Source organism: Urtica dioica, chromosome 11, assembly GCF_054948205.1.
Source record: "Urtica dioica subsp. dioica isolate 48M chromosome 11, U.dioica_male_clone48M_v1_H2, whole genome shotgun sequence".
Classification (NCBI taxonomy): Eukaryota; Viridiplantae; Streptophyta; class Magnoliopsida; order Rosales; family Urticaceae; genus Urtica; species Urtica dioica.
The window spans coordinates 10,498,831-10,569,861 of record NC_142766.1 but is presented as its reverse complement, the minus strand read 5'-3'; the positions used below and the strand labels follow the sequence as shown (position 1 = coordinate 10,569,861).

The following is a 71,031-nucleotide window of genomic DNA, read 5'->3' as shown; positions in this document are numbered from 1 at the left end:
GAACGATTTCCCATTCGCGACCCTTAACGAGATCTTGGATGTAAAACACTTGTTTCGCTTGAGTCGCGAGTATAAACGGCTCTTCTGTAAACCACTCTTTGGCGGTATACGAACTCGTTGCTCCGGTGGTCTTATCAACGTGCACTATACGTCCTGCATTGTACTTGTCACCATACCATATGCATTTGAACAGTACGACACGACAGTTATGTGTATAGTTCAGCACGATTACGTCTTCCATTCGACCGTAAAAGTTGAAGTCGTTCAGGGGCACACAAACACCGCTATTCTGGGTGATTCGTTGGTTATCACGACGACGAGTGATGAACTTCACGCCATTCACAAAGCAACTCGGATACTGATGAGCAATTTGCATAGATCCCGTAGACAACGCGTAAAGTTCTTCAGACACGTCGAAACCACTAACTTTCATGTCATAAATCTGGAATATACAAATTAAGATGATGTCATTAGCAATTTTAGTAGCAATTTTTCGCAAATGAATCCTTTCGGTTTACCTTTTTCGCAAACCAAATTTTGAATTCTTTTCTGTGCATTGCTTCGAGATCAGAATCTGCAGTTCCCGCTTCAGAGTTATTTTGTATAAGTTCCAAATGCTCACTGTTAACATTACGTAATTAGATGTAAATCAATGAGCTAGATTATGTACATATTTAAATGAAAGAATCCCTTACATCAAATACGGATCGATTTCTGGACAATTGGTAATAATGTACCACTCCGCCTTCTCTTTTTGGTCGTCGTCTAAAACTATCGGCTTCATCATCCCGTAAGGCACACAGTTTTCAGATCGAAAAACACTAAGTTCCCGCACTTGAACTTCATCGACAGTTTTCTTATCTTCGAGATACCTTGCAACAAATGTCAATGCCTCTTCTACAACGTACGCTTCCGCAATGGAGCCTTCGGGTCTAGCTCTATTTCTGACAAATTGTTTTAACGTTCCAAGGTATCTCTCAATTGGGTACATCCATCGCATATGCACCGGACCGCCACACAACGCTTCATCTGGTAGATGAATTGTCACGTGAACCATGATCGTGAAAAAAGCTGGCGGAAATATCATCTCAAGCTTACACAATATCTCAATGATTGAATCTTGCGCTTTTTCGAGATCGTCCACTCTCAGGGTTCTAGAACTGATCAACTTGAAAAAGTTGCAGAGCTCTGAGATCGTCTCTTGTATCGGTTTTGGCACAAAAGGGCGAATACCATCAGCCAACAGCCTCTGCACCCAATGTGAAATTCCAGAACCCAAAACATTCGGGGGGAACTTCTGACCGTTTTAAATTTTTTTAACCCATTAGGTGCGACACCTGTCGCACCCAATGATATTAGGTGCGACATATGTCGCACCTAATAGTATCCGATGCGACAATTTCATATCAGGTGCGACATATCAAGTGGGAGTTTGTTGTCAATGGTGCCCACAAGAAGAGTAGTAGTGTCTATCTATGTACATTTGATGTCATATAGTCTTACGAAGACTCTTGCTTGTAATTGCCTATCTATTCATTAATAAAGTTGAAACGTTCATTCATTCTTTCTTTGTTTGAAGCTTTATGATAAAACCTTAGTCTTTTAGTCCATAAACAAACTTAACAACTTACGAAGAGACAAATGTAGATTTGCATGAACAAACTCTTCGTAGTTTGCTTAAAACGATATATTCGCAATCTTAGGGTCAAAGGACTATTGACCTCAGTATGATTGTTAGAAGAATCTATGATGTCTGGTTATGAGGCATTGAGAGTTGGAGACTCTATAGTTCTTCTAGGTATCTTCCGAAGGTACTGAATTGACCAGTGCACTTCTAGAGACAATATAAGAACAAACCATTTAACCTCTTATGTCTCGAAGTCACTATGTATGAATTGCATCATGCTTACCTTAATCCTGAAATGAGACATGCCATTTCACACCTTAGTATTCTCATTTGAGAAAGTCAGAGTTCGGACTCACTATGTCATTCCGAACAGGGCCTATTGGTGAAGTACTAAGTTGTGAGTATGTCATGAGTAACTTTGTGAAGTTCTCATAGATATGGAATTCATGTACAAGATTGCTGAAATGCAATGTATGTCACCTCATGCTTTGTTCCTTGGAGTGTGAATAAATGAACTGGCCAGTGTCCAAATTGAGTCCTGACTCTTTTGGATGAAACAATGTGACTTGTTAGCTCCTCGTCAATACATTGTTTCTAACTTATTCACAAGCGACAAAGGAGTTGAGGAAATAACAGCTAGAAGGGTAAAATGGTAATTTAGTAAATCCCGACTAGCTGATGACATTCATGAAGGGTAGCATAGATAATATTCAGTGGATCCGCTCATTATAATTAGGTGAATTCTTGAGTAGAAAACAAATTCATTTGAACCGAGAGATTTTAAGTGTCAGCTCTTTAGTGGAGTCAGTTGGCATTAAGCTAAACTTGGAAAAGGTTTGTGAACTTTTGAGTCCAAGTGTTTAGCTAAAGCTTTGTTCATTTGGGTCCATGAGGTCACTGTCACGAATCACATCGATAGGAATAGTTAAACTGGAAGCTAAGTCAAAACAAGAACGAAAATTGTCAAAAGGGTAATTTTGTCTTTTTGGACATGGCATGAAATGAATGTCAATAAATTTTTTTTTTTTTTTGACAATGTCATATGATGACATATTATATCACACGGCCATAACATGTTTATTGGGCCTTGTGAATTAATTTCATTTCATAGAATTTTACTTGAAAATTCTTAATGGGCTTTTCTTATGTTGTCATGAACAATTAAAGAAAAACCTAGAAAGCCTTTTTAGAAGGCTTTTGGCCGTCCAACCCAAGTGAATGGGAGACCAAATTTCGTGCAGCCCTTAGTGTGAAAGAGAGATTATTTTGTGCATTAATGTATTTAGATACTTGCCAAAAGAAAAAGAGGAAACAAATTTCCTCTAAGAGGAATCAAGATGGGCGCCCAAGTAGAGTCAAAAGAGGAAACAAATATGAGGATATCTTGGATCCTCTTTGGCCGTGTGAAATAAGGAGAAGAAAAGGAAATTGGCTCATGAATATGTGATATTCTATAGAAGAGGAAACTACCTTATTGAAGGTGAGACCTCTCCTATAAATAGGAGCCTTATTCTTCACATTTCATTCATTCCAAGTTTTAGAGATTGAGAGTTTCTCTCTCTAGCTTGGCCGCCCCTCTCCTCTCGCTCTCTATTCAATTTCGATTTTTGTTTTGGCACCTAGGTCCTCATTTGACCTAGAGTTTAGCTCTGCGACTTCAAGACTCGTTCTTAAGTCGTAGTGTTTAAAAGTGCCCACTCACTGATTCCTTTATTTCGAGTGATTTAGTGATAGAAACTTTCGTGGTTGCTCGAGGTGCCGAGGAAAGAAAGAGAGACGTGCTGCGAGGGGAGACGAGCGTTGCAAACTTTCCACAAGCTTCTTCAAAGTTCAAGCTTCAAGAAAGGTTAGTAAACTTCTAGCTCATATTGGTTTTTAATTACATGTACTTGCACTTGTCTAGGTTAGTAAAAACTGTTTTACTTGTAAAAGAAAATTTTTAAAATTCCGCCGCTTACCGAAGCGTTAATTATTTTCTCAAACCCTAGATCGATTCCAACAAATGGTATCAGAGCTATGGTCAAAGATTAGCATGTACATGTTTTTAAAATTATGAGCTTGAAAATCGTTTTCGAAAGTTTACTAATTTTGTGACAAGTTAGAATTGTAATCTTAGATTTTTTTTAATTTATTGCTCTTGCCTTTAAATTAAAAAGCATGTTGATTTTCTATGAGTTTGGGATGTTTTTAAAACACATTAGAATCAGTTCTAAAAGTTTTTAATTTTTTATATTGAAAAACGTGTTTTAAAAGTTTGAGAAATTTCGGTAAATTTTGTGACTAGTTACTTTGTCTTTCTAGTTTCTTTTATTTACCGTATTCGTTTTATGCTTGTTGTTATTTCTTTTATTCTATGTTATTACCCTGCTAATAAAACACAAATAAAAGCTTTAAACAACATCTTAAAACGTTCCGTTACACTTGATTCTTTTTCGCACCTAAGTAGGACCAAGCTTTAATTTATTTCTTTTTCTTCGAGCTGGAGTAAACCCGTATTAAAAGTGGCATAACTCTCTTCTCAGAAATCTAAATTTAATGATTCTTGAATCAAATTAAAGCTCTGTCTGTCCTCTGTCCAATGCCACCGGTTTCGGCTCAAAAGGACATCGGAGCCGCCAGATATGGCAATTTTACTCCGAGGTGCGCGGCAGTCTGAAACTCCAGTTTTTTATAAATCCGGATTTTCAAACCCCACTACCATGAGTTATAGAACTCTAATGAGAAAATTTTCTTGAGCAAAAGTGTTTTTCATATGATTATAAACATGATGTGTAAAGATTAAAAGTTTTGATTTTTGAAAGATTAATTGAAATTGAGTTTTTACAAAACTAGTTTGAATTTTGAAAAACCGTTTTCACTTTCAAACTTGAAAAATATTTTGTCATCCAAATCAAATAAATTTTCAAAATGTTTTCAAAACTATATCTATATCACATATGTTCAAAATCTATATGCTCTTGAAAATTTGAGTGGGAGGTCTCCTTGTAGACAAGCCGAAAAATAAAAGGATGTGTAATCTCAAACTTTCAAGTGTTCGAGTGAGTTGAAGTTCACACTTCCCTCACGCACTTTCCCGAAATAGAAAATAGGAAAAGATCGAGTATGTACCTTGTGCCTTTATGCACTAATACTGCTCTGAACATGTCGATCTAGGATTCTCTTCTAGTTGTCCGCTCTGTCCCTCTCTAACTAGGAAATTTGTTTCCGAACTTATAAGAGTCGATGAACCAACTCCAAAAACTAAGTGGGAGGGTTATACTTGTTGTTTGTAACCCACGATCCCCAACACTAATGAAAAGTGCAAGTGTCGCCGGACTAAGAGTCACCCTCGTGGCCCTCTCTTAAATGAGAGTACTCAAGGGCGCTTTGCTCTGATCATTGCTCAATGAGCTACGTCCAAGAGTGAGACGATGATGGCAAGGCCTCCCCTTGGGGGATTGTTTTTCAAAGTTGATCTTTTGGACTAAGTGGTTGGTTGCACACTTAGGCTCAATCCCTAGTAATCCTCCCTCGAGGCCCTGCGAAAGGATGTGAGTGATCAAACCAATTTACAAGGTGGCTAGTCAAAATAGATGTATTGACATCTTGGCTTAGCATTAATGATGTGTCATTTACTTATAAAAGGAGATTTTTTGCGGCCTTCTCTTGAGGGAGTAAATTATCGTTTGGTTTATAACACCTTTGGATTTTATAAAAGTCTTAATAAAACTTAAATCCTAAACCAAAGACTAATCATAAACTTGTTTCAACTTTTATAGGCAATATGTCTCCCAACTCTCTCTCTTTCCTCGAACAAACTCGAAAACGAAAACTACATAGACTCGAAACGTAACCTCGACATAATACCTACCGTTAACAAGCACAAATGGGTACTCACCACCCCGTGTCCTCCTCTGACGAATGATGATTCAACTCAAGAGGACAATGACGCCTTAGCGGCCTGGCTTCGATCCGATGAGATTGCGAGGTGCTATATTTTGGCATCGATGAACAATGTGTTGCAACAACAACATCGTGATTACGAAACTGCCACCGATATGCTCTACAATCTCCATGAGATGTTTGGAGGGCAAGGACGTCAAGCTAGGCAACAAGCGGTCCGACAATTCATGAACTGTCGTATGAAGGCTGGAACTCCCGTTAGAGATCATATGATGCTGATCATTAGCTATCTCAACGAGATGGAGATCCTTGGATCTGAGATTGATGGGGAGACTAAAATAGATATGATCTTGGAAACTCTCCCCGAAACCTTTGATACCTTCAAGTTGAATTATTCCATGAACAAGCTGGAGTACACTGTTACCGAGCTCATGAAGGAACTTCAAACCGCTGAGGCACTCACTAAGAAAAAGAGGGCTCAAGGAGAAGTACATGCTACTGCCTCCACCTCTGGATCTAAGAAGAGACCTCGCAATGCCGAGAAGAGGAACCAACCTAAGGTTCAAACGAAGAAGAAGGCGCCAAAGGCTCCGAAGGTGGACAAGTCTAAAGACAAGTGCCACCACTGCAACGAGCCTGGTCACTGGCGTAGGAACTGTCCCGCCTACCTCAAAACCAAAGCAAAAGGTATTGTACTTGTTACTGAAGCCTGTTTAGTAGCTGATAATGTATCATCGTGGATTATTGACTCCGCTGCTACTAACCATATTTGCTGCTCCTTGACTGGTTTTAGGAAAAGCAAAAGCTTAGAGGATGGCGACTTCTGCTTCAAGTGGGGTGATGAGAGCGTGGTGTCTGCGAAGGCTGTGGGATCCGTGACGCTATCTTTTGAAGATCGAACTTTAAATTTGAATAATGTTTATTATGTTCCTTCCTTTGGGAAAAACCTAGTATCTGTTGCTCAACTTTTCGAGCAAGATTATTATTTAAAGTTTATAAAGAATGGAATTCGTATTTCTTTTTCTAATTCTTTTGTCACTGATGCATGTATGAAGAATGGTCTTTTTTACATCTATCCCACTCAACCTTCTCTTTTAGACACCGAAATAGATAACGATCTAATTAGGGAGCCAAAGAGGATCAAACTTTCTGAATCCTCCGATCTAACAAAATCAACATACCTCTGGCACTTAAGACTTGGTCATATCAGTCTAGATAGGATTAAGAGACTTGTGAGGGATGGTCCACTCCAAGCCTCTGCAATAGGTTCACTACCTACTTGTGAATCCTGCATAGAAGGAAAAATGACTAAGCGACCTTTCTCCGATAAGGGTCGAAGAGCCACTGAGTTGCTGGAACTAATACATTCTGATGTATGTGGTCCGCTCAACCAACAGGCACGTGGAGGATACGAATACTTCGTTACCTTCACTGATGATTACTCAAGATATGAGTTTGTCTATTTGCTTAAACACAAATCCGAGACCTTTAACGTATTTAAGGTCTTTAGGGCTTTAGTGGAAAAGCAAACTGGCAAAGTGATCAAAACCCTTCGATCTGATCGAGGTGGTGAGTATATGTCTGGAGAGTTCGATGACTTTCTTAAAGAAGAAGGTATCGCTTCTCAGCTTACCGCACCTGGCACACCTCAACAAAACGGAGTGTCAGAGAGAAGAAACCGAACTCTTATGGAGATGGTTAGATCAATGATGAGTTACTTATCACTCCCGCTTTCCTTTTGGGGATATGCCCTCGAAACAGCCGCTTACATTCTGAACCAAGTTCCGTCTAAAACGGTTCCTGGTACTCCTTATGAACGATGGACTGGCCGTAAAGTGAATCTTGGCCGCATCCGAATTTGGGGTTGCCCTGCACACGTGCTGAGGCAAAAGACTAGCAAGTTGGCTAGTAGGTCAGAATTGTGCCTGTTTGTAGGATATCCGAAGGAAACCAAAGGTTTTACTTTCTATAGTCCCGAGGACGATAAGACTTTCGTTAGCACGAATGCTCGTTTCCTCGAGGAGGACTTTATGAAAGATGCAAAACCTAGAAGCAAAATTGTGCTTGAAGAAAAGTTGGGTGAGGAAGCTTCTACCTCATCTGTAAGAATTGTTCTTACCCCAACTGAAACACAACCTAACTCATCAGAATCTCGTCAAGTAGTACTTCGACGTAGTGGGAGGGCTGTTCAACAGCCTGACAGGTACATGTCTTATGGAGACTCTCTTGTAGCCGTCTCCGACATGGATGACCCTGTTTCCTATAGCCAAGCGATGACTTGTTCTGAATCAAACCTTTGGCTTGACGCCATGAAAGTTGAAATGCACTCGATGTATCTCAACAATGTCTGGAAACTTGTAGACCTTCCTGAAGGGATTAAACCCGTAGGGTGTAAGTGGATATACAAGAAGAAAAGGGGTCCTGATGGGAACGTCGAGACGTTCAAAGCACGACTTGTGGCAAAGGGTTATACCCAACAAGAAGGGATTGACTATGAAGAAACCTTCTCGCCAGTCGCAATGCTTAAATCCATCCGCATACTCCTATCCATAGCTGCAGCTCTCGACTATGAGATCTGGCAAATGGATGTCAAGACAGCCTTTCTGAATGGCAATCTTGACGAGCGCATTTACATGGCTCAACCAGACGGTTTCGTGGATAAAGGTCAAGAGACCAAGGTTTGTGAGTTGCTTAAATCCATTTATGGACTAAAGCAAGCATCTAGGTCATGGAATATTAGATTCGATGAAACTGTAAAGAGCTTTGGCTTTGAACAGTCAATAGATGAGCCTTGTGTTTACAAGTTAATACACGAAGGTAAAGTTGTGTTTCTGGTACTATATGTCGATGATATACTTCTCATTGGTAATGACGTGGGTAAGTTATCTGAGGTTAAGGTCTGGCTAGCAAAGCAATTCGATATGAAGGATCTAGGAGAAGCCGCGTACATTCTGGGAATCCAAATCTTTCGAGATAGGAAAAACCGGACCCTGTCGCTCTCTCAAGCATCTTATATTGATAAGGTGATGGATCGCTTCTCGATGCAAGACTCCAAGAAGGGTCAAACACCCTTTAGGCATAGAGTTTCACTCTCTAAGGACCAGTCTCCCAAGACTGCACACGAGATTGAAGACATGAGGAAGATTCCTTACGCCTCTGCCGTAGGAAGCCTCATGTATGCTATGCTTTGCACTAGACCTGACATCTGTTTCGCCGTTGGCGTAGTTAGTCGTTTCCAATCCAACCCTGGACCCGAGCACTGGATTACTGTTAAGCATGTTCTTAAGTATCTTCGAAGAACTAGGAACTTGATGCTTACATACTCAGGTACTGACCTGACTATGACGGGATATACCGACTCCGATTTTCAAGCGGATAAGGATTCCAGGAAATCCACTTCGGGATCTGTGTTCATCCTTAATGGTGGAGCTGTTGTGTGGAGAAGTATTAAGCAATCTTGCATTGCTGACTCCACAATGGAAGCAGAATATGTGGCTGCTTGTGAAGCATCCAAAGAGGCTGTATGGCTTAGAAAATTCCTTAAGTATTTGGAAGTTGTTCCAAACGTCGACGAGCCCATGACCCTTTATTGTGATAATAGTAGGGCTGTCGCTAACTCAAAGGAACCTAGAAGCCATAAGCGCTCTAAGCATATTGAGAGGAAATACCATTTGATTCAAGAGATCGCGCAACGCGGAGACGTGGAGGTGAAGTAGATCTCTTGTAGATCTATTCACCAAGGCCCTAGCGAACCTGGTCTTCGACCAACTTCGAGAGGGATTAGGCATGTAGGACTACTCACATCTTCTTTGAGTCAAGTGGGAGTTTGTTGTCAATGGTGCCCACAAGAAGAGTAGTAGTGTCTATCTATGTACATTTGATGTCATATAGTCTTACGAAGACTCTTGCTTGTAATTGCCTATCTATTCATTAATAAAGTTGAAACGTTCATTCATTCTTTCTTTGTTTGAAGCTTTATGATAAAACCTTAGTCTTTTAGTCCATAAACAAACTTAACAACTTACGAAGAGACAAATGTAGATTTGCATGAACAAACTCTTCGTAGTTTGCTTAAAACGATATATTCGCAATCTTAGGGTCAAAGGACTATTGACCTCAGTATGATTGTTAGAAGAATCTATGATGTCTGGTTATGAGGCATTGAGAGTTGGAGACTCTATAGTTCTTCTAGGTATCTTCCGAAGGTACTGAATTGACCAGTGCACTTCTAGAGACAATATAAGAACAAACCATTTAACCTCTTATGTCTCGAAGTCACTATGTATGAATTGCATCATGCTTACCTTAATCCTGAAATGAGACATGCCATTTCACACCTTAGTATTCTCATTTGAGAAAGTCAGAGTTCGGACTCACTATGTCATTCCGAACAGGGCCTATTGGTGAAGTACTAAGTTGTGAGTATGTCATGAGTAACTTTGTGAAGTTCTCATAGATATGGAATTCATGTACAAGATTGCTGAAATGCAATGTATGTCACCTCATGCTTTGTTCCTTGGAGTGTGAATAAATGAACTGGCCAGTGTCCAAATTGAGTCCTGACTCTTTTGGATGAAACAATGTGACTTGTTAGCTCCTCGTCAATACATTGTTTCTAACTTATTCACAAGCGACAAAGGAGTTGAGGAAATAACAGCTAGAAGGGTAAAATGATAATTTAGTAAATCCCGACTAGCTGATGACATTCATGAAGGGTAGCATAGATAATATTCAGTGGATCCGCTCATTATAATTAGGTGAATTCTTGAGTAGAAAACAAATTCATTTGAACCAAGAGATTTTAAGTGTCAGCTCTTTAGTGGAGTCAGTTGGCATTAAGCTAAACTTGGAAAAGGTTTGTGAACTTTTGAGTCCAAGTGTTTAGCTAAAGCTTTGTTCATTTGGGTCCATGAGGTCACTGTCACGAATCACATCGATAGGAATAGTTAAACTGGAAGCTAAGTCAAAACAAGAACGAAAATTGTCAAAAGGGTAATTTTGTCTTTTTGGACATGGCATGAAATGAATGTCAATAAATTTTTTTTTTTTTTGACAATGTCATATGATGACATATTATATCACACGGCCATAACATGTTTATTGGGCCTTGTGAATTAATTTCATTTCATAGAATTTTACTTGAAAATTCTTAATGGGCTTTTCTTATGTTGTCATGAACAATTAAAGAAAAACCTAGAAAGCCTTTTTAGAAGGCTTTTGGCCGTCCAACCCAAGTGAATGGGAGACCAAATTTCGTGCAGCCCTTAGTGTGAAAGAGAGATTATTTTGTGCATTAATGTATTTAGATACTTGCCAAAAGAAAAAGAGGAAACAAATTTCCTCTAAGAGGAATCAAGATGGGCGCCCAAGTAGAGTCAAAAGAGGAAACAAATATGAGGATATCTTGGATCCTCTTTGGCCGTGTGAAATAAGGAGAAGAAAAGGAAATTGGCTCATGAATATGTGATATTCTATAGAAGAGGAAACTACCTTATTGAAGGTGAGACCTCTCCTATAAATAGGAGCCTTATTCTTCACATTTCATTCATTCCAAGTTTTAGAGATTGAGAGCTTCTCTCTCTAGCTTGGCCGCCCCTCTCCTCTCGCTCTCTATTCAATTTCGATTTTTGTTTTGGCACCTAGGTCCTCATTTGACCTAGAGTTTAGCTCTGCGACTTCAAGACTCGTTCTTAAGTCGTAGTGTTTAAAAGTGCCCACTCACTGATTCCTTTATTTCGAGTGATTTAGTGATAGAAACTTTCGTGGTTGCTCGAGGTGCCGAGGAAAGAAAGAGAGACGTGCTGCGAGGGGAGACGAGCGTTGCAAACTTTCCACAAGCTTCTTCAAAGTTCAAGCTTCAAGAAAGGTTAGTAAACTTCTAGCTCATATTGGTTTTTAATTACATGTACTTGCACTTGTCTAGGTTAGTAAAAACTGTTTTACTTGTAAAAGAAAATTTTTAAAATTCTGCCGCTTACCGAAGCGTTAATTATTTTCTCAAACCCTAGATCGATTCCAACACGATGATGCTTTGCAAACTCACACACTTCACATTGAAACAAATTCAAATCTTTATTTTTGAAAAGCAAAGGAAACAAGTGCTTGAGATAACTAAAACTGGGATGACCGAGTCTATAGTGCCACAACATAATTTCATCTTTAAGACATAAAAAAGAAGAACAATTTGGTTTTTGAACTTGTTTACTTGAAACAGTTGATGGCTCGAAGTTGTAGAGTCCGCCGACCTACTTAAAAATGCCAATCGTCTTCTCCGAGCATTTGTCCCGAATTAAACATCCGGTTAAAGAGAAATAATTAGACAGTTGCAATCGTGGATAAGACTATTGACATAGATTAGGTTGCATGATAATTTTGGAACATGGAGAACATCTTTTAGGGCAACATATGAAGATAAAATGATAAAACCTTTCCCTGCTATAGAAGACAAGGAGACATCTGCTATTTTTATTTTTTGATTGCCATAACTAGGGAAATAAGATGAGTAAAGGTAGCAGTTACCCGTCATATGATTTGTTTCCCCTGAATCTATGACCCAGTGGTCCGGAGGTCCTATTTAAGGACTATCGGTAAGGTACCTTTTTTTGCAAAAGAAGAGGAAGGTATGGAAGCATTAGAGTGAAAATTCATCATTTGAAACAATAGCGTTAATTGCTCCTTGGTGAAGGCAGGATCTGTTGTTGATGGAGTTTCTTCAATGGCAGCTTGATATCCCTTATTTTCACGAGGCTAGCGGGTTGAAGGCGAATAATCAGTTGGTTTTCCGTACAATTTTGGCCTGGACGCTTGCAATGATCACATATCGGATGGTCGCTACGTTGAGGTTGTCGTGGTTGTTCCGACTTGCGAGTGAAGAGGGCCGATGAATCAATCGGAAGTGGCTCTTTTAGTGCTGAGTTGCCTCCGAGCGTGACTGATCGGCGAATTTCTTCTTTTCTTACCTCTGCAAATACTTCTCGAGAACTCGGTAGCGGGTCTCGGCCGAGAATACGCCCTCTTACATCGTCCAGCTCGGTGTTGAGGCCTGCGAGAAACTCAAAGACGCACTCATTCTCTATCATTCTTTGGAACATGGCTCGATCTTTAGTGTAATGCCATTTGATGTCGCGGAACAGATATGATTCTTGTCATAAAGTCTTCAATTCCGTGTAATATTGAGTGATGGAATTCTCACCTTGCTTTTCCTTCCTCAATTAAGACTTCAACTCGTACAAGTGGCTCGTGTTTCCGAGATAAGAATATGTTTCATTCACCGCTGTCCAGATCGATGCAACGGAGGGCAAGAACAAATAGGTTCTGCCTAGACTTGGCTCCATCGAGTTTATTAGCCAGGTCATAACCATCGCTGGAGTGGTAGCTGGTTTTGGAGTGGTTCCAGAGAGAAAATTGAATTTGTCCTACCACGAATGAAAAGCTGTACAGACTGAGACCATTGGAGAAAATAACTTCCATTCAATATGTGGGAAGTGATCGAAATATTCTAAAAAAGAGTCAGGATTGAACGGGACATAATTAGAGGAATTTATGCCTGTGGATGTGATACTAGCTGTTCCTGAGATAGAATCACTCATAGATGTGGCTAGGGTTTCGAATCAGGAATGTACTCGGAACAATGTCTTTGTACTAATTTTTTTTCAAAACAGAGTTTCCTTGCAGATTTTTGTGGACGAATTTTGGCTCTGATACCATAAAGGTAGAAGAGAATGAGCCGAATAAAATAATTTCTTATTACTGGTGAATGGCTTAAATAGATACAATAGTTAGAAAATCAAATCAGGATCAAATCAGAGAATAAAAACTAAATATCTCCTAATATTTACAATCAATAAATAGATCTCCTAATATTAGTAATTGCCCATTTTTTAAGATATTCAATATACCGTAATACATTCATAGGCTAGATATAGCTAGGCTTATGGAATCATGTGAACGTTCTTGAATTTAATGCTTACCATGTTTTTTAGGAGTTGAGATCGAGAGATTATATTCCGACATATGTATAGGTTGCTAGATCCTCGAGAGAGATATAGTGATATTAGTATTGTGAAGTGATTAGCAAAATATGAATGAAATAAATCGTGTGTGAATTCCCTGAATCCAAACCGTTAGATAGACTCGTAAAACCATAGTTCTTACCTATGCATAACCGTACAACCATCTTCAATCGCTTTATTTATTTATTTTTTATTGTCAAAACGTTTTGTGACATCTTTTCTTCTCTTTTCTAAGTTCAATTCGTTCTAGTTAATTTTGAATTACTAATTAAGCTTAGTCCTCGTGGGATTCGATTCTTTCTTACGATATATTACTTTTGCGACCACGTGCGCTTGCGTGTGCGATAATTACACAACAATTTACTATAACAAATTTCCACTTTTTGAATACAAATGAGATCTAAATGAGTAATGTGATGTGAGGTAGCAGGAATGAAGAAGGGAATACGGTCTAAAACACGACATAGTGAGAGACATACAATTATTAACTAACCGGATAAAAGATGATATACCTTTTAGTCAACCTTTCTTGGGGTTTGAATCCACCAAGTTCATTTCGGAGACCACCGCGATGAGGAATTGATCATCTTCATCGACCTCAACAACATTAGTCTCTCTCTCCTTCTTCTTCTTTTGCGGCGTTTGACAATCTGCAGCGCGGTGTCCCTCTTTGTTGCAGTTGAAGCATTTACCAACAAACTTTTGTTGGGACTTCTTCTTGAAGGACCCACCCTTCGGCCCAAGCTTGTTGGCGGGCTTCTTGCCCTTCGAGCTCTCACCATACTCGACGACGTTGGCTCTCTCGAAAGTGGTCTTGTATTTTCGACCCAATGATTCCTATAGCTTTTTAGAAGACGCTTTGGAATTATATACATGTTGTATAGGGCGTTCGCTAGACAACTCGTCACATAATTTTGACATAAATAGTCGAAATTTTTCCCAACGAGAAACACCATTCTCACTTTCGATCGGTCATGTCCTCTTGGGGAGTCAGAGGATCATGGGTTAAAAATCGCACAAGACCAATGATGGTCAAATAGAAGAGCATCTCTGTTGCTATTTTTTAAGTTCAAGCCATCGAACTTCCCTAACTTCTTGATCGGCATCATCATGAGAGACCCTCGAGTTGCACCCGCACATGGAACAAGACTCGCAAGTCCGTTCCTGGCCGTAGCCGCCATCGAGTAAATGAGACCCGCAAGACCGTTCCTGGCCGAAGCCTTCACCAAGCTTTGTGGTTGCACCATGATGTTGGAATCACGGCTTTGGTAGTCAACACCTCCACATTGGAAGCAAAATGATTGATTGAATTTTCCGAGTCATCCACACCATTGTTGCTCATGTTGTTGTTTTCCATATCTACAAAGGAAATCAATAAGAATCCATTTTGTTGAAATAATCAACACAAAAAAAAAAAAAAAATAACAATCAAACCTTCTCCAAAGCAAGCTTTCTAAACACCCATATAAGCTTTAAGATTGTTAGAAATATTACAACAAATAACGTTTATAATATGGGAATAAAAGAAATTTTGCTCATAAATTTATTATTATTATTTTTTTTCGGAAACTAGATAGAAACCAACGAACGAAAGGAAATATAACACAAAATAAACCTTAAACTGGAAACGAGAAGGAAAGTGAAACATAGGAAGTTGAGGACCATTCGATAATTTCCTTAAAGCTTATATCGATCTCTCACATGTGTTGGAGTTGATGAACGATAAGCCTCCCAGGATAAAACAACATTGCGAAGAACTTTACACCAACGATACTTCTCTGGCGAACAAAATCTGTAACAGAACCAACCACCGACTACAAACAAAACAATTAAGCAATTTCAGGAGGAGATGAAAGAAGAGATAATTCGATTTGAGGTGTGTTCGAATGAGAGTTGAAGGCCTCATTTTATTGCGAAAGACTCAAAGCGGTTACACCATTTGAACTACACAAGAAACCGTCCAACCATAATGCCCATTTAATTTATTATTGCTATTTAATCCGCTGATAACAACCATGCTAACATTTAGGAATGTTTTGATTCGTATGCCAAAAACTGTTGCATTGAACGCATGGTTACACCATTCAAAAATTAATTTCGAACATAACAAAGAGTTATTTTAGGAATTAAAGTTTTCAAGAGTGAATTTTGCAATAAAAAGATTAGGATTGCCCCAAGCTCAAACCCGATTCGGCATGACCGGACGGACGGCGGCGCGCGTGTGGTGAACTTGGGTCACGCTTATGAATCCAAACCCTTTTGAACAATTTAACTATACAAGCTCATACATTTGTTCATTCTCACTTCATGTGATTTTTGCATTTCACTTCTCACACACAACTAGTGTGTCGTACACAAATAAAGTATTTCTTTAAGCATCAATTTCTCATTTATTATAGCCTCGATTTTGGTAAACTAATAATCGATATTATACCTCTTTTCGCAAGGAATAACAATACGCTGGAATTAATCAATTCAGTCGAGTGGATCCCACTCAAATTCTTGAGTAAAATCACCGGCTCACAAAAAAATAAATAATTTTTATGATAAAAATCTCACTTTATTCCAATTAGGTCGTTATGAGTTCGACACTAATTGATAGATCCAGAGAATTATATTCTTGGCACAGATACATCTTATGATCATGAAAAAAGAAAAGATTAAATACAATATAAATTAATAAAGAATATGGGTAGGGTAGCAAACACGTATATATGTGATGTACACAAAATGAATACGTAAAGACCACAGAAGAATATAGAATGGGTAGGGTACACTAGTATACAAGTAAATTGAATAATATACATATAAAAGAAAGAATAGTTTGATTGAAATGTATGAGAATTGTGGATGGGGCTTAATTAAGAGAGACAACTATCTGGAAAAATGGTACCAAGAGAGTTTCCATTAGCGTTGGAGCACAAGGATTTAGCCTCTCGATTTTTGAAAGTGAGATTGACATCGTCAAGCGTAATCCCTTTGCATGGTTTGGATGTACTGCAATCGAATGTGACGGCAACTTCTGTGGTTGACGTGCCCGTGACGCTTTTGTATAAGACGTCGCTAATCTGAACGCCCGACACCTGTATATATAGAAAATAGAAATTATGACCTAGCTATGTATAGTAGTGAATAATGAAATGGGTGATGACTCACGTGACCAGGACAATTGATATTCCGTGGACAGTAATTTTGGTCGATTATGATTGGATTTTGGACATTTCGCATAGTAATATTAGAGAAGCGAACATCCCGGACGAAGCTCTTGCTTGGCCTAGCCCATGTTTTGATCCTCAGCCCATTTTGAGTGGCTCTGAAGCTGCTGTGCATTACTGTCACATTTTGGACTCCTTCTTCTTCAAAATCTTTGGCTAGGCTTCCGATACTGGAGAGCGAAAAACGTGAGTTGAGGCATATGATGGTACACGTAATAATGTTAAGGAAAGGGATTAATTAATCACCTAATGCCGTGGCCGGGACCGCAAGACAAGCGCTCGATCCACAAGTTTTGGGTGCCGGGGCCGATGGAGACGCAATCGTCGCCGGTTTTGACGGAGGAGTCGAAGATGGCAACGTTCTTAGAGTGTTGGACGTGGATTCCGTCGGTGTTGGGGCTCTCTCCGGAGGCGATCACCCTCACTCCTCTCATCTCAACGTCCTCGCAGTAGTTCACGGCCATGTGGAACATCTGGCTGTTTAGGGATAGTAGCCCCGTGATTTTGATGTTGCTTGAGTGCGTCAACCTCAGTGTCTGCGCATCAATTAATTCATGATCATGTGATCACAAGTTGAGAAGAAAGGAAGTACAAATATATATATATATATGTATATATACTTACCGTTGCTCCGTCGGGACACGAGGCGGACTCAGAGGAAGCTTTGCAGGCCCACAAGGCCGGGCCTTTTGCGTCGAGAGCCCCTCCCACGATGTCGAGGCCATTGACATATCGAAAAAGGAGCCAATTATCGGCTGCACCGAGCACTCGGTAGTCAAGAGGAGCGATGAGTGTGCCGTCGAGTCGCAGCGTGGTGTGGGTGGCATTGCAAGGGCCTTCGAATTCGAGGGGTCGCACCAAATACCTTCCCTTCGGGACGAATATGCGCGTGGGACCCGCCCACTCACACGCCGCTCTCCACGTCGCACCGAACGCCTCTGTCGAGTCCGTCACTCCATTTCCTCTAGCTCCAAACCTAACCACATTGAATGTCGTCCAAGTCTTTGAACCTGAGCAGCACCAATGTTTGTTTACAATCGCCACTAGTACCAATAACAATAACCTCATCAACTTTCCCATTGCTTCTTCTTATTACGTCCTGATCGTATTATAAACTTATAAACTTCGACTTATATACGTGTTTCTTTTTTGTCTTTGTGTTTGTCTCAAATCGTTTCTTAATTAGAGCTTGAATACAATAGATGACCTATATATACAAGTACAACAACACATGCAAAAAGTAGTGATGAAGCAAGAGACGGATAACGTTCTGTTGGAAAAACAAGTAGTTTGGTCTTCAAGTAATAAAAGCTCGCATATTAATGCACCAATGCACGACACAAGTATAAAATCAATGTATGTACACTTTAATATCCATTAACCAAGAAATCTGCGCCGTTACTAACTCTTCAGACCAACTCACCAAACTAAACTCTTATCCTTTTCTATATATCGTATCACACCTTACGCTTGCCTGCGCGCTATATTCTTTATTTTGTTTTAGGTTATTACATAATACATGCATGAATTATATATATTTATATATTCATCAGCGTTGTACGATGACATCTAGATATAATAAAATCTGAACAACAAATTTCCAAATAGGTAACATTTCAAATGGTTACATAAGTGGCAGAATTTAAATTTAAAAAATCCACTCAAGTCACTAGTTGATAGTTATTGTGAAATCTTAATTGTTTAGTTTGTAAATAAAAGAAGAAATTTATAAGCAAGGCCACAATAAACTTATTATTTACTTAATAACCAATATTTAGTTAATTATATAGTTAATTAACCACCGATTCTATTATTATCATTGCCAGTTTTTTTCCAGACATTTCCTCCCATTAGTTGTCAATGGGGATAAATTATTTGGACAAAATTATCAATTAATTATTGTTAATAAAGCAGTGATTAACTATAATTAATCAAACGTTGTCTATTCAACAAATTTAAAAATTTGTATATGGCTATATAATTATAGAACCCATAAAAAATCGCAATCTCTATTATTTTACTATATTTCTCTTTGACATAACTCTTTGGCACATAATTAATTTATTACAGGTAATACATTTTTGTGAACTACATAGTAATTTATATAATTTATCTGGCGACCTACACACACACACACACACACATATATATATATATATATATATATGAAACTCAGTATTAAAATTTTAAGTATTAATTCACCCCTGGGACGCAGCCAGGGAGGAAGGTAGAACCATTTCTCAAATATCATGGCCGTATTTGTAAGTCAATAGATTTTACATATATTATGCTGAGATTCTTTATCTTTTGGTCAAACTATACGCTAAGTTGCTTATAAGTTTATAAACCAAAGCATACATTAAGCCAGTTTTCGATGTAGTTTTTGACTATTTATAACTATTAAACTTTTAAAGAGGTTTGCGATAATAAACATGAGAGTTTGGATAAACACACAGATGTTTTAACTATCGGAAACCTTTTTAGTGTAGCAAATAAATTTAATTAATACTAACTATTATTTATCGATCTCAAGTCATATTAGAAAAATAAAAGCATTTAGCAGAGGAATTACCAGGTTACAGAAACTTCTATGTACATTATTAGTCCATCTTAGTTCTAAGTTTCTAACAAATCACAGTTATTTATCTAGCAATTATTGAATGGTGCTAAGCATTAAAAACCTTTAATAATAGTTAAAATCAAGAGATAAGACAAGACATAAACAAATCATCGCACTAGGACAAAAAACGTTATCCGGTGCGACGATTGTCGCACCGAATAGTTCATATGTCGCACTTAAAAGTTTATTAGGTGCGACAGCGTCGCACCGGATATCCCGTCGCAAAAGGCATTAGGTGCGACATGTCGCATCTAATTTAAACATATATCCATTTCAAATTCAATTTCAATTTCAATTTTCATTTCAATCTAAATAACAATTATATAAATATTGTCACTAACCTTCAATGGCGAGGTAACACGGTGTCGGGGTTAAGGCTGATCACGTCGGGGCTGGGCCGGGGGTGGTTTAGCGGCGGCGAGTCGGGGCTGAGCCGAGGACGGGCAGCGGCGGTGGGGGACGGCCTCGCTGATTGGGGTCGGGCATGGGTTGCGGCGAGCGGTCTGTTCACGAGCGGCGAGCGGGGCTTGTCTTGGGAACGGGACGAACCTGCAAAGAGACAGAGTGAGATGGCGATAAAGGTGAGAGAGAGAGAGAGAGACGTACCGGGGCGGTGGGGCAGCGGGGTGGTGGGGCGGTGGGGCAGCGGGGCGGCGAGGCGGCATGGATTGACGATGGGTTGGGCAGCGGCACTGGTGGCGGGGCGGTGGGGCAGCGGGGCGGCGGGCTGGTCACGGCGGGCTGGTCGGAAATGGAGAGAGAGATGAGTGATTGAAAGAGAGAGAGAGAGAGAGAGAGAGAGAGAGAGAGAGAGAGAGAGAGAGAGAGAGAGACGTACCTTGGAGGAGGACGACGAAGGGGTCACGGGCGGCGGGGGAGGTCACGGCGGAGGTTGAACGAGCGTCGGAGAGAGAGAGAGAGAGTTAGATAGAGAGAGAGGCTGTTTGGGCGAGGAAAAAGACGCTCGGGTATTTAAAATACCCTAAAACTATTAGGTGCGACAGTGTCGCACCTAATACTCATATTCGGTGCGACATTGTCGCACCTAATGTCGCACCGAATATGAAATTACAAAATCAAAAATATTCGGGGGGAGAGGGGGAGGGGGTTTTCTGACCGTTTCAAATTTTAAACTCATTAGGTGCGACACATGTCGCACCTAAAGGTATTAGGTGCGACATGTGTCGCACCCAATAGTATCAGGTGCGACAGATTGGTATCCGGTGCGACTTTGTCGCACCGAATACCACTAAACATCAGCGAAATTTTTAGTCGCTTGGAGGACTATCTAGTGCGACATGTCGCACCTAATATGTGCTTAGGTGCGACATGTCGAACCTAATACCTATTCGCACCAGAAATGTGAATTTGTAGTAGTGTCATAGCTTAGTTTATATCTAGAGAAATGAAAATAAATGTAGTTAACATATTCATGATAAAGAAGTAAACTTAAATAGATGGGACGAAAAAATTGGTTGTAGATGACGAACATGAGCTACCAAGCTCTCCAAAACCCAAAAAAAAAAAACCCGAAAATTGATGTGAACGATGTCAACAAATTTTGAGTTTATATGTTTCGGTGGATTTCTCGGAGTTATATGGGCCCTCCAAAGTTTCTCCAGAATGCTCGTTGTTTAGTCTTGGAGTGGGTCTATCGTGCTACGGTTGGAGTGGGTTCACTAGGACAAAACAAGGGTCTAGATGCGACTTTTGTCGTGTCTAAAACCCGAAAAGTCGAGTCTATTTTACGAATACATGCGACTTCCAACAACGGTCACATTTGTAAGTCACGTGCCTGAAGGGTACACTACTATAAAAAAATGTCTTTAGAAGCGACAAAAGTCGCTTGTAAAGACCAAAAAGTCGCTTCTAAAGGTCAGTCGCTTCTAAAAATTAGAAGCGACATGTCGCCTCTAAAGCCGTGTCTAAAAAAAATTGTCGCCAGAAAAAACTCCCGTGAAATGGCGGGAATGGTTTAGAAGCGAAATTTGGAGCGGATTGTCCTTTTAAATCTTTTTCACCATATCGCGGGTAATATCTAGAAGCGACTTTAGAAGCGGATTTTCGCTTCTAAAAGTACTGATTTTTAAATGAATTTAATTTAACTTAATTTAATTTTTAGAAACATAAATTAAAAAGCTTCATTCATACCAAAATAAGTAGTAATAAAACTAATTAAAATTTTTAACAAAATAAAAACAAAACATTATGTGTCTGTACATAATAAAATGTCTAAATAAGAATAATTATGCTCAACATCGTCCTCCTAAGGCGCGTCTTTGACTTGGTTCATATCCGGGCTCATCAGGGTTGGGTCCACGACTTCCTCTACTTGCTCGAGCCAATGACGATGGAGGATCCTCAGGTGGTCCTCGACGTCGTTCTTTGGGGTGCGCTCGGATGTACACGGGGAGCTTGATGCTGACGACCCGTAACGGCTCGCAATCTGGCTCAACCTCGACGCAATCTCTGGGTCGAACACTCCTCTAGACATTGCAACGTATGCACCAGCTAAGTCTCTCACTGCTTCTCAGAGTGTAGACATCTCTTCCCCCTGGCCTTGAGCTGATGAAGGTCCCGCCTCGATATCGTGAGCCTGGGCTTCTAGCAGATCCGAACGAGGGATCAATGGATCTATCCCCGTAGCCCAATCATGTCTCGTTCCGAGAACAATAGCCATGATAACCTCCTCCATAGCATCTTGGCTCAGGGATTCCCCTCGTGCCTCAGCTTGTCGTCGTATATCAGCTACCTGATCTACAATCTGGGCATGCATACAATAGTTACAAAATTAATTACATTAATTTAAAACATGAAGCGTTACTAAATATTAAATTAAACTTACGTAGTATTGTCCAGCAGCAGGCGTCGTCCATTCCCCATGAGTGGTTTGATGGAGTCTCTCCTACGCAATGGCGGACTGAGCATCAAACCATTAGCCTGCCTCTGCAAATATAGATAATGAATTAGTATACTTATTAAATAAGTTGAATAAGTTATACTTTAATTAAAACTTATGTTCATACATCGATAGTTAGCAAATGATACCGTCCATTGTCGACTTTGTGTGGTCTTTTTTTCTTGGTTGACTTTGTTTTGTTGAGACTTTTTCTGCAAAATAATATTATTACAAGTTGGAAAACTGATCAAGTGGAGGCACGCACTTGGATTTCTCGGATCCTCTATTTTCAATATGACACGTCTTTGATAAACTTTTTTTTATCAAAGACGTGTCATATTGAACAAGAACATCCGAGAAATCCAAGCGCATACCTCCACTTGGTCAGTTTTCTAGCTTGTAATAATATTATTTTGCTACCTTGAAGTCCTCGTTCTCCATCCTATCAATGCAAGCCGTCTACTCATCGATAGTCAACGCCTTCGGCTTGTTAGCCAACACCACATCTCGTTTGCAGCCACACAAATTCTTGAATGGGGAACTATATCTTTTACCTTTCCGTCACGAAAACACTTCTTCGCATCGCAGACGATAGTCTTGTCGATGAGAGCACGATGGCAATCAATCGGTTGAAACTGTCTAGTCTTTATGTTCTCGGACACAAAGTCGAACTCTGTGTGAAGACCAGACAAAAGCACCGTTGTTGCGGCGAAACATCATTCCACGATGGAGCTGCAGGAGAAATATGCGCTCGTTTCAAGCCCCCCAAACTATTGACAAACATGTCAATCTTCTCGCCCGTCTTGACCCTTTCACCTTGCAATGTCCTCTTCTTGTGCGAATAAAACTGCCGTAAAACCGGATAAAAAACTATGACAACCTTCTTATCGCAAACCTTATTTGTTTCACTTTCCTATAGTTCAAATATCTCTGTGTTTATCCAAACTCGCATGTTTACTATCGCAAACCTCTTTAAAAGTTTAATAGTTATAAATGGCCAAAAACTACATCGAAAACTAGCTTCATGTATGCTTTGGTTTATAAAATTATAAGCAACTTAGCGTATAGTTTGACCAAAAGATGAAGAATCTCAGCATGTAAACTCTATAGACTTACAAATACGGCCATAATATTTGAGGAATGGTTCTAGGCTATAACTAGCCCCCATTCCTCCCTGGATGCGTCCCAGGGATGAATTAATACTTAAAAATTTTAATACTGAATTTCATATATATAGATATGTGTGTGTGTATAATTTATGCCCAAATAATTTAAGCCCATTAACAACTAATGCGAGAGAGTTACTGAAAAAATTGGCAATGATATTGATAGAATCTGTGGCTAATTAATTATATAATTAACTAGACGTTGGTTATTAATTAAATAATAAGTTTATGGTGACCCTTGCTTATAAATTTCTTTTTTTTATTTACAAACTAAACAATTAAGATTTCATAATAACTATGAACTAGTGACTTGAGTGGATTTTTAATTTAAATTTTGCCACTTATCTTACCATTTGAAATCTTACCTATTTGGAAATTTGTTGTTCAGATTTTATTATATCTAGCTGTCATCATACAACGCTGATGAATATATAAATAATATATATATATATATATATATATATATATATATATATATATAAATGTATGTAGGCATGTATTATGTAATAACCTCTAAACTAAGCTATGACGATTTGTTTATGTCTTGTCTTATCTCTTGATTTTAACTATTATTAAAGGTTTTTAATGCTTAGCACCATTCAATTGCTAGATAAATAACTGTGCTTTGTTAGAAACTTAGAACTAACATGGACTAATAATGTACATAGAAGTTTCTGTAACCTGGCATTTCCTCTGCTAAATGCTTTTATTGTTCTAATATGACTTGAGATCGATAAATAATAGTTAGTATTAATTAAATTTATTTGCTACACTAAAAAGGTTTCCGATAGTTAAAATATCTGTGTGTTTATCCAAACTCTCATGTTTATTATCGCAAACCTCTTTAAAAGTTTAATAGTTATAAATAGTCAAAAACTACATCGAAAACTGGCTTAATGTATGCTTTGGTTTATAAACTTATAAGCAACTTAGCGTATAGTTTGACCAAAAGATAAAGAATCTCAGCATAATATATGTAAAATCTATTGACTTACAAATACGGCCATGATATTTGAGAAATGGTTCTACCTTCCTCCCTGGCTGCGTCCCAGGGGTGAATTAATACTTAAAATTTTAATACTGAGTTTCATATATATATATATATATATATATATATATATATGTGTGTGTGTGTGTGTGTGTGTGTAGGTCGCCAGATAAATTATATAAATTACTATGTAGTTCACAAAAATGTATTACCTGTAATAAATTAATTATGTGCCAAAGAGTTATGTCAAAGAGAAATATAGTAAAATAATAGAGATTGCGATTTTTTATGGGTTCTATAATTATATAGCCATATACAAATTTTTAAATTTGTTGAATAGACAACGTTTGATTAATTATAGTTAATCACTGCTTTATTAACAATAATTAATTGATAATTTTGTCCAAATAATTTATCCCCATTGACAACTAATGGGAGGAAATGTCTGGAAAAAAACTGGCAATGATAATAATAGAATCGGTGGTTAATTAACTATATAATTAACTAAATATTGGTTATTAAGTAAATAATAAGTTTATTGTGGCCTTGCTTATAAATTTCTTCTTTTATTTACAAACTAAACAATTAAGATTTCACAATAACTATCAACTAGTGACTTGAGTGGATTTTTTAAATTTAAATTCTGCCACTTATGTAACCATTTGAAATGTTACCTATTTGGAAATTTGTTGTTCAGATTTTATTATATCTAGATGTCATCGTACAACGCTGATGAATATATAAATATATATAATTCATGCATGTATTATGTAATAACCTAAAACAAAATAAAGAATATAGCGCGCAGGCAAGCGTAAGGTGTGATACGATATATAGAAAAGGATAAGAGTTTAGTTTGGTGAGTTGGTCTGAAGAGTTAGTAACGGCGCAGATTTCTTGGTTAATGGATATTAAAGTGTACATACATTGATTTTATACTTGTGTCGTGCATTGGTGCATTAATATGCGAGCTTTTATTACTTGAAGACCAAACTACTTGTTTTTCCAACAGAACGTTATCCGTCTCTTGCTTCATCACTACTTTTTGCATGTGTTGTTGTACTTGTATATATAGGTCATCTATTGTATTCAAGCTCTAATTAAGAAACGATTTGAGACAAACACAAAGACAAAAAAGAAACACGTATATAAGTCGAAGTTTATAAGTTTATAATACGATCAGGACGTAATAAGAAGAAGCAATGGGAAAGTTGATGAGGTTATTGTTATTGGTACTAGTGGCGATTGTAAACAAACATTGGTGCTGCTCAGGTTCAAAGACTTGGACGACATTCAATGTGGTTAGGTTTGGAGCTAGAGGAAATGGAGTGACGGACTCGACAGAGGCGTTCGGTGCGACGTGGAGAGCGGCGTGTGAGTGGGCGGGTCCCACGCGCATATTCGTCCCGAAGGGAAGGTATTTGGTGCGACCCCTCGAATTCGAAGGCCCTTGCAATGCCACCCACACCACGCTGCGACTCGACGGCACACTCATCGCTCCTCTTGACTACCGAGTGCTCGGTGCAGCCGATAATTGGCTCCTTTTTCGATATGTCAATGGCCTCGACATCGTGGGAGGGGCTCTCGACGCAAAAGGCCCGGCCTTGTGGGCCTGCAAAGCTTCCTCTGAGTCCGCCTCGTGTCCCGACGGAGCAACGGTAAGTATATATACATATATATATATATATTTGTACTTCCTTTCTTCTCAACTTGTGATCACATGATCATGAATTAATTGATGCGCAGACACTGAGGTTGACGCACTCAAGCAACATCAAAATCACGGGGCTACTATCCCTAAACAGCCAGATGTTCCACATGGCCGTGAACTACTGCGAGGACGTTGAGATGAGAGGAGTGAGGGTGATCGCCTCCGGAGAGAGCCCCAACACCGACGGAATCCACGTCCAACACTCTAAGAACGTTGCCATCTTCGACTCCTCCGTCAAAACCGGCGACGATTGCGTCTCCATCGGCCCCGGCACCCAAAACTTGTGGATCGAGCGCTTGTCTTGCGGTCCCGGCCACGGCATTAGGTGATTAATTAATCCCTTTCCTTAACATTATTACGTGTACCATCATATGCCTCAACTCACGTTTTTCGCTCTCCAGTATCGGAAGCCTAGCCAAAGATTTTGAAGAAGAAGGAGTCCAAAATGTGACAGTAATGCACAGCAGCTTCAGAGCCACTCAAAATGGGCTGAGGATCAAAACATGGGCTAGGCCAAGCAAGAGCTTCGTCCGGGATGTTCGCTTCTCTAATATTACTATGCGAAATGTCCAAAATCCAATCATAATCGACCAAAATTACTGTCCACGGAATATCAATTGTCCTGGTCACGTGAGTCATCACCCATTTCATTATTCACTACTATACATAGCTAGGTCATAATTTCTATTTTCTATATATACAGGTGTCGGGCGTTCAGATTAGCGACGTCTTATACAAAAGCGTCACGGGCACGTCAACCACAGAAGTTGCCGTCACATTCGATTGCAGTACATCCAAACCATGCAAAGGGATTACGCTTGACGATGTCAATCTCACTTTCAAAAATCGAGAGGCTAAATCCTTGTGCTCCAACGCTAATGGAAACTCTCTTGGTACCATTTTTCCAGATAGTTGTCTCTCTTAATTAAGCCCCATCCACAATTCTCATACATTTCAATCAAACTATTCTTTCTTTTATATGTATATTATTCAATTTACTTGTATACTAGTGTACCCTACCCATTCTATTTCTTCTGTGGTCTTTACGTATTCATTTTGTGTACATCACATATATACGTGTTTGCTACCCTACCCATATTCTTTATTAATATATATATATATATATATATATATATATATATATATATATATTGTATTTAATCTTTTCTTATTTCACGATCATAAGATATATTTGTGCCAAGAATATAATTCTCTGGACCTATTAATTAATGTCGAACTTATAACGACCTAGTTGGAATAAAGTGAGATTTTTATATTAAAAACTATTTATTATTCTGTGAGCCGGTGATTTTACGCAAAAATTTGAGTGGGATCCACTCAACTAAATTGTTTAATTCGAGCGTATTATTATTCCTTGCGAAAAGATGTATAATATCGATTATTAGTTTACCAAAATCGAGGCTATAATAAACGAGAAATTGATGCTTAAAATATGCTTAATATAAAAACTTTATTTGTGTACGACACACTAGTAGTGTGTGAGAAGTAAAATGCAAAAATCACATGAAGTGAGAATGAACAAATGTATGAGCTTGTATAATTAAATTGTTCAAAAGAGTTTGGATACTTAAGCGTGACCCAAGTTCACCACACGCGCGCCGCCGTCCGTCCGGTCATGCCGAATCGGGCTTGAGGTTGGGGCAATCCTTATCTTTTTATTGCAAAATTCACTCTTGAAAACTTTAATTCCTAAAATAACTCTTTGTTATGTTCGAAATTAATTTTTTGAATTGTGTAACCATGCATTCAATGCAACGGTTTTTGGCATACGAATCAAAACATTCCTAAATGTTAGCATGGTTGCTATCAGCGGATTAAATAGCATTAATAAATTAAATTGGCATTATGGCTAGACGGTTTCTTGCGTAGTTCAAATGGTGTAACCAATTTGAGTCTTTCGCAATAAAATGAGGCCTTCAACTCTCACTCGAACACACCTCAAATCGAAATCTCTCTTCTTTCGTCTCCTCCTGAAATTGCTTAATTGTTTTGTTTGTAGTCGTTGGTTGGTTCTGTTACAGATTTGGTTCGCCAGAGAAGTATCGTTGATGTAAAGTTCTTCGCAATGATGTTGTATCATGGGAGGCTTATCGTTCATCAAACTCCAACACATGTGAGAGATCGATATAAGCTTTAAGGAAATTATCGAACGGTCATCAACTTCCTATGTTTCACTTTCCTTCTCGTTTCCAGTTTAAGGTTTATTTTTGTGTTATCTTTCCTTTCGTTCGTTGGTTTCTATCTAGTTTCCGAAAAAATAATAATAATAATTTTTTTCCATTTGTGTTTTAAATAAATTTATGTGCAAAATTTATTTTATTCCCGTATTATAAATGTTATTTGTTGTAATATTTCTAACAATCTTAAAGCTTATATGGGTTTTTAGAAAGCTTGCTCGGATTTGAATAATTCCAAGTGCTACGTATTCCTTGTAACGAGAGGTATAAGATTGAATATTTGTTTGCCAAAATCGAACCTAGGATGAATGATAAATTGATGCTCAAAGAAACACATTTATGTTGTGATGTGGAAATAGAATTACAAAAGTCCCACATTGGTTGGGGATGTGTGTTGTGGTAGTGTATAAATACTATCCTCTATCATTTAGTGGATAAGCAAGTGGGAGAGAGGATAGTGTGGGTGGGTTAACTTAACCCCTCACACGCGCGCACATACACACATATGCGCACGCCGCCGCCGAGACGGGCCCGGGTCCGAGCCCGGGTTTCGGGAAGCTTGGGCTTGGGCTTGGGCCTAATCCTTATCTTTTTATTACAATTTCATTTCCGGATTGGGCTTGAGCCTACGCTACCATGCATTCACGTAGACACTTGCATCAGGGGAAAAACATATGATCTTTGAGCTCCATTGTAACCTCTGACCCTTCAGAGTTGAAACCTCTCATTTATCTGAGGTAAATAGCTATTATGGACCTTGATTGTGGACGTTTTTGGGAGCTAAAGCTCTTCGTGCCTATAAAAGGCAGAGCCTTTCTCTCAGTTGAACACACCTGAAGTGATATTTCCTTCTTATATTCCCTACTGTTTCCTCTCTCTGATTGTTCCCAGAAAATTTCCTTTCTTCCTTTTGTCCGAATTTGGTGATAGTTATGCTTCGGTTTAGTTCGTTGTTCGACGTACTCAGTGGTACCTTAGTTCGTCGAGATTGTCGTTGTATCCTGGGAAGCCTTGCTCAAGTGTTCCAGTACTGGTGGGATAGCAATAAAGCTTCAAGAAAACTGTCCAACAGTCCTCGACATTTTCCTCTCAGTTTCATCTTGTTTTCGGTGAAGGTTTACTAAGTTATTGTTGTTCATCTTCATCTGATCAGTTTGTAATCTTCTGTTAATTTATTTTTCTCCTAATAATAATAATTTGTCTTTATTCCCGAAACTATTTTGTAATATCTCTAACATATTGTATTTAGTCTTTTCTTTTTACATGATAAGATCTATATGTACGAAAAAAAATATAATTCTTTGAATATATCAAGGGTTGAACTCATAGCTGAAGATTTAGGGATTACGAAAATAGAAGAGATAATCTAAATGATAATTCATTAAAAGAGAAACATAATAGTCTGAGTATATATAACCCTAATACAACCAGAAAGGGAAATAAAAGAAAATGTAAATAACCCTAAATAAAAGAAAATAGAAATAACCCTACATAAATATAATAATAACTAATAGTATGTTAATATCCCCCATCAAACTCACGATGCCACATCGAGAGTTTGTTATACAAGAAACGGAAGCATAAACAGAAAGAGCATCGAGTCCTCATGAAGATGAAGAAGACATGGCATGAGGTTACGAGGGAAGAGCTGACAAAACGTTACGATTCCAAACTTTGATAATCTATACCATCCAATTGCACAACGACCAAGTGAAGAGAGTCTTTCAACCTTCTTGAAGTTTATAAATCTCGAACACGAACTCAAAATCACTAAAAAAATATCCAAACAACCAAAGTGAAATTCTCAAACAAAATACCCAAACCAACCAACGAGAAATTCTCAAACAAAATACCCAAACAACCACTGCAAATATGAACAAATCGGGGTCAAGAAAAATAACTCACGGAAAATACAAACTCCAAGTCTTCAATCAACTACCCGAACACCAAATTGAATCACCAAACAAATACCCACTCTAAAAACAAACTAAACTTTTCAAACAAACCCCCCAAATAACCAACTTCAAATCACAAAACAAACAACTCAAAAACCCATTACCTAAAAAAATGCCATTGAAAAACAACTCAAATGCCCGCTTCAAAAAACTCAAAATACCCAAAATCTAACTATTGCAAACTAACAAAAAAAAATAAAAAAAACTATTGCAAATACTCAATGGAAAACAATCAAATACTCATTATTCATAAATATTCGCAGTTCTATTCGCGCTCGACAGACAAAACTAAAAAAAACTCAACCCTCTAATCCAACCGCCCAAACTGTACCTCTGGTTGTCACGAACATTCAATCCAAATTTCGTGACGATGCAACGGTTGACGAAGGCACAAACTCAATTTCTCCATTGTTGGTCGGGGCTATTGCGAAAGTAAATTCGCAATTCATCTCTTCACTCGATAGACAAACTTAAAATACTCAAAGCAGCAATCCAACCGTTCAGAATGAGCGAATATGTGTCACGAACATTTTATGAAAATTTCATGACAATCCAACGGTGAATGAATATGAAAAATCGGAGATTACGAAAATAGAAGAGATAATCTGAATGATAATTCATCAAAAGAGAAATACAATAGTCTGAGTATATATAACCCTAATACAACAAAAAAGAGAAATAAATAAAAGTGTAAATAACCCTAAATAAAAGAAAATGGAAATAACCCTACATAAATATAATAATAACTAATATATTGTGTTAATAATAACTAATATATTGTGTTAATAATAACGACCTAGTTAAATCAAATGACGGAGTAAATAATTTTAAGAAAATTAATATGAAAAACAAAAAAACAAATAGGGCAATTGAATACAGAGAAAAATGATTATTTGCACTATATATGTGACAATTATTTCAAGCCCTAACTTCGAAAAATATTATCAAATCTCCATGAAATAACCATCCGTTGAAATCAATAGACGCTATAGAAAAATCTCAAAAATCGGGAGATGACATGGCTAATTATGTAATATTGCATCGATAACTAGTGTATTCACTAAACAACCTATAGAGCAAACATCATAGATTTGATATAACCAAAGCATGAAGATTTTAAAGCAAGATGAACTGTAATTTTTAATTCAACACAAGTGAGTTAATTAAGTCCGATTTATGTTCTTCACAAAAATTACCTTACTCCTTACAATTGGACGCATAATCCTAGTTGTGCTAAAAGTATTATTACGATGTAAAATATTTATATATTAAGAACCTAACAAAGCGTTGGGAAAAACTACTTGGATGACCAAGCTAAATCGCGACATTAATATTCATGAACAATATTCAAAGAACCATATAAAAACAATTTCAAAAAGCAACTGACATAAAAGGGTTTATATCACGGCTACGAAAACACCATAAACCCGGAGTGAACTTCAAATTATTGTTTTGTCCTTATTTTTCTATGAATATCTATGTAATTTTGATAGTAAATCATTTTCTATGATTTTACGACATGATTAAGTTCAAATTTAACTTTTTCCCATTAAAAAATGATAACCATTCCAATAAAAGGGAAAATACATATATATATATATATATATATATGAGTTTAAATGAAATAATGCACTTGTACTTTTGATTTTCAAAATGCCATATTTGTACCTTCGGTTTTATAAAAATGAACAAATTATACTTTTGACTCAACAAATGATTTAAAACCAAATTTTTCCCTCGGTTATTAATTTTTTGAAAAAGCAAAATAAAAAAAATCTACAAAATTAGGAAATTCAAAATATCAAAGCTAAAATGTTAACATAGCCTAAAATTAAGAAATTAGAAAATAGCAGAGAAACTAAAAAATTAAAAGCTAAATACCAACGAATAAGTCCATCGACCCCGCATAGACGTGCGAGTCCATGGCGGTGAACTCGTCTATGGCAAACTTCCCGCTCCCGAACCTCTTGGGATGAAACAAACAAGGCAAAGTATTTTTTTCTATGGAAATCGCAAGTTAGAAAATAAAAATTAAAGTTTGGTTCTTTTGCATTCTAATGTACTGTTGAGAGAGAGAGAGAGAGAGTTCTTATTGGAGAGCAATTAGGCCAGTATGTTAGTAGTTCATCCTTCTTTAAAAAGTAGTCTAATATCACTTTATCGTAATAAAATTAAATTAATCAAATATATTAATTTAATCTATTGGCTTGGTGAAATTTTTTTTAATAAAATAAACTCCGATAACTCAAAACCAAACAAGCAATTGATCAGTCATGCGCTTTGTTCATCACATAATTCAAGCATTCGGAAATATTTGTCGTGATTATATTATACCTCTTTCCCATAAACTGACTTCGCGACCACAATTCAGGCTTCGCATCCTACTAGTATTCTTTCATGCTAGGCTTAGACTCGGTCATCTTTGCAAGCCAATAGTCAAAATCTTTTTTAGTATATGTGTGAAATCCCGAATATAGCTTCTAAAGAAATTTAGAAATTTTGTGATTAGATATGAGTTTTTAGATGAAATTATTCTTATGTGATACGTGAGAAATTTATTTGATTTGAGTGGCTCAAAAATATTTGTTTTTATTGTAAGATCTAATTAGTAAAATTGTCTTCCTATTAGTTATTAGTTGAATACATATATATAAGGTTTTTGGTATAAACATTTTCTACGGCAAGCGTGACTATCAGTTTTTTTTAGGTAACTATATGTGTATATATACATATAATATATGCTATATATGTATAATGTGTTTTAACTTTTTGGCTAAACATTTGTATACTGTTACGTGAATATATATATATATATATATATATATATATATATATATATATATATATATATATATATAGATACGTGAGTGGTTTTTCCACTTAAAAGTCCATATATATATAGATATGTCGTTGGCTATTATTATAATAAAGGATATATATAAATATATATGAGTGTGTTATATATATGGTTATATTTGTTACGTGTTTATAGCCTACTACTGCTGTGCCGATTCTCTTTGAGAAAAATTTTAGGCCTTTGACTTTTTGTTAGCGTTGAAAAAAAAAAGAAGAAAATAAGTCGCTAATTTCTTTTTGTAAGTGATATTACCTTTAGGGTTACAAATATCTTCTATAAATAGTCTCTCAAGCGTACTTACGTTTTTTTTTCTTTCTCTGAAGTTCACATCCCCTCTCCCTAATCCCTAATTTATTTCTCTTCTCCACCATAAAACCCTAGCCACCAAACAAAAAGATCATTCATAATTTTGTTTTAGTTTTAAGAGCGTCAAGGTTTTATCTTCCATCACTACTGAGAAAATTAGGTATGTAATTTGTGGTCTTCTCAAATAAATTTCTATATTGTTTGTTTTTTTTTTTTGTGAGCTTTTAGAAAAAAAAAATCTGGTTCGGATTTTATCAAAACCTAATTTTCGTACGCTTACCGTGGTTTCAAAAATCGTAATTTTGCATCAATTCTTTTTGGAAAAGTTAGGTTTAGATGTCTTCTATCTAAGTCCTTAATCGAAAAATATTTTTATAAAATATAAAATATAGAATATTTTCTGATTAAATTCCGATCAGTGCGCGTACCAATTTTACAGTTTTGACAAATTTTCAAAATCAATTTTTAGACGCTTACCAATTCAGTTACGTTGATTTTTTTTAATGCAATTCTTCTTGTAACGTTTATTTATGTATGTCATCTATTAAAAAAAAATTAATTTCATAATTTTCGGATCACTTTGATCTGTTTTACAAGCGTTACAAATTCATTGCGCAGATCAGGATTTTTCCAAAGTAAATCCTAAAATTTTAGTATTTCGTTATTTTTGTCTTTTCTCAAATTTAAAAACTAATTCTGACTTTGTCGATTCAGAGTTTTATTTTTAAAATATTATTTCAGATTTTCTAGAATTTTTCCAGAATTTTCCAGAATGTTAGTTTTTTTCCCCGAAACCCTAATAGCCAAGGGTATTTTAGTAATTTCGCGTCTAATCTCGTTTCTGAAAATTTCCAGAACCTAAAATATGTCTTGAATACTTTTCCCAGCTGATCCCAATAGTCTTTTATTCCGATTAGGTTCCAATTCTCTTAGAGCGTACAATTCCTTCGACGATCTACGATCGTAACTCCCGATATCCAGGTGAGAATAATCTCACTGCAACACAGATTAGTTCAAAATTATATATGATGATTGTGTGATTCATGATATGGTTTTTTTTTATAGCTTTATATGCTTGAGTATGTATTTCTTTATTTGATTGTGTGATTGATTGTAGTAGTTGGATTTATGTTTGGTCAACTATGAAGCGTTAAGTTAAAGTAGGTTTTTGAGAATGTACATGGTTTATATTTTTTTTTAGTCATGTATTGTATGAGCATATGTTTGAAAGTTTTTTTTTATGTACATGTCATATCAGTACGGAATGTTATCTTAAAAGTGAAAAGATAAAGATAAGCAAGGGAGTCGTATCGCCTCGAGAGGTATTAAGGAGAAGTTTCCCGGGCCGAGGCTCTAATGGGGAAATTTCTCGGGCCGAGGCCCTAATAAGTTTAAAAGATAGAGCGAAGTGTGGGACTTTATAACCCCCACGTCTTCGTATCTAAAGTGTACACTGAAATTGGTACGACTACCCTAGGGGCACCCCGAACTAAAAGTTGATAGAATCAAGAAAAGAAAGATCAAGTTACCGAGTAGTTTCAAAATACTAATAAACGGTTCATGCTTTGCATTACTTTATTTTGTGAGCTTTATATTATTCTCGCTGAGCGTAAGCTCATCTTTTCGAAAAAAAATTATGCGTCTGTGTTGTAGGTAAACAACTCGCGAAGAACTGAGTAGGGTGGACTGGCGGCGTCGATAGCGAGAGGGCGGGTCATGGTTTCCATTCACGAAATAAGTCTTCCGCTACGAGTTTTTAAGAATTAATTTTTAAAGGTTTTTATTTTCATTAACTTCGAAGTTTCAAAGAGTTTTATATTTTGGTTGAGATTTAGATTATGGATTACGTTTTAGTATATTTGATGTTATGTTTTGTTTTAAATTTGTATTTTCAATTTTGCTTAAGTACTTCTCATGAAGTGTTCAATATGCAATCTTCATATTTTTCTTAAATGCTTTTGTTTCTTTTTAAGATCTTCAAAATTTTAGTTCACCTTGATTCGATGTGTTTAAAAAAAAAAAAAATTCCTCCAAGTTTTCTAAAGAATTTTCTAAGGTTTGAAAAGTAAGTTAAGTAAGACGGTCCGAAAAGTCGGGTCGTCACAATATGCCTTTGCACAATTGTAAAAAAGAGGCCCATAATAAGCTTTTCCAAACTTTGCCTTCACATTCGCCCAAAGATGTTGCATACACACTGCATAATTAGCCTCGAAAAATACTGCATGGATAGCTTTTGGAAAAGATGTATTTCGATCTGAGACAATAACCAAATCATCTCTAACACCATAAACTACCCTGAGATGAGTCATGAACCAATGCCAAGATTTGTCGTTCTCTCAAACAACAATCCTAAAAGCCAAGGGAAAAAGATGATTATTACCATCTTGAGCCATGGCCAATAGTAATGTCACGTGTGATTTACCTTTGAGAAAAGTCCCGTCCACCGAAATGACAGGATGGCAAAACTTCCAACCATGCACAGAAGCCCCCATTGCCAGGAAAAAAATATTGGAAATTTCCCTGTGCATCAGTTTCTGTTACTGTGTAAGAACCTGCCAACACAGATAATAAACGTAAATTACTGAAAATTATCTCATTGTCTACATTTAAGTATTCATAATGGAAATAAATGGAAATAACTGTAAATAAATAACCTATACGTCTAAATATATAAAAAAAAACGGCTATATGTATAGAATCAAAACAAAAACAAACATAATACTTTCAAAGATAAAAAAAAAATACCTGGATTCTTCTCTTTTATCATATCACCTACAATGGGGAGATGAGAATATGATTTGTCATAATCACCGCGAATATCTTGCAAAACCTTGGAACGAGCCATCCACGCTTTATAATAGCTGATCTCAACTTTGAAACGCAAATGCATGATCTCCACAACTGCTTTTGGTGTATATTTGTCAACCATTGAGCTTCAGAAATCATTGTTAACAACTTTGCTAATCAATGAAGATGACACTTATTTATGACGATGTATAAGGTTCTTTCCAAAGCAATTATGATATTTGTTGAAAGACCTAATCACCCAAAATTTGGAAATAAACATACACTAGCATTCAATTTCCACGAGCAATCAGAATTCAAACAAGCAATACAATATCGCGTCTTGCTAGACCTTTTCACCCGGAATTCGAAATTATTTCTCAACGCAATAATAGTCAACGCTGAAATCATTGTTTCTTTACTCAAAAAAATGTTACTGACATCAACTTCAACATTCATCGGGCAGTTTTTCAATTGCGTCTCGTCAAAAACAATTCCACCATCTGGAAACTTTTCATTAACCAAGCTCACAGAATCACATTTTTTCAAAGACTGAAGTTCGAAAATCTTCACTGTTAAAAAAAACAAATTAACAGTGAGAGTCGCACCACCTCTAACCAAGTTAACGTTTAAACAAAAAACAAGAAAACATACCAGAATCCACCAATGACCAAGACAAAGAAGCCATATTTTTAATTGGAAACAAATTAGTTCTTCCAGGGGCAGATTTTTTTTTCTTCTGCGAAATAGTTTCAGCTGCAACAAAAAAAAAAACGTGAGATTGCTTGTGTTTCAAAAATTCAAACGTTCCAAAATTTAAAAGCTGTCTGCTTCCATAAAAACAGCAAAAAATATTATGTGAGTAAAATAAGAAGTCAAATACGTGAATTAAAAAACACACGCACAAAAAAAAACGTAGCATAACAACCTTAAATATAGAAGTTAATTGACCTAATTCTAATTAACACACACACGCTAAAAAATACCAACACATACGGAAAGAAAAAAAACGTGTCCAACAACCTTAACACACGCACAAAAAAAGGAAGCAAAATTATACTCTAATTAAAAAACTGCCAAAAATATTGAAGGATAAAAAAGTAAAATATATTTTGCCACCTAATACGTTTGGCTATTTCCCTAAAAAAACTTCAAACATAGGCTAGATCTCAAACCTAACGTTATAAGTGGTCTAGTTAGTTACAAAACTCTTTAATTTTTAATGTAAAAAAATTGAAAACAAATTATATTTATGAACTTATATATATACGATGCAATATTTTGAAAATTCAGTTAGAAATTAAATTTTAGAGCCCACTTTGTTTATTTCTAAATTAATTTGTTCAAAGAAAAATCCATGAGAAAATATCAAGATTATCCATCGTGTTTAATCGAAATGCAAGATTTATCCCTTCGATTTCTAGAAATATCAGTCATATCCTTTCAGTTTAATATAAATGACATATACCTCCCCTAAAAAATGTTATATTACAAATGTCACCATTTTCGTTTATTTTTTACAAAAAAATAATTTGAACTCTCCAAAATACCCTTAATAGAATAAATATTTATTTACGATTTTATTAAAAAAAAATCAAAAGCTCTTTTTATATAAAAAAAAAATCCTTAACTTTTTATAAAGAAATTTTTTTTTTTTTTTTTTTTTTGTATATAGAATAGAAAATAAAAAATTATTTCATTGAGGGTATTTTGGGGAGTTCAAATTATTTTTTGTAAAAAATAAACGAAAATGGTGATATTTGTAATATAACATTTTTTTAGGGGAGCTATATGTTATTTATATTAAACTGAAGGGATATGTCTTTTATTTCTAAAAATCGAATGGATAAATCTCGAATTTCGATTAAACACATGGGATACTGTTGATATTTTCCCAAAATTCATTGATGTTAGAATGCATTTAAATTCAATTTTCCCAAATAAAAGTTAAAGATGCAATTAGTGTTATTATGTTAAAAAGACGGAATTATTATTGGATAGAATTATAGAAAGAACCCACTCCGTCAAAAGACCCCAAACATAAAAGTATAGCGTTTTTAATAATTCATTTAAAAAAAAATTAAGTAAAACCCATAAATATATGGAGACTTGGCCCCAAAATTCAAAGCCCTAAACCCAAACCCAAAGGTGAAGAGCAGCCATAGCCGCCACAGTTCCTCGCAGGTTAAGCTTTCCTCAGCCATAGCCATAGCCGCTCTCAGCTTGTTCAAAGGTAAGCTTTCCTCGCTCAGCTTGTGGTCAAGTAAAGCTAGGTTTCGTTCATGTTAAAAATAAAATAAAAAAACCATCCAAACAGACATCAAACAATCAGCCGAATTCCACTTTCACAGAACTAGTTCTGTTTCGGTTTGATACAAAGTTTGTAACTTTAGTTTTTGTATTGAATTGGGTAGAAGAAGATGAGGCCACTGGACGAGACGGAGACGACGGCGGTGTTTGAGAAGCTGTTCAAGTTCACGGGGAACAACCTGAAGAGCATCGTGGAGAACCCGGCGCACGAGGGCCCGGAGTCGAGCCCGGGGCGGTACTGCTTCCGGCTGAACAAGAACCGCGTGTACTACGTGGCGGAGGCGGTGGTGAAGCGCGCGACGAACGTGTCTCGGGAGAAGCTGGTGGCGCTGGGGACGTGCGTGGGCAAGTTCACCCACAAGGGCAGCTTCCACCTGACCGTGCAGGCGTTGGGGCTCCTGGCCCCGCACGCCAAGCACAAGGTGTGGCTCAAGCCCACCTCCGAGATGTCCTTTCTCTACGGAAACCACGTCCTCAAGGGCGGCCTCGGAAGGATCACCGAGAGCATGAACCCGGGGGACGGCGTCCTCGTCTTCTCCATGTCCGACGTCCCCCTCGGCTTCGGCGTCGCCGCCAGGTCCACCCAGGCCTGCCGCAAGCTCGACCCCAACGCCATCGTCGTCCACCACCAGGCCGACATCGGAGAGTATCTCCGCTTGGAAGACGACGGCCTCTGATTATTCATTACTTTCTCCCTGACCTTTTTTTTTTCTTTTATTTAAATGTTTAGTCAGAAACAAAATGAATCTATATGTTTGGCTCTTGGCGCTCTTCATATATATATGCGGTAATTGTAACTGTATACACCTTTGGTCATTGGTTTGGTTTGATGGAGAGAGGCTACGACGAATTAGTTATTAGTAACTTCTGATCTGGTGCTCTCCTACGTTGTTGCTGCCTTGTCTGTTTTTATGAATCAGTTCACTGTTATGTTTGCTTGCAACAAAGTATTGGCATTTACTATTGAATTGTTACAACGAACTAGAAGTCTTTGAAACGGATGATTTCATTTGCTTAGAATCATATGAAAGGAGCCATTTCCTTGTGATTTTGTGAGAATTTATAGGCAAAGTGATGATTTGTGCCTACTATCTCTCTTCAAATATATGCTGTAATTCTTTTTATACAAATTATATTTATATGTGCGTTTATATTTAAACACCTTTGGTGATTGCTCATTTGCTGAAGCTTTTTTCTTTTCTTTTTTTTTTTGGTCATGTTTGGCTTGCATGTTGACAACAACGCGGCCCTGAAACAGGGGGAACCTCTGAGCCGAGCAGCTCGCATGAAATTGATGGTTGATCTTTTGGGGGTCTGTTTCATCATCGATCTTCATGAAATTGTTACGTGCTTTGACATTAAAACATCTTTGGCGATTGCTTTCGTGTTCAATCATGGCATTTATTATTGTCCATGTACTATAGAATTGTTTGAACGAACTAGCACGGTCTATGTGTGGCAGAACAGAACCTGAACAACTTTGTAGACGTAAAACAAGGACCGATAAAAGTAATCTTAAATCTCTACCCTCCTCTGAAACAGAAACAAAAAGGATCTGTATAAAGACCTCTTGACTACTTCTATTTTTCCATGTTAACCTTGCGCGTTTACTAGAACGCCGCCCTGAGATTAAAAGAACCTCTGAGCCGAGCGACTCGCATGAAATCAATGGTTGATTTTTTTGGGGGAGTGATGATTTTGTGCCTCTTGGCTCTCTTCAAATATATGCTTATAAAAAAAAAATTATATGCGCTTTTATATTTAAACAGCATTGGCGATTGCTCATTTGCTGGAGCTTTATTAGTTTGATGGAGAGAGGCTATGACGAATTAGCTATTATTAACTTGGTGCTCTCCTACACTATTGTTGCCTTGCATCTCTATTAGATTATCAGATTGACCTGTGTGTTTCTGAATGGTTCACTGTTATGTTTTCTTGCAACAAAGTATTGACATTTACCATCCATGGACTAATTTAGGGATGGCAGTTTCGTATTAAACGTGTTTTCGAAAAATATAATTATTAACCAAATCTGACCATTTTTTAATCATGTTTAAAATATAGATCTAAATCCAACCGGGTCTTTTTTTTTTAACAGATACATACCCGTTTAAATTAAACCTTTTAATAATTGTGTTAAATAGTTTATTATTCGTGTTTTAATTGTTTTTATATATTTAAACTTAAATATAGACTTCTTACACCGATTTTCCTGATCGATACGTCAAGACTTTGTTCAACTAAGTCGGATTAAAATACAAATCTGTCAAATTACATTTCATGAAAATCAGTATTTGAGCAGAGGCCACATGCTTTATCTTAAAGAAACTAAGCCCTTGCTCAACTCACTCATTATATATTGAGATTTACGCTTGTAGTCAGATATTTTGTTAGTTTTTGAGATCTAAAAAATAAAATTTATTTTTAGGGAACTAGAAACAGTAGCAATTGTAGGTGAGTAAGTAAGTGTTTGATGGGAATCAAACTCATGACTTTTTTAGAAATAAATCAAGGGTCTATTCGCTAGACCAACCACACTTAGATCACAAATTCTATTTTCGGTAACGATATTTTAGTCGTCGGATATACTTGGATGTAAAGTTGTAGTTGTAAGAGTTAGATTAGAATACAATATTCCTCAGTTCACCAGTGATTTTGTGGGAGGACGCAAGTTTGACAAATATATGTATTGTACCTACTTTTTATTTCTTAAATTCTCTCTCATACGCAAGTTTGTGAGAGTTTTCCATGAGTTTTTAACATGAAAAACTGATTGATCGGGTTATAACTTATGCCTATTACAACCCATGTTTGCCTTTGATATTTATAGCGCTTATATTTTCTTTAAATTTGTTCCACATTTTTCATGTGGGATTTTTTTTTTATCAACATGAACCCAAGTTTTAAAATTGATGTGATAATGTTGATACAAACTTTTAAGTAAAGAATAAAATGGATTATAACGTAAACGTTTATCAACTTATATAAAAAAAAAATGAAACTCTAATGTTATGTGGTTCATTACAAGTGTTGTTACATTGAGATTGATCGTTTTTGTTGTTTGGCAAAACTGCTTCTAAGATGTCCCTTGTTATGTTAGTAATATCTTGGTGTGATATATGATGTTTGGCAAGATCACGGCATATTAAATTATGTGGATATTTTGCGCATGTTTGATTTGCTTCCAAATTTATCTCCACTGAATCAGAACAAGACGATCAATTTGGAAAACTCAGGTAAAGCGTCAATGGCTAGGTTTTGACTCCTATAAAGGAGAAAGTCTACCCTTAGGAGTACGGTTACACACTCAGAATTTTGGTGAGATTTTTTGAGCGAAAATATATTTAATTCTTTGTCTGGTTTAACTCTCTCTTCTGCTGTTGTTTGTGCGAGTGACACAGTTGGGTTTGTATTCGTGGTAGTATAGATCACATGCAATTATATGCGTTGATCAACCACTTGGTGAGTGTGTTGAGTGAAAGTGAGGAGACTCGGATTCAATGGAAGCCTAAGTCGGAATTCATAAGTAGTTTTGAAGTAAGGGTATCTGAAAGGTGATCATTCATATTGGACGGCGTTATACGTATTCTACCTGATAGTAAAGTTCCTTTCCATCGGAATCGCATCCCTCTAGACGTAAGCACGATTTTCCGAATTGAGTTACCAATTTCTTGTCTTTTTATTTACAACTTAAATTGTCTTATTAATCTGATAAATCACTTGTGTAACATAACTTATTAATAACATCTTAAGAGACATTATGTAAAACAGTAGATACATTTTTTCGATTACTGTTATAATAAATATATATTTGGTCTAGGAGATGCATTTCTCCACTGGAAAATGCATTTTACTATATATACTACTCTTATAATTAATTAATTATAGGAAATGAAATGGGCTCAATGTGTTGCATTTTCTCCCTAGATTACATGTATATTATTATTATTACTACTATTATTACTAGTACCATGATATTGTTTGAAGCATTATGACTATCTCCAATTAAAATGATAGTTTAACTCTCCTATTGCATGGTACACGCGTTTGTCTTAATGCTGATTTCTTAATTACTAGATAATTAGGCTACGCAGAGTGCTCTGAATGAACCATGTGCCCATAGTCTCCCACATCCGCGTGACTATCTAGCAACGGCACATGGAGCTTCATAAGGCTATCTGGCCCAGAGAACTATCCGCCCGAAGAGACAGCTAGGTCAAATGAGTTATCTGTCCCAACATTCTTTGGAAAACTTTTTAAGTCAATCAAACTCAAAATCATCTAGAACATGTCCAGGCTCAACATACCTTCATGGGAGCTTGTCATCTGTTTTATATATAGAACTCAGGTCTCTAAAGTATTCTTTACAAAGTTTGGACGGCATTCAGAAACATTTGAGCATTCTATGTAATATCACAAAGTTCTTATTCCTTCAAACACTTGCCCAATCTTGTCTTTAATTTCCAGCTCATTGTTCTCATACTTTGTGAGTTCATGCTGACTTAGCGCATCGAATGAGTTAAGGCCACATGCTTTATCATCAAGAAACTAAGCCCTTGACAATACGCTCTCCATTAATTATTCATGGCATTTTCATATATGAAAATTTTCTTCCTCAACTCACTCCGCAGTCTCCGCGTTTCCATTTAGGATTGCGTTTCTACCAACAAATTATATATTTTTATATTTATCGGATTAATATTTAGGGAACCGAAAACGCTAGCATTTATGGAACTGAAAAACACTAGCAATGGGTATCTATGTTCTTAGTTGATCATATCACAAACTTTATTTTTATCAGGAAGATATTTGAATCTTTTCTACAATTTTCATCATTAATGTGATCGTTAGATTACAAAACAAAAGTACACAAGTTCGACAAATAAATGTATTGTACATACTTTTTCATTTCTTAAATTTTCTCTCTTTAAATTTTGGTGTTTATTATGCTTTATTTTATGGTGTAATTTCTCAACTCTCAAGGGTATTATGTAACTATATGTATATATATATATATATATATATATATATATATATATATATATATCTTTAGGACAGCTAAAATCACTATATTCATTGGCCCCAAAACAAAAATAACTAGTCGCATGTAATATGAAGGTTTGGTGTTTTCTTTTTCAAGCTTTAGTGTAAGCACAAACTTGCAACTTAGTTTGCAATGAGAACTATTTATAGCGTTTGAAAATTTATCCGAATAAGATATAAATTACGTCATACATTTTTTAAAGCAAAATTTGAAAAGAAAAAAAATAAATAAAAACTACTCTACATAAAACACCTGATCATAAGACTTTTCCTGATAAAAAAAAATTGAAATGGACGGGGAGGAAAATTGATCGAGCCTTCTCCACATGGAAAACTGATTGGTAGCCTTGACGGAGAGGAAAAAAGATCCAGAATTTAGACCTTGATGCTGAAGTAATCGTGGTCAAAATGATGTAGCCTAACATACCCGTCTTCACCACCACTCGAGAAACTGAAGATTGAAATAGCAATTTATTTGTTTGTAAAAAAATGAAAAAAAAAAAAAAAAAACACATTAATCTCTGAACAAACAGCTTATAGCACAGTTTCTGAATTCTAGCTCTGCAATATCTAATATAGCCATGGCATGGAACGTAAACACTAATGTCTGCAATTTGGTATAATGAAGGGCTGGCTAAGTATCAAAGCTTTACCGAAGGCTATAGGAACAGCTCTAATTTTTAACCTTTCGCAAACAGACAATTTGGCTTTTCCTGAACATCTAGAGCTTAATCTAAACAAGGGTACAAGTCACCTCTTTTTTCTACACAATCTGATTTAGAATAAGAGAACATACCTTTTACCATCAGGGTTGAAAGCCAGAGCGTTAATTGGTCCGAAATGTCCTTTGACTCCTCCAATCTCTTCTGTCAGAATCTGACGAGACGAAATCATAACATCATCTACTGAAGCTTGTGAAATATAGAGAGTTTTTGCAAGTTTTTCAACATGACAAAAACTATTAAACTTATGGAAGAACTTGCCTTATCGTAAAACTTGGCCTCAAACTTCCCAGCACGGTGATCAGTTGTAGTCACAGCTGAAGCATCTTGGCCGCCTCCAAGAACAACCTACGAATTTCAAGGCACAATAAATAAATAAAACAAAAGAAAGAAATAAGCTCGATTGACAACACAAACTCTTAATGGCAAAAGAAATACACTTACATGATCAAGAAGCGGTGACATAGCAACTGCATTGACAGGCCGCTCAGTAGAATAAGTCTTGATAAGCTTTAGGGTTCTCGAATCCCAAAGCTGAAATCAATATCACAATTACAACACCCAAAAAAAAGGTCAATTTTCAGGTTTAGAAGTTTTTTTAAGTAGAACACAAAATTACATCGTTTAAAAAATCCACCAACCTTGGCAGATTTATCAAGAGAGCCGGTAATGAAGTGCGAACCATCCTCAGATTTGGAAAGAGACGATATACCCTTCTTGTGCCCAGATTCCTTGTCTGACTCAACTAGACACTTTCCAGTCTACATTCAAATCAAATTCGAAATTCAATTACAACCGGCCAAAATTTCATTAAAAAGAAACAAAGATGGGTAAAGAGAAAAACCTCAGTATCCCAAATACGGATGACTGTATCTTCTCCTCCACTGATTATAGTGGTGTTCAAAGGACCCCAAACTGCTCTGTTAATCCTACCCTGTGGTCCCTTTATCACCAGTGCCGACTCAGTACTCTCTGTTTAGTGAAAGCAAAAAACAAAACGATCAAACAACTGAAACCAAGCAATGCTCATTGTCTAATACTAAATTGCAAAAGATATATATAAAAAAAATCTTTCTGATATATCAATTCGATTTCACTCATGTTTATGTAGCGAAACCGATAAAAGCTCAAATCAAACTCTATAATTTAAATTCTTCTTTCGGCTTGCTTAGTTCACTAGTAAAAACTGAATGCAAAACCGAACTTAGTCGATGATCAAGCTCGGTTCGGATTCAGCGGTGAGAAAAGGAATGGAATAAAGCACTCACGGTCGGCGAGGTCATCGGCGAGGCGCTTGACGTGGATGGCGGAGGTGTGGCCCATGAAGGGATCGGCGGTGACGAGAGCGAGGCGGTCGCCGAGGGAGAACTCGATCGAGCGCGCCGGCGAGTCGAAATTGAAGGTGAAGAGCGGAGCTCCGGTGCGGACATTCCAGATCTTGACGGTGGCGTCGGCGCTGGCGGTGAGAAGGCGCTGCGAGTCGCGAGAGACGTCGCAGGTCCACACGGCTCCGTTGTGGCCGACGTAGGTTCCGAGTCTCTCTCCATTGTCGGCGAACCACACGTTGGGATGGTGGTCCTTGGCGCAGGAGAAGAGAAGATCGCCTTCTCGATTGTACTTTAAGAAAGTCAACGGCCTCTCGTGCCCTTTCATCAGAATCGGCCTCATCTTGCTTTCTTCTTTGCTTAACCGAACCTAAACCTAACCTTCAGAGTACTAAACACCACAACACAGCTGAGACGACACCGCAAAAACGAAACGAAGGCGAAAGACAGAGAGAGATTTAGGTTTTACCCCCGCTTTTGGGCTGGGCCGGGTCAAACCAGGCATATTCAGCCCACTCTACTAAAATTATATGGAACTTTTAAAAAATACTTGATTTTAAATATAATAAATAGTTATTTAGGATTATTTCTATCAAATAAAATTATATACAGGAAACAAAATTTTCAAAAAATCTGTAGAGATCAAAAAATTACCTCGTATTTGAATATTTTAATTCCACAATATTACGAATTTCTAAATTTTTCACAGATGCATTCTTATTTTCAGTTACCAACTATTTTACGTATATTTTAATATAAAACTGCAATAGCAAAAAAAAAAAAAAAATGTGCAAATTATAACTTTCTTATATAATCCCTTTTGTTTGTATATTATAAACCATCGTTCGTAGATAATAAATCATTTCTTTTACTTAGATCATAAAATGTAATCACTGATATCAAATAATCAAATTGTTATTATTTTCACATGTGTACCAAGTGTTAAGCCGTTTTTTGGATTTAACATTTGAGGACACGTGGTGTGCTTGGAATAGTCGCGTGCCTAGTATTGGATCGACCCAAATTACTTTTCGAGAGTCCAAAGGGCTCAAAGAAGTTCGGGACAAAGCCCAAAGCGTCCAAGAGCTTCAGAGGATCTTAGAATCGCAACGAGGGAAACAATGATTTGCCTTCTTCTTCGTCGGGAATGCGTTTTTCGTCTTTGATTCCTGGCCTGGAGGTCGAGCCTGCCTGGAGGTTGAGCTCGCCTGGAGGGTCGCGCTCGCCTGGAGGTCGAACCCGCCTGGAGGTTGGGCTCGCTTGGAGGGTCGAGCTCGCCTGGAGGTCGAGCTCGCCTGGGAGGTCGAACATGCATGGAGGTTGAGCTCGCCTGGGGGTCGAGCTCGCCTGGAGGTTGAGCTCGCCTGGGGGGGTCGAGCACGCCTGGAGGGTCGAGCTCGCCTGGAGGTCGAACCCGCCTGGAGGTTGAGCTCGCCTGGTGGTCGAGCTCGCCTGGAGGTCGAACCTACCTGGAGGTTGAGCTCGCCTGGGGGGGTCGAGCTCGCCTTGAGGTCGAACCCGCCTGGAGGTTGAGCTCGCCTGGGGGGGTTGAGCTCGCCTGGAGGGTCGAGCTCGCCTGGAGGTCGAACCTGCCTGGAAGTTGAGCTCGCCTAGGGGGTCGAGCTCGCCTGGAGGTCGAACCCGCCTGGAGGTTGAGCTCGCCTTGAGGGTTGAGCTCGCCTGGTGGTCGAGCTCGCCTGGAGGTCGAACCTGCCTGGAGGTTGAGCTCGCCTGGGGGGTCGAGCTCGCTTGGAGATCGAGCTCGCCTGGAGGGTCGAGCTCGCCTGGAGGTCGAACCTGCTTGGAGGTTGAGCTCGCCTAGGGGGTCGAGCTCGCCTGGAGGGTCGAGCTCGCCTGGTGGTCGAGCTCGCCTGGAGGTCGAACCTGCCTGGAGGTTGAGCTCGCCTGGGGGTCGAGCTCGCCTGGAGATCGAGCTCGCCTGGAGGTCGCCCCTGCCTGGAGGTTGAGCTCGCCTGGGGGGTCGAGGTCGCTTGGAGATCGCCCCTGCCTGGAGGTTGAGCTCGCCTGGAGGTCGAGCTCGCCTGGGGGGTCGAGCTCGTCTGGAGGTTGAGCTCGCCTGGGGGGTCGAGCTCGGCTGGAGGTCGAGCTCGCCTGGAGATCGCCCCTGCATGGAGGTTGAGCTCGCCTGGGGGGCGTGACCGTGCTCTTCGTGAGCTGCCTATGTACCCGCTTTGCGGGATCAGGTCATGATGTAGTTCAGGGGCAGATGTGTTTGCTATGTGAATTATTGGATTTTTGTTTTTCTTCCTCCCGTCGAGAGGTGGCTCTCGGTCTTTGTTTGTGATCCGGGATAATTTTGAAGTCGGGAGAGTATTTGGCTGAGAGAATTCTGGGGTTGAAAGATAAACTGAAAGTTTAGAGGATTCTCCTTTTTCCTTTTCTCTTTAGTTCAGAGTGAATTCTGGGTCTTTTTCCCCTCCCTTGAGTTGAGAATGAATGAATTATTTATAGGAAAAAAATCGGTGCTTGGCGCTTGGTTGATGCTTGGTTGGCGCTTGGTTGATGCTTGGTTGGCGCTTGACGCTTGGTGCTTCGCGCTTGGTTGATGCTTGGTTGGCGCTTGGTGCTTGGTTGATGCTTGGTTGGCGCTTGGCGCTTGGTTGATGCTTCGCTTGTCGCTTGTCCCAAATTCGCTTGGTTTTAGTCATGCATATTTTTAGCCTTTGACTTAACTTGTCCTTTCATATTGTAACGTCGTTTTTGCAATTGAGGCGTCGGTTTTACCATCAGAAAAAATACGGCATAACATTAACCCCCCAGTTTCGCGTGCGACTTGTCGCGCGAGAAATTTAACTACTCGAGGGAGTATTCTTTTCTTTGACTTTTTCGTCGATGGTTTTGGTGTGTGCTCGTTCGGACCGCGATTGGTCTGACTTTGAGCTTTTCGTGGCAGTGCTCATCTGGGTCGCGAGGGATCTAACTTTGAGCTTCTTGAAACAGTGCTCATTGGATCGTGAATGATCTAACTTCCAAGTTTTTTTTTCTTTTTGTGTTTTGAGGCGGGTCGGGTCCTCGATGGCGTGAGTCCCCTCATCTCGGGCTTCACAGGATTCTTTGAGTTGTGTCTCTGATCGTTGGAGCTGATATGATATGAGGCGCATGCGGTTTGAGAGGGATATCGAACTCGACTTCGACCCAATTTTTCTCATGTCCGATGAAGTATACTTTGAGTAGTTCAGTAACCTGAACCTCTTTTAGCTCAAGTTAGTCACTCTTTCGGCTAATCTCGCTAGTACCTCTTGGGGTTGGGGCTTTGCCTGTTTTGTGACTAACTCGAGCTTCTCGGGATTTTAGGTTGATGCGCTTCTCATTGTAGCTTTCACAAGGACCTTTTGGCGTTATGACTTTTGTTTTTCTCGGGACCAAGTCCTACTCGGTCTTCTTCAGGTTTAGGTGAAATTTACTCCAAGTAACGCAACATCCTTAACCGCTTATGGCTGAGGATGATGTCTCTTTAGGCTAAGCACGCTCATAACTCTTGGATTGAGGCTTCGCCTTTCTTTGGACTATCCCGCGCATCTTTGGGTACGGGATGTTACGCTACTTGGTGATGATTTCACCCAAGTCACTTGAAGTTAGGGATCAAGTAGTGAGAGCTAAGCTTCCTATTTCCCTTTGAGAGTCCGGGCTTCACCTATCTCGGTGCTTCATTGTGCATCGCGAGATGTCTTTTGGATCTCGCCGGCCTTGACTGTTCCTCTCGCGTCCTGTTGAGCTTTAACATCCTCGCATTGTGGGATGTCCTTCGGTTTTCGCCGGATTTTGACTGTCTCTCTGGCGTTCTTTCGGGCCTTCGCCTCTCCCGCCTTGTGAGATGTCCTTTGGCTTTCGCCGGATTTTGACTATCTCTCTGGCGTTCTTTTGAGCCTTGAGCTCTCCCGCATTGTGAGATTTCATTCGGCTCTCGCCACGCATTGACTATCTCTCTCGCTCTCTTTTGGGCCTTAGCCTCTCTCGCGTCCTGAGATGTCCTTCGGATTTTGCCGGATTTTGACTGTCTCTCTAGCGTTCTTTTGGGCCTTAGCCTCTCTCGCTTTGTGAGATGTCCTTCGGCTTTCACCGGACATTGACTGTCTCTCTCGCGCTCTTTTGGGCCTTAGCCTCTCTCGCGTCCTGAGATGTCCTTCGGTTTTCACCGGATTTTGACTGTCTCTCTAGCGTTCTTTTGGGCCTTAGCCTCTCTCGCTTTGTGAGATGTCCTTCGGCTTTCGCCGGACATTGACTGTCTCTCTCGCGCTCTTTTGGGCCTTAGCCTATCTCGCGTCCTGAGATGTCCTTCGGCTTTCGCCGGATTTTGACTGTCTCTCTAGCGTTCTTTTGGGCCTTAGCCTCTCTCGCTTTGTGAGATGTCTTTCGGCTTTCGCCGGACATTGACTGTCTCTCTCGCGCTCTTTTGGGCCTTAGCCTCTCTCGCGTCCTGAGATGTCCTTCGGCTTTCGCCGGATTTTGACTGTCTCTCTAGCGTTCTTTTGGGCCTTAGCCTCTCTCGCTTTGTGAGATGTCCTTCGGCTTTCGCCGGACATTGACTGTCTCTCTCGCGCTCTTTTGGGCCTTAGCCTCTCTCGCGTCCTGAGATGTCCTTCGGCTTTCGCCGGATTTTGACTGTCTCTCTCGCGCTCTTTTGGGCCTTAGCCTCTCTCGCGTCCTGAGATGTCATTTGACTTTCGCCGGATTTTGATTTGGTCTGAAAGATAATTTTTATGTCTAGCTTGCATCGTGTGGATGCTTATTTGACGAGTGTGGGGTTTTTATTATGGAGTCTCATTGTCATCCCTTTAGCTCTTCTTTTAGTCTTGTATCTTGGTAAGGATTTCATCATCGAGAGTCCCTTATCGTGTCGCGTAGACGTCTTATTTAGAGCTTTTGGGTGAGGATTATGTTAAGTCGAGAGTTTCGTCCTCTTTTCACGAGATTTTTCGTGTCGCCAAAAGGTGGTCGAGCATTCAGTCGATATACCTTGCGCTTGTGGCTTGCCGCTAAGCGCTTATAGTGGTGTGGTGCCTCGCGATGTTCGCGCCGAACAGGGACTCGTCGTGGCTTTCCAGCCAAGGGCTCGATGTTGCACGAGGCTTCTTGGTGACGCGCCAGCAAAGAACTTCGTGGTGCCTCTTTGGCCAAGAGTCCGGTGGGACTTTGGTGGCACGCCGGTCGAAGACCTTGAGGTGTTTCGTCGGCCAAGATCTCATCGTGGCTCGCCGGCCACGTTTTCGTGATAGCACCTTTGGGGATACGACCAAGCTGTTTTACATCTCGTGGAGATCTTCTTTGTGTAGCATCTTTAAGTGAGATCTTTTAGTTTGTTGTTGAAGCTTTTCTCACAGAGAGAAAAGTGTTGCCGGTGGAAAGCCCGTGATTGTTCTCGGGATCCCCTACTTCTAGCGCCAAAATGTTAAGCCGTTTTTTGGATTTAACATTTGAGGACACGTGGTGTGCCTGCAATAGTCACGTGCCCAGTATTGGATCAGCCCAAATTACTTTTCGAGAGTCCAAAGGGCTAGAGGAAGTTCGCGACAAAGCCCAAAGCGTCCAAGAGCTTCAGAGGATCTTAGAATCGCAAATAGGGAAACAATGCTTTGCCTTCTTCTTCGTCGGGAATGCGTTTTTCTTCTTTGATTCCTGGCCTGGAGGTCGAGCCAGCCTGGAGGTCGAGCCTGCCTGGAGGTTGAGCTCGCCTGGAGGGTCGCTCTCGCCTGGAGATCGAACCCGCCTGGAGGTTGAGCTCGCCTGGAGGGTCGAGCTCGCCTGGGAGGTCGAACCTGCCTGGAGGTTGAGCTCGCCTGGGGGTCGAGCTCGCCTGGAGATCGAGCTCGCCTGGAGTTCGAGCTCGCCTGGAGTTCGAGCTCGCCTGGAGGGTCGAGCTCGCCTGGAGGTCGAACCCGCCTGGAGGTCGAGCTCGCCTGGTGGTCGAGCTCGCCTGGAGGTCGAACCTGCCTGGAGGTTGAGCTCGCCTGGGGGGTCGAGCTCGTCTGGAGGTCGAACCCGCCTGGAGGTTGAGCTCGCCAAGGGGGGTCGAGCTCGCCTGGAGGGTCGAGCTCGCCTAGAGGTCGAACCTGCCTGGAAGTTGAGCTCGCCTGGGGGGTCGAGCTCGCGTGGAGGTCGAACCCGCCTGGAGGTTGAGCTCGCCTGGAGGGTCGAGCTCGCCTGGAGGTCGAGCTCGCCTGGGAGGTCGAACCTGCCTAGAGGTTGAGCTCGCCTGGGGGTCGAGCTCGCCTGGAGATCGAGCTCGCCTGGAGGTCGAGCTCGCTTGGAGGGTCGAGGTCGCCTGGAGGTCGAACCCGCCTGGAGGTCGAGCTTGCCTGGTGGTCGAGCTCGCCTGGAGGTCGAACCTGCCTGGAGGTTGAGCTCGCCTGGGGGGTCGAGCTCGTCTGGAGGTCGAACCCGCCTGGAGGTCGAGCTCGCCTGGTGGTCGAGCTCGCCTGGAGGTCGAACCTGCCTGGAGGTTGAGCTCGCCTGGGGGGTCGAGCTCGCCTGGAGATCGAGCTCGCTTGGAGGGTCGAGCTCGCTTGGAGGTCGAACCTGCCTGGTGGTTGAGTTGCCTAGGGGGTCGAGCTCGCCTGGAGGGTCGAGCTCGCCTGGTGGTCGAGCTCGCCTGGAGGTCGAACCTGCCTAGAGGTTGAGCTCGCCTGGAGATCGAGCTCGCTTGGATGGTCGAGCTCGCCTGGAGGTCGAACCTGCCTGGTGGTTGAGTCGCCTAGGGGGTCGAGCTCGCCTGGAGGGTCGAGCTCGCCTGGTGGTCGAGCTCGCCTGGAGGTCGAACCTGCCTGGAGGTTGAGCTCGCCTGGGGGTCGAGCTCGGCTGGAGGTCGAGCTCGCCTGGAGATCGCCCCTGCCTGGAGGTCGCCCCTGCCTGGAGGTGAGCTCGCCTGGGGGGGTCGATCTCGCCTGGAGATCGCCCCTGGCTGGAGGTTGAGCTCGCCTGGAGGTCGAGCTCGCCTGGGGGGTCGAGTTCGCCTAGAGGTTAAGCTCGCCTGGGGGGTCGAGCTTGGATGGAGGTCGAGTTCGCCTGGAGATCGCCCCTGCCCTGAGGTTGAGCTCGCCTGGGGGGCGTGACCGTGCTCTTCGTGAGCTGCCTACGTACCCGCTTTGCGGGATCAGGTCATGACGTAGTTCAGGGGCAGATGTGTTTGTTATGTGAATTATTGGATTTTTGTTTTTCTTCCTCCCGTCGAGAGGTGGCTCTCGGTCTTTGTTTGTGATCCGGGATAATTTTGAAGTTGGGAGAGTATTTGGCTGAGAGAATTCTGGGGTTGAAAGAAAAACTGAAAGTTTAGGGGATTCTTCTTTTTCCTTTTCTCTTTAGTTCGGAGTGAATTCTGGGTCTTTTTCCCCTCCCTTGAGTTGAGAATGAATGAACTATTTGTAGGAAAAAAATCGGTGCTTGGCGCTTGGTTGATGCTTGGTTGGCGCTTGGCGCTTGGTGCTTGGCGCTTGGTGCTTTGCGCTTGGTTGATGATTGGTTGGCGCTTGGTGCTTGGTTGATGCTTGGTTGGCGCTTGGCGCTTGGTTGATGCTTCGCTTGTCGCTTGTCCCAAATTCGCTTGGTTTTAGTCATGCGTATTTTTAGCCTTTGACTTAACTTGTCCTTTTATATTGTAACGTCGTTTTTGTAATTGAGGCGTCGTTTTTACCATAAGAAAAAAGACGGCATAACACCAAGTTTTCCAATGGTGATTGTCTGAATCATTAAAGCAAATAATTTTTTTGATATACTTGGTGCTTATAGAAATAGAGGTGAGAGTAAGGCTTTGTTTGGTAAGAAGGAAAGAAACATGGGTGGATGGATTAGATAGGATGGAAAAGAAAGGAAAAGAAAGTGGTGGATTATAGTTTTCTCAAATGTTGATTGGTATAATAGGAAGAAAGATTACTATCCATCCATTTGTTTGTTTGGTATAAATAAAAAATAAAAAAGAATAGTTAAATTTATATATTCAAATTACTTTTATACCCTTATAATAAGTGAAGCCTAATTTTCATGTAAAACTAATAAATATATACATTTATATAAATCATATACATACACACATATTATATATATATATATATATATATATATATATAAACTTAACAGTGTACACTGCATATTAACATTATATATATATATATATATATATATATATATATATATATACAAAGGCGGAGCCAGGTGGGGGCCAGGGTGGGCCAATGCCCCCCCTCAATTTTTGAAAATTATTTTTTAGACCCAAATTTTTATATTTTTTTATAATTTTACCCCTAAATTTTACTAATAATTATGTTTTTGACCCAAATTTGTAAGTTTTTTTTTCAATAATGCCCCTCCTCAAAAATATTTCTCAAATTTGCCCCCCCTTAATTGAAATCCCGGCTCCGCCACTGTATATATATGTGTATTTGTATAAAAAAACTTAACAGTGTACACTGCATATTAACATGCAAATGAAGTGAAGCGGTGACTTTAAGATGAAGCGGTCCCACTTGCATGTACAAAATATGCAGTGTACAAAATAATTAATTAATAATCATTAAAAATTAACAGTGTACACCGCTCATATTAACATGTAATTACGAAATTGCCATCAGTTTTTAGGGACAATAATGTAAATCTTCAAAAAATGTATTCCCTCGTTCTTCTTCCGTCCAATTTTGGGGGGATGACTTTTTGGTGGGACCCATTGATTTAAATCCTTTCTAAGATGTTTTTCATCCATCCTCCCTTATGTACCAAACACCACAAATTATAATTTCTTCCACCCAAATCCTCTCATATTAATCCATCCTTCATAAACCCCTCTTACCAAACAAGGCCTAAGTGATGGGATGATATTATTGTAAATATAAAATAACATGAAAACGTAATCACTTGATTCTAATTTAAAATTTATTGCTATTCAAATAGACAAGCATTATAATGATCATTTCTTATCATTATTATATTTTATTGTATATATGTAGCTAGTCTATATATATCATTTACTCTCACATCATCACTACAACAAGCCAAAGCGCGTTTATATGTTTTTCGTGTAGTAGGAGCAAATTCAAGAATGGTGAGCTAAAACGATCTTGCCGTCATGAATCGCGTGAACAATAAATAACACTTCAGACCTAAAGAGTCAGCAAATAGGCGAAGAGCAAGACCCTCGACACAACTACAATAGAACTTTGAGCAAGGAAGACTAAGAAACAAAAAGTCATATGAGTCACATAAGGAGCAATTTTCCATGTAGTGTCGTATTTGTAAATACAATGCAAGGGACTTGTTCCATGCGCAACTCTGAATCTCATTTATTTTTGGAGATTTTTAAGATATCTCCAAAAATAATCTCGGGTTAAAGGCCAATTAAGGGAGGGAGCCCATGCCCACCCAATGTAGGGCCTTGAACTTGAGGACAATCTTGAGAAGTCGATAAAGGGATAACCCATGTCAGGGAGGGGTTCTTGAGAACAATCAAGGTCTCGTGAAATTGGAATCTCGAGCACTTAACTGACTAGGACAAGAGAGCCTTATGGAATAGAGAATCTCGGCAAGACATACAAGCATATTGCAAGGATCGGCTACATGAGATAATTCTCTATTACATCAAGTTAACTAGTCCTTTTAAGGTAATCTCATTACCTAGGTAATTACATTTTCAGGAATCATTTTTAGCATTAATTCATACCAAACAAGGTAATCCAAAGATTTCCGAAAATGTTATTAAAATTCCCCCAATCAAGCACACCCTTAGTGAAATATTCCACAAAGGTATCCAAATACAAATTCACTTGAAAGCCATTCTCGTGCTAAAGTATCAAGTTTATTTCATAACTCTTAAATGGAAAGTGTCCCTGTAAAACACCGATACTTACCATTCAGAGGGTTGAGGAAAAGGAATAAACCAAGACTGCGTGTGTAGTTTATTTCGAGCAACAACAAAAGCCTCAAGGGAAATTATGACCTCGCTCTATGTGACAAGATCAAGATTTTCATATGTACAATAATAAAAAAATTCTCCGTACTACCTCTAATTTTGTCAAGATAAAGCAATGTTTGCAATGAAAAAAAAAAAAACAAATTACGAAATTACCTCGAGGTAGAAATTTATTCGTTTACATATCATTATAGCCGCTAAATATGTATATATTGCAGCAAATAATATATTTACGATGTAAATGAACTAAAAATTATTTTGTAATTTTCGTTTAATTCACTTTTTAAAATAAATTTCTGGAACCAGTACTGATTTCGCTTACTGATTTATAACACGACTTTTTCATAAATAATAAAACTCTTGCTGCGTAATAAAAAAAGACCGTTGTATCTTCTTCCCCATTCAAAAGATAAATTAATTTTGTACAACTAAAAATGTATACTTCTTTTCTCTAGGGATAGATTGCTTAACAATATATATACACATAATATATATGTACATAGTCTGGCTTAAAACTGGAATAATCACAAGCAACTATTTGGCAAAACTTTCCCCAAGGCTTTTCCATCGGCATTGACACACAACGAATTAGCCTCTTTGTTTCGGTAACTTAAATTCACATTTTGGAGTCGAATTCCGGTGCATGGATTTTTGGTGCTGCAATCGAATTTCACTGCCACTTCCGTCGCAGATGTTCCTCGAATGCCATCATAAACAATGTCGCTTATTTTTATCCCCGATACCTACTCATTCATAAATGATAATATAACTAAAGTTATACATTTAAAGATATATATAAACGAGATTAGGAGTTTGATTTTATTTGGATTACCTGACGAGGGCAATTGATGTTACGGGGGCAATAATTTTGGTCTATGAGAATGGGATATCTCACGTTCTGCATGGTCGCGTCGATGAATTGGACATTTCTAACAAATCCCTTGCTAGGTCTAGCCCATGATTTTATTCTTAGCCCGTTGTCTGTGCCTATAAAAATTGCCTTCTTTACTGTCACGTTTTGGACCCCTTCTTCGTCCAAATCTTTAGCCAAGCTCCCAATGCTGACAAACATATTATAATATACATAATTAGTGAAGATTTCAATGTAATCCACATTCATAATCAACTGTCTGTATATTCTAATTTTTATATTTTACCTGATTCCATGGCCGGGACCGCAAGTTATGCGTTCGATCCAGAGGTTGGTGGTGCCGGGGCCGATGGAGACACAATCGTCCCCGGTTTTGATGTTGGAGTTGAGAATGGTGACGCCGGTGGATAGTTGGACGTGGATTCCGTCGGTGTTGGGGCTTTTTCCGGTCGCTATTATTCTCACGCCTTTCATCTCCACATTCTTGCATCGATTTATCACGATGTGGAACATCTGACTGTTCAGTGATACCAGACCAATCACCTTGATGTTCTCCGAGTTTATGAGGCTCAGCGACTGCATTATTAAAATACTCGTCACACTTAATTTCTTTCTTACTCACAAGTCACAACACAAACTTGAGTAATTTATTTAATATATTTTTTGAATTGTATAGTATCGATAATCTAGCGTCGATACGACCCATTAAACCAAAGAGCATTTTCGATTAACTAATTGGCCACATTATTTGTAGGCGCAGTTGACTTTTGCCCTTCACTTCTTTCTTCTTTTTTTTTTTTGTGTGTAAAGAACATGGCAAATTTAATAAAAATTCAAACAATAACACAGTTAGCTAATAGAGGAGGAGAAGTGGGTCAGTCATATAGGAATAAGATCACATGTGTGTTTCTGCGTCTCTTTTTATTTCCCCCTATAATTAATGATCTTTGAGTGTCTAGTAAATAACTTCTAAAAAAATCCCAATTAACATCTATGGACTTTTCTTGAAAGGTAGTCAACAAAAAAAAAATGTAACAAACTAACTATACTAGTAAAGTACCGTGGCTCCCTCGGGACACTTGGCGAGTTTGGAGGCTTTGCAAGCCCAGAGAGTGGGACCCACGGCGTCTAGCGAGCCTCCAACGACGGTGACACCATTGACACCGTTGAATTCGAGCCAGCTCTCGGCTGCCCCGAGGACCCGATAGTCCGGCGGGCCCACAAGAGTGCCGTCGATCCGGAACGTGATCAGCGGGCTCTTGCAGGGCCCTCTGAAACCCATCGGGCCCACCAAATACCTTCCTTTCGGGACGTAAATGAGTGTGGCGTCTTTCGAAGTGCAAGCCGCGGCCCACGCTTTGAGGAAGGCCTCGGTCGAGTACGTCAAGCCCGTGGGCTTGGCTCCAAAGGTCAGGACATTGAAATTCGTCCGGGTTTGAGCTAGGCATTGGTTTTGTACTAAAAGAGTACTATAGACAATGGACACAACAATAAGTAATAGTTGTAGTAAGGAATTATTTCCATAGGTGGCCATATTTAGTAGCTAAGAAGTGTGACAATGATGATGATGATGATGATTTTCTTGGTTTGTATAGAATTTGGAAAGGTGGTTATTGATGGAATGAAAAGGATATGTGGGGGTTTATATAGAGGAAATATCAAACGTACCGTTGAGTTAGTTATTATTAGGTAGTGCATGTTTGGGGTTGAAGAAAAGTGATGATCATGTGGCTTCATGCAATGCATGTACGACGCACATGCGTTATGCATACACAATCTAAGATGATTATTCAAGCCGGGCCGTCTATAAATCAATCTCTACTTGTTGACGACTATTTTCTTTTCTCTTTTCTAAATCTTTACTTGCTTTCGAATCTAATGACCCATACATTGAATTCTATTATTTACTGTGACGACTGCAACTTATATTTTGTTTAATTTAATAAAAGCTTATTTTTACTTTCGGCCTTTGACTTGGAACAATTTTTTTTTTCTTTAATCAGCTTGATCTAATCCAGCCAATGAGAAAAATGTTGCGGTCAATGATTGAACGTTGTTATAATTATGATAATGCATGAAGTTGTAGAGGAAGATCTAACAAAAAATGCATGAAGTTGTAGAGTATTAATATCTGAAATTTTTTCTTAAAAACAACATATCTGAAAAAAAATTGTTGGTGACGGAAAAATGATTTGTCGACGAAAATTATATTAATTAAGTGACTATATATACGATCAACAGTTGAAGGGTGATTACTAGATTACACAATACTACTGAGTACTAAATCATTGATTAATTTAACGTTTTATTAAATAATTATACTGAAATCTATGTAGAGTTTCATATTGTTGATAGTACCACACTGAACATTATTATACAAGCATATATTCATTTTAAACTATTTACCGAACCTTATAGTTAAAGTATATTCCAGTTCACTAATTAACTCCAAATCAAAGATGTCCACATCGCTAATCAATTTTCCGATAGATCGCAGAAGAATACCGATTGCTAACAGAAATCTCGATCGTCAGACGAAATTTTGCTTTTCCTATTGTCAAACATCTATGAAAAAAATGGTTATTTATTGAGTGGATTTCAAACATAAAGCACGCCACACAGCAGTTGTTTGTAATACTTCGAGTCAAACACTACTGAAGTTACAAATTGTATACCGATTGGTGATTGGTTCTTCGGCATATGGTAAATTATGCTAAAATTGATCCGTACTTCATTCAATCCTTGTTATAATTTACCAGGGCTTGACTTTGAGCCACCATTAGGATAATTACATGTTAAATAAAGATACTTAGAAAAACAGTTATCATTATGAAATGACTTGCGGCCAATCAAAAGGGTATAACTACTTGATTATGATAAAAGTTTATATTGTGACTTTGTCATCAATCAAAACGGGTTCATTGTGTGATCCGTACTCATATAAATCATTTAGTCGTAAAATTCAGAGAATGGGAGTGTGGATAGCCGAGTCTAATTACTGTTAAATATAATTTTTTTAATCTCTATGTTTGAAAGTTTGGATTATTTATCCACTTCTTTGAATATCTCTGTATGTCTAAGATTTGTTTAGGCTTCAAAACGAAGATAATTAGCGTAGTCATGTTTGAGACACTACGCTACTTAAAGAATACTCAATTACTCTGTTCACATTGCATATAAAATAGCAACATACAAATATATAGAAATCCTACTCTGAGAAGTTAATATAATTTTGATATTCAGCCGTGAAAAGCTATCAAAATACACGGAATCTTCTCTGTCATCTACTTGAAACAAGATACTACTATACAAGCCTTGTCTGACACACTGAGATACAAGAATAGAAAAATACTACGTTCACATTCATTAGAAAATAGCAAGAGACATACATTTAAATCCTTAAGTATGCCCTTCTAATAGATCATGATATCCAGTACATATCAACCAAACCATACATAGTCTTGGCCTCTGCTCGAAACAAGAAACCATAGTAGCCTTATTTGTTATCAGAGTCACCACACTGCTTGTTAACTACAGAAATAGAACAGTAAACTTTAACAACAAACAAATACGTTGAATCTCAACCTAAGATGGTATTGATAGACTATTGAAGTACCAGTACATTACATTTATATCATACACAAATCTAGGTCTTCGCCAACGGCTAGTTTTTGGACAACATCAAATAATTTATTAGCAGAGCAAAAGAATGAGCTGGCAATCGAATGATAATTTATCAAATTAAAGAGGCCCTAGTCCGAGCCGAAATACAGGGGGAAAAGGGGAAAGCAAAAATTCAACCCATTATTCAGCTTTTATATATTCGATTTTCATGTACAGTTTAAGCTCAAACCTGGACGAACTGAACACAGTTTGATAAAAAGGAATTGACACGATATGTAACAGCCGAAATTTACCCGAATGCTAACCTGGCTTACTCGAGTATTTACATCAAGGTGTCTGTACTTTCATTTTTTGCAGTATATGACGCTTCATGGGCTTTGCAAGTCTTCGAGATTATCGGCCACGGTCTTCAGGTGGTCGACCATAGAATGGGAGCCACTGAGGCGTTGCATATCAGATCGGTGGAGGAGCGTTTCTTGTACCCGATTGGACTCAAAGGACAGACGTTCTTCCGGGTTCTGTCTCGCAGAGAAGCAGTGGCGTACACGAACACGGTGGCTCCTCGATTCACTCGTGTATCTCCCGCGCACCTTGATAAGCAATATAACTTCTTGGTCTTTGAAGTATTCGCACCACGAGTTCAGCGCAACCCCGTCAACAAATTCCTCAAGTGTTTGGAAGTCATTGTGATGAATGGACACCTCTGCGGTGTCATCGGGTCTGATGATGCCAGTTGTCGGAATGACCTAGTTAAATTTTCAAAGCAAAGACGTGGAATGGATAAGTCAATCTTGGATTACAGAAAACCAATTGTCAAACAACCCACGAGTTAAAATCGAAATGTCATCAATATACTTTTAGTTGTTTAAAACAGCAAAATTAATCGTATGATTCGAAAAGGATGACAAAAAATGGCATGAGGTATTTTCCCACCCTATCCCCAGCAACAGGGCAATAGTGTGCGTACTCTTCTGACAAGGCACCAACTATTTATCCCGGGTAGCAGTTGTTTCGCAGTGGTGAGAAAAAGGTGGCAATGCATCGATCACAAAGATTGAAGTTAGAAGGCTGGATTGGGTGCTCTGGGAGTGACGAAATGGAGAGTTAATAGAAAAAAAAAAGGGTTTTGTCTCCACTCCCAAAGTTCATGGGGATAGAATTCCCTCTTCGAAACCCACTCCCAATCGTAGGTTGTGTGTGTCTTCGAGGCTCATGAATAGCACGACACAGTGTCACCGTCGAACGCCATGCAACCGCTTCAACTTCTCTTTGTTTGAGTACTGATTGAACGAAAAATTAGCGATCGGTCTTCATGATCCATCTCCAGAGCTGGGATAAAAAAAACAAGGGCTAGCTCGAGTCTCTAGTACTGCGGATCTTATCGTGGTCATCTTGGAAGCTGCAGCAATCCCGACGGATATACACTGAATCCCCCTCCAGAGTCTTCTGTTTTCCGTTAATCTCTGTCCTTACTCGACACCACCCAGTTTAGTCCTTTCCGGATCAGCTCGGCTAGCCCTTGAATATCCTTCCCTATCGACTCTTCAACTCGAAGAACTGAATCGCCAATCCACTGCACGTTGTAACAGATCTCCGCCACTTCTCCTCAAATAGCGTTCAAGGTCTCCTCCACCTGTTGCGTCACTCTCTTCGACATTCCCATCCACATAGCTTGCTCTGATTTCAATTTGACGCATACTAGCAAATTCCAAAAACATATCTCAATACTCGGGACAAATTTTCAAGGATAACGAGATCACGATATACAAACTGGTAAAAATGAACATTTAAGAGGCTTGGACTCTCCTGCTAGAGGTAAGCTATGCAATATCCTATTACGAATTCTCTGATGCCCCCTCATGTACACCTCCTGATACTTTCCTTCTCTTTCCTCTAACTAATTCTAACACCTCAGCTACAAGCCACATAAGAAAAGTAAGACAAAAAGCGAATAAAATCAGCTAATAGGTGCATTAAATTTTTCTTTCAAAACCAACCCCTCCCATTTAATTCTCTTCTCACAATGTTGTCCAGCAGTGTCGAGTGTAAGTGAAGCGAACTGTGGACCCAACAGCAGCAACCTGGTATATATAGTTTGTGTCCATCTTTAGAATTCCAAGCAGTGCAATTCGGGAAATAGAGAAAGTAATGAGGGACTTCTTCTGGGAAGGATTTGGCGAAGATGCTAACCATTTGGCAGTGTAACGATATTACTTTTTCCAACAAAAAAAAAGGTGGCATTGTTGTGGGAAGATTAGAGGATAAGAGCGTGGCTTTGTTGGCTAAATGGGTATGGTACATTCCAGCCATACCACGGCGGGCACAGAGTTATTAATGCAATCTATGGCCTCAACGAGAAAATGGGATTCTGGCGGCTTGGTTGCAGAATTTTAAGAACCTGCTCGTGGATCAATCTTCTTAGCGAGTGATGATTTTTTCAACAAAGTCAGATTGAAAAAACAGAGATGCGAACGTGGTGCATTTCTCCATGTACAATGAAGCATGTCTGGGATTGGTCAACTGGGACATGAAACTTTAGAGCCTCAAAAATAAAAGAAACGGTCGATGCTGCAGAGCTTAGCAAGCTTCTCAAACCGGTGACCCTTTGTGAAGGACAGCAGGATAGGACTTAATTGAATGATTCAGAGGAGTTTCCTCCAAATCCACGAGACATTCCCTCACTGCTTCATCTTCTATCCCAAATCTTCTCGTTGTTGCAGGTCCTGAGAAGAACTAATACAATAGACATGGTGCAGTGCCACAATCCCTGCACTGGTGCTCAGTGTGCAATGCATCGAGAGGGGACACTGAGCATCGATTCTTCCAGTGTCGTGTTTCCACCCATGCTTGGGAGAGTTTTCTTGTAAATTAAGCCTCGTAGAGATGGCTCCAGGTTGTTTTCATGACGCTTTCCAGATTTTTAATATCTCGGGCAGAATTTCCAGGTGCCATTCGGCTGCCAGCGTGTCGAGATTGGATACGCATGATAAATGCATTTTTTAGGGCAATAAAAAAATGTTTTTGAGCTCTTGAAGAAGATTAATCATAGTATTAAACTAGAGTTATCTTCTCTATGCAGCAAGTCAAAAGATTTTCCTCTTTCATTTCTCCTCAGGGGTCGGATTAGCGAGAGCTGTTTAGTCGCTGATCCTTACATTTTTTTTTTCCTTTTCTTCTTCTTAGTGGGGTGTTGTATTGATTCTCATTATCAATAAAGGCTTTGTTTTGTCTATTTTTTTTCTTTTTTACTAAAACTAAGACATTATTCATGTCATTGTAGTTATTTAACCTGGAACAAATAAAGTATAAACAAGTGCACAAAAGATGGAACAAATATTTATTCTGAAGGAAAAACAAGTTACCTCTAGCCATAGTGGAAAGCCGAAGGAACCTCTTGGAGAATGATCTGATGCAATCCCATCATCCTGAACAGTACTCTGTCCTTGGCACACTATTTCGAACAAGGCGTCATCGGTTGAACTTTTGTTGCTGATGCGTAAGATTGATGTATCGTGGTCTTGCAGAATTATATTGTGTGTACTTATAATAGTTTCTGGAATCTTGCAAAGATCTTCTAGTATACGATTGACTCTCTTGTTCGACCCAAGAATCTGTCGAAGCTCTTGTCTCCTAACTGATTCGTCCACTCGTGCAATACTAACATCAAATATGGACCGGACTGGTTTGTGATCACTGTCTGTCACATCCATGCAAGCCTCGTACCTATCAGATTGGATAGGTCAAGTCTTCAAATTTCAAGGTGAAAAGTTCCCACTTACATGGAGTTCAAGTTCAGTACATTGAAATTTTATAAACAAAAGTCACGAAAGACATACTTCACTTGTGTTTGAAATATAACAGTTCCACATAAGTGAGCTTGCGCATGATAACGCAATCAAACTGAGAGAAGTGAATATTTTGAGTGGATATGTGGAAAAAGCAAAGACTACAAGGCAGAATGAAAATAGACGGGCATGCGTGCATTTAGAGTTGTGTTTTGAAAATAAGTTTTCTACAGCATAAGCCCTCCCATTAATTACAGTCATACACTGAACTGCATCCATATAGATTATTGAAGTCTATTTATATAAAAACCAACAAAATACACTAATCCAATACTGATCTGAACAAAAAACAAGCCAAGAAGAAAATAATATATCCTACCAATTATTATTTAAAATGTAAAGAAATCTATCACATTTATATAAATTCAGAGAGAAAATGAAAAAAGTGTAAGAAGAAAAACGAACTTACTGCATTGTTGTTGAAACTACAGGACAGGCTAGACTGCACTCTGATGCTGAGTTTGAACGACAATCACGGTAGATTATCCTGTCACACCAAGCTGGAATTCGCTTCTTTTCACCAGAATCATACCCTATAAATAAAATTAAAAAAAATTACATAAAATTAAAAAATTTGGGAAGCTTTGAGCTGCTATCATGCAAAGAGCCTATGAAAATAACAAAGGGAATTGCTAAGCCCGGACTGAAGTTGCCTCGAAAGAACCCAAAAAATTCAATCTTACTTTCTCCCCCAGTAGATGGCTGGTGAGTCCAAAAGAGGTTTCAGGTGACTAGGTTAAACTCTACCACCCAAACTTTCAGACCCAGCCACTTCGACATCTTTTAACACTAGTTAGTTTGACCAGGCTTTAAGACTCTCCGAAATCCAGCATGATTAACTCTCAGGATCATGTTTTGGTCTATTATTTTTTTTCCCTTGGATGCCACTCGATGAGCATAATATTATAGATTTCCTAAAAGAGAAATTCTTGTTTTTTGACCATAATAAAGCATTACGAAATGCTGATAGCTTTACTGGGACTTTCTCTAGCTTAGCTTAAGGGTTCGACCGGGCACAACGCGTAAGGCTCAGGGGTTGATGCAGGTTATTATCCTGAAGGTATATGTATCAGTAGAGAAAGTAATTTCAATGCATCACAGCAGAAAATTATGCGCCAAATTAGGATCTTTTAACTATTTACTATATGATTTTATGAGCACAATTGCCTGATTAATACACTCAGCTGAGTATTTCATGGTAATAGCTAAAATGTACCTGCTAAACCAGCTTGATTTCTTTCAAACTTGTATGTGGGAGGAAATGTAATAACTGCCTCGCGCATTCCTTGAAAGACATTTCCAGCCTCCATCTCAGCTCGGAGCTGATCCCTTTCTTTGAGCCAATCAAAGCATCTTTGAGAAACAAAATCCCTGGCTTCATCATAAGATATGCCATCGAGACGATAGTTGAAATCGCCAAGAAATACGACCATTTCTGCATCAGATAACTCGGGCATCCCTTCAGTAGAGTTAGCAGCACCAGTCTGTGAAGGTAATATTGCTTTTATCAAGCTGACTGTAAGAGAATTACTCCCACTTAAAGAAAAAGGAAAAATTTCTAGCCAGAGTCGAAGAACGCACATACATTTGTACTTCGAAGCATCTGAGCAGCAGATGATGCACCAACTGCAACAGAAAGGACCAAGGGCAATCCAGATCTATAAACAAGCCAAAATAAAGACATTGAGAGGGCAATCGAACAAGAGAAAGCTAGGTACAGCACTGTACCAGCAGCGGCACTGAAAAGACTGGTTGGTCGGCTGAAAGCCATTGTTCGATACACATGATCAAAGTCGTCATTTCGACGATTTACTGCTTCTTGATGTGCAGCAAAGTGACAGTTAACAAAGCAGAATATCCGATGATACACCCTAAGCCTCAAACCAACCGCTCCCTGTTTAAAAAAAGAAGCCAACTATGAACCCTAATAAGGAGTACCATATTTATGTCCCTCTGTGGTCATGCTACACCATCCACGAACATGCAGATAAATATATGATCAGAAAGCTCTCACCCTAGACATGCCACATGTATTACTTTATGTAAAATATTAAATATGGTGTATATATTAAACCTCAAACTGCTACTTTGTTTTATATTTTGGATTGGAAAGGACATGAATGATGGTAAATACAACTGAACCACATTTTAAGAGATTCAACTTAATGACTAAATTTCATAACTTATTTAAAGCATTTCGTACGACTGTAATTATCTCTGTTTTTAAAAAAAAAAAAAAAAAAAAAAAGAAACTCAGGTCTTTTATTGAGAAAATCGGCTTAGCCGAAGAAAGAATATTACAGATCCGACAAACTCCAAAAGAAAACTGACCCCTACGCAGAGGATCTCTGTTGTTTCAATAATATCTGCTTAAAGAAGGAGCCTCACCTTGTTCCCAATAGCACGACCAAAACCACATGGAACAGCTGCGGCATCGACATCTCCAACATGAGCTCTAACATCTTTTCTCACCCTAGAACATATTTTCCACGATCACATATGATTTTAAATAAGGATGAGGAGTCCACATATGTAAGACAAATGGAAGTGCAGTACTTCAGAATAGAGAAAATAGGAAAATTGAGGAAATGGACATTCAAGGAAGTGAAGGAACAAAAGCGAAAATCTGTAATAAATAAGACCTCTAAGTACATTTATTTAATTTCTAAATGTTTAAACTGATGACAAAAATTTGAAAAATATATTTAGGAACACAGATATAGTTTCACCCAAAAAAATGGGGATCTAATGAATAGATCAATAAGATGACCAGGCACCCTGTAAAAAAAATGATAGCTAGGAGTTTAGCTTTAAAAGTTTTAGTAGAAAACTGAAAAACACACACAAAGACACACACACACAAAACACACAAACACACACACAAAACACACAAACACACAACACACACACACAAACACAAACACACACACACACACACACACACAAAGAAAATGCAAATGAAAATTACTGACCAAGCAGCAATAAGCAAGCCTGCCAACTGCCTAGAACCAACACGTACGAATGTTGATCCTTCATCCAATATTTTTCCGATAATATCCAGCCACCATTGCCCAATAGAACTGCCCTCGAGACCAACCTACAGTTAGCAATATGGTTAATAACAAAAGATTTATGACAACCGGCTAAAATACTAAAGCAGCAGCAAACTATAAGCAGTGTTACTTGTGAATATGCAAAACATAGTAACGGTAATAAATTGGGACTATATAGCTTTTGACCATCTCTTAAAGCTTTATCATTGATGTGATAGCAACTATAAATTGGGCTAGCCCAGTTTACCCAATTTCTTCACATTATTCCCCCACAAAAGAAGTCTACTGTACACAATGACCCTTCTCCTATTCTTCGACTACCACCGATAACATTCCTTCTTTCAATGAATTCAAATTATTGAGACATTCATTTCCTACGTGTTGACGAGTGCTATCACGTATTAACAATAAAAATGCCCGTAAATCACATAAAAGCTCAACAGAAGAGCAAAAATAAATAAATTAAATGCATAATGTACCGTCTCTTTAGCTGCGGAAACTGCTAGAAAACCAGCACCCATTCCAACTTCCTGTAGCCCAACAACAATGATGCTAACATCAGAGGAGAGAGAACCTAGCCAGGATATGAGTGAGTCATGAGATGCCCTTCCTTGTCCGACATTCCATGTACCAGTCAAAATTTTCAAATTCTCTATCTTTGTATATAAAAACTCTTTGGCAGCCAATTCCGAGCGTACTATACTGTCAAGGTGTCCCAGTGAAGAAACATTCCACCCGCGTATGCCACCATGGTTTGCCAGAGTGAATATATAACCTGCTCCGGCAGTCATATCAATTACAGGGCTGCTATGAGCCACCCATCCTCCGAGAAGTTTACCCTCAAGGTCCAATACCTGCACATGACCACTTAGATAGCCCACCCATATCTGCGTGCCAAAGCTACAAAAACATTGAACAGCAGATGGATAGTAAATGAAATCCTGTATTCGATTGCCATTTTCGTCCCATTGCACAAGCATGCCATTTGAGCATCCACTCCAAACCATCCCATCAACAGTGATCGCCAATGCTTCGGTCCTTCGATTATCGTCTCCGAAGGTGCCCTTCACTGCAACTCGGCGGACAGCATCCGCGGCGCCCATTATCGCATTGCGTGACCGTTGAAAGAACCCTACTGGATTTAGCACCTTTTCTTTTCTAGGCCCAGAAACATGTTCCGCGGAGATGTCTTGTGCTACCGATATGTCCACTTTGTTCTCAAGCTGACCATCCATGTTAAAAACTTTCAGCAACTCCCTTGTACGTGCATCCCTGAAAACATAATACTAAGAGAATAAATTGATCCATTGGGATATATGCCCTGAAAACATAATGCTAAGAGAACAATTTGATCCATTGGGATACATGCCTGCAATCATACACATGCAAACATATGACGTGCATAGTTTGGACCTTCAGAACCCTATACATTTATTTTATTTTTTTTATTGGAGTAATGCTACATGTCATCAAGGCTATTGGATAACCGCACGCACAAATATACATAAAGCATTTGACAAATATACCACTTGGCCACATATTTGAGATCTAGGTCTTCTTACTGTACAATGTGGATGACTTTGTTTTGGCTTGTATCTGGGATGAAAAGCATTTCTTTATTGCATATGCACAGTAAAAGTGCCAGAAAATCAGGATATCAATAGATATCAGGTATTCACAGCTATTAAGACTAACTAACATGAAAAAATTATAATCAAACTGAATATCCCAGCCAACGACAAAAGTGCGAAAAAGGAATAGCAACATTAAAATTTAGGAAATGAAGAAAGAAAAGCGTCAGCGTACCATAACGAAAATGAAAAATGACCCGCACTCCACACTCTTCCTCTAGTATTATCCGATAACAAGAACTTAACATCCGAATTCAACGCATTACCAAAACCATTTACAGCAACTTGGCTCCTCGGGTCAATGAAAGATCTCTCCACGGATACACTAGCCATGGGTCTCTCTTCGGCAGTTAAAGAGAGAGACCGCTCAATAGCTTCCCACGGCCATATTTTAATAGCACCCCCCTCTGAACCTGACCACAAGTCTCCTAAGATAGCAATAACAATAAAAAGTGTCATCCGAGTTCACAAAAACCTACGCAAAATCTATGACCTAAACCAAAATGATTCCAAATATAGAGTTTAAAAATAAAAAAATTCTCCTATTCCTTGGCTCTTAATTTGTTTCTTGAGCTAAAGCCCTAAAAATCGATTCCAATGAAATGGTATATTGAAAGTACCGTAAGCAGAGATGAGGAGGGAGAGAACAGCGCCTCTGTGAGCCTGCCAAGACAAGACTTCCTTGAAGCCATCGGAGGCGCAGCGGTCCATCTCCCAACACCTGATCCTTCCGTCCCTGTGCCCGCTCCACACCACGCGCGCCGCCTCGTCCGCCACCACGCACAGCGCCGCCGGCGTGGGCGCCGACTCCCGGAACGGCAGCGCGCCGTCGTCGTCTCCGGCGGAGTAGAGCTCGCTGAGGCGACAAACTCGCATCCCGCACTCCGACGCCGCCCAGAGCTGCCCGGCGGAGTGCACGGCGACGATGGCGCGGAGGAACCTCCCCAACTGCGTCTCTCTCAGCGGATGCGGCCTCACCTCGAGGCTCACCGGCCGCCCCGGGTGCACCGCGCCGCGGACCGGCACGCGGAAGATCCCGCTCCCTCCGCCCTTGCCGACGTACTCCGGGAGCGTCCGGGACGCCGATTCTCCCTCGTCGCCGCCGGCGTCGGAGATCTGGCGATCGAGGAATCGGAGCGCGTGGTCGATCCGCTTCGAGGCGGCCTCCACGGACGACGCGTCGCTCTGGTAGTGAAGAAGCTGGCGTTCGTCATCGTCGTCGTCGGAGGAGTCGAGGAAGAGGAGGTCGGTCTTCGACTGAGGAGCCGATTTGCAGGACTTAAGCCGGCTCGCAGGGGTTGTGTTCTCGGTGGTGAAGAGGCCAAACACGTCGTCGTTTGGGTCTATGTCTTGATTCATTTCCTAGTGAAGTTGTACAAACGAAGCAGTAGACAGGAATAAGATGAAGAAGAGACGAGAATATCTATGCAATTCGGATTGGGAACGACAAAAAAAATACATCTACACTACAGAATGTCCGTATCTGTAACTTTTTTTTTTCCGTATCGGGTTCCGTATGTGCATTGTATTCGAGAAATTTTATTACTTAACTCAAAGTTGACAAAATATCGTGTACTAAATCTCATACTTTAAAAAATATCTAGAAATAAATTTTTATTTTTATTTCCGATAAATATACTGACCATAATAACATACGATGTCATAAAATACCGTACGCTATATATATATATTTTTTTAGTAATAATACCATACGATATTATATGGTCATAAAGATATTTTTGTCCGAAATAAAGATAAAAATTTATTCTTAGATATTTTTAAAATAAATGATATAATTTTAATATTTTATTAATTTTAAAGTCCACGGAATAAAATTTCTCTTGTATTGTATAGGCTCGTGATTTTTTCAGCTAACGAAAATAAATTCGTTTGTTCTTCTTTCTTTATTTTTTATGTATTATTGGAGCTTCTTCTACAGTTCTACTCTATGTTTTGTTTCTTTCTTTTTCGTTTGCCTACTTGCCATTTTAATTTTAATTTTTTTAAAGGATATTTTAATTTTTAATTGAAACAGACGTGAAGTATTATTTTTATGTGGTTGATCATGGCAGCCTGTACCATAAATAAAATTCGGCTAAAATTCAAAAGATATGAATGATTGGAAAAAAGGTACATGGGTTTTAATATGAACGTTGTGAAATTGAGATTTTTTTTATAAATAAAACGGGCATTTAAAAAATAATACATATATCATAAGTAATTATATAGCATATGTATGCATAATACTTTTTTAAAATGTTATTTTTAATCGCATTTTAGAACGTAGACATACGTGAGTAAAGAGCTATATATCTATACACCCGCCATATTCATACAATTCATAGGTGACTAATATTAATATGAGAGAATTTGCTGCCATGATTCTTTTTTATTGAGACGATACTGTAACAAATGTAATTTTTTTTTAATGACGTGCATTCATGAAAGTTCAACAACAAACTCAAAGATGTGAA

At 38.9% G+C, this 71,031-nt stretch overlaps 6 protein-coding genes across 9 annotated transcripts; 2 read left to right on the top strand and 4 right to left on the bottom strand.

The window, feature by feature from the left end:
• Positions 1-16,243: 16,243 nt before the first annotated feature.
• LOC149381143 (polygalacturonase-like) lies at positions 16,244-17,816 on the bottom strand. The gene is made up of 4 exons (XM_089601303.1): positions 17,361-17,816; positions 16,983-17,272; positions 16,678-16,906; positions 16,244-16,604 (listed from the first exon to the last, which is right to left on the bottom strand). Exons 1-4 carry the CDS (start codon positions 17,814-17,816, stop codon positions 16,383-16,385), a joined length of 1,197 nt encoding a protein of 398 aa, XP_089457429.1. The 3' UTR covers positions 16,244-16,382.
• Positions 17,817-25,611: 7,795 nt separating this feature from the next.
• On the top strand, positions 25,612-27,078 carry LOC149381142 (polygalacturonase-like). The gene is made up of 4 exons (XM_089601302.1): positions 25,612-26,067; positions 26,156-26,445; positions 26,522-26,750; positions 26,824-27,078. The coding sequence occupies exons 1-4, from the start codon at positions 25,612-25,614 to the stop codon at positions 27,043-27,045; spliced, it is 1,197 nt and encodes a 398-aa protein (XP_089457428.1). The 3' UTR covers positions 27,046-27,078.
• Positions 27,079-38,285: 11,207 nt separating this feature from the next.
• LOC149381141 (RNA binding protein) lies at positions 38,286-39,332 on the top strand. Its single transcript, XM_089629956.1, has 2 exons — positions 38,286-38,453; positions 38,635-39,332. Exon 2 carries the CDS (start codon positions 38,641-38,643, stop codon positions 39,205-39,207), a length of 567 nt encoding a protein of 188 aa, XP_089486082.1. The 5' UTR covers positions 38,286-38,453; positions 38,635-38,640; the 3' UTR covers positions 39,208-39,332.
• Positions 39,333-43,638: 4,306 nt separating this feature from the next.
• On the bottom strand, positions 43,639-46,055 carry LOC149381140 (eukaryotic translation initiation factor 3 subunit I-like). Its single transcript, XM_089602103.1, has 7 exons — positions 45,564-46,055; positions 45,140-45,267; positions 44,937-45,056; positions 44,740-44,829; positions 44,557-44,643; positions 44,370-44,449; positions 43,639-44,024 (listed from the first exon to the last, which is right to left on the bottom strand). Exons 1-7 carry the CDS (start codon positions 45,961-45,963, stop codon positions 43,949-43,951), a joined length of 981 nt encoding a protein of 326 aa, XP_089458229.1. The 5' UTR covers positions 45,964-46,055; the 3' UTR covers positions 43,639-43,948.
• A 10,002-nt stretch (positions 46,056-56,057) lies between these two features.
• Positions 56,058-60,376, bottom strand: LOC149381139 (Pectin lyase-like superfamily protein). Its single transcript, XM_089601301.1, has 8 exons — positions 60,371-60,376; positions 60,258-60,266; positions 59,850-59,935; positions 59,733-59,755; positions 57,465-57,862; positions 56,691-56,980; positions 56,366-56,594; positions 56,058-56,276 (listed from the first exon to the last, which is right to left on the bottom strand). The coding sequence occupies exons 1-8, from the start codon at positions 60,374-60,376 to the stop codon at positions 56,058-56,060; spliced, it is 1,260 nt and encodes a 419-aa protein (XP_089457427.1).
• On the bottom strand, positions 59,598-70,041 carry FRA3 (Endonuclease/exonuclease/phosphatase family protein). Of its 4 annotated transcripts, none has more exons than XR_016293961.1 (11): positions 69,178-70,041; positions 68,733-68,985; positions 67,406-68,198; positions 66,846-66,970; positions 66,262-66,346; positions 65,459-65,767; positions 65,090-65,357; positions 64,283-64,406; positions 63,391-63,751; positions 60,334-60,774; positions 59,598-59,935 (listed from the first exon to the last, which is right to left on the bottom strand). XR_016293961.1 is itself a non-coding variant. In XM_089602105.1 (11 exons), exons 1-11 carry the CDS (start codon positions 69,914-69,916, stop codon positions 60,397-60,399), a joined length of 3,369 nt encoding a protein of 1,122 aa, XP_089458231.1. In that variant the 5' UTR covers positions 69,917-70,034; the 3' UTR covers positions 59,978-60,396. The 4 variants fall into 4 exon arrangements, 3 of the variants coding, with proteins under 3 accessions (XP_089458231.1, XP_089458232.1, XP_089458230.1); XM_089602105.1 differs by lacking the exon at positions 59,598-59,935 and having other exon boundaries at positions 59,978-60,774; positions 65,455-65,531; positions 65,602-65,767; positions 69,178-70,034; XM_089602106.1 differs by lacking the exon at positions 59,598-59,935 and having other exon boundaries at positions 59,978-60,774; positions 65,459-65,499; positions 65,602-65,767; positions 69,178-70,033.
• Between the last annotated feature and the right edge of the window lie 990 nt (positions 70,042-71,031).

Coding starts and splice junctions, on each gene's coding strand:
- FRA3 (XM_089602104.1), bottom strand. CDS start 69,916: ATGAATCAAGACATAGACCCAAACGACGACGTGTTTGGCCTCTTCACC. Junction 66,971..67,405: donor TTTCCGCAGCTAAAGAGACG/GTACATTATGCA, acceptor TGCTAACTGTAG/GTTGGTCTCGAGGGCAGTTC. Junction 66,347..66,845: donor GGCTTGCTTATTGCTGCTTG/GTCAGTAATTTT, acceptor AATATGTTCTAG/GGTGAGAAAAGATGTTAGAG.
- LOC149381142 (XM_089601302.1), top strand. CDS start 25,612: ATGGGAAAGTTGATGAGGTTATTGTTATTGGTACTAGTGGCGATTGTA. Junction 26,068..26,155: donor CGTGTCCCGACGGAGCAACG/GTAAGTATATAT, acceptor ATTGATGCGCAG/ACACTGAGGTTGACGCACTC. Junction 26,751..26,823: donor ATATCAATTGTCCTGGTCAC/GTGAGTCATCAC, acceptor CTATATATACAG/GTGTCGGGCGTTCAGATTAG.
- LOC149381139 (XM_089601301.1), bottom strand. Junction 56,981..57,464: donor AGTGTCCCGAGGGAGCCACG/GTACTTTACTAG, acceptor TTAATAATGCAG/TCGCTGAGCCTCATAAACTC. Junction 56,277..56,365: donor ACATCAATTGCCCTCGTCAG/GTAATCCAAATA, acceptor ATGAATGAGTAG/GTATCGGGGATAAAAATAAG.
- LOC149381143 (XM_089601303.1), bottom strand. CDS start 17,816: ATGGGAAAGTTGATGAGGTTATTGTTATTGGTACTAGTGGCGATTGTA. Junction 17,273..17,360: donor CGTGTCCCGACGGAGCAACG/GTAAGTATATAT, acceptor ATTGATGCGCAG/ACACTGAGGTTGACGCACTC. Junction 16,907..16,982: donor GGTCCCGGCCACGGCATTAG/GTGATTAATTAA, acceptor TTCGCTCTCCAG/TATCGGAAGCCTAGCCAAAG.
- LOC149381141 (XM_089629956.1), top strand. CDS start 38,641: ATGAGGCCACTGGACGAGACGGAGACGACGGCGGTGTTTGAGAAGCTG.
- LOC149381140 (XM_089602103.1), bottom strand. CDS start 45,963: ATGAGGCCGATTCTGATGAAAGGGCACGAGAGGCCGTTGACTTTCTTA. Junction 44,450..44,556: donor AGGCCAAGTTTTACGATAAG/GCAAGTTCTTCC, acceptor TCGTCTCGTCAG/ATTCTGACAGAAGAGATTGG. Junction 44,025..44,369: donor TTCAACCCTGATGGTAAAAG/GTATGTTCTCTT, acceptor TTCAATCTTCAG/TTTCTCGAGTGGTGGTGAAG.